The sequence below is a fragment of the Choloepus didactylus genome, chromosome 2 (genome assembly GCF_015220235.1).
Source record: "Choloepus didactylus isolate mChoDid1 chromosome 2, mChoDid1.pri, whole genome shotgun sequence".
Taxonomy (NCBI): Eukaryota; Metazoa; Chordata; class Mammalia; order Pilosa; family Megalonychidae; genus Choloepus; species Choloepus didactylus.
The window spans coordinates 110,292,199-110,345,998 of NC_051308.1; the positions used below are offsets into that span (position 1 = coordinate 110,292,199).

General features: G+C 54.2%; 6 protein-coding genes and 1 long non-coding RNA gene across 18 annotated transcripts; 4 read left to right on the plus strand and 3 right to left on the minus strand.

Moving 5' to 3' along the window:
- Window positions 1-2,876: 2,876 nt before the first annotated feature.
- GBA (glucosylceramidase beta) lies at window positions 2,877-11,771 on the plus strand. Of its 3 annotated transcripts, XR_005215214.1 has the most exons (12): window positions 2,882-3,041; window positions 4,129-4,216; window positions 4,472-4,663; window positions 4,788-4,934; window positions 5,252-5,385; window positions 5,582-5,754; window positions 5,983-6,220; window positions 6,515-6,739; window positions 7,144-7,307; window positions 7,713-7,829; window positions 7,952-10,923; window positions 11,585-11,771. XR_005215214.1 is itself a non-coding variant. In XM_037825814.1 (11 exons), exons 1-11 carry the CDS (start codon window positions 3,015-3,017, stop codon window positions 8,055-8,057), a joined length of 1,611 nt encoding a protein of 536 aa, XP_037681742.1. In that variant the 5' UTR covers window positions 2,882-3,014; the 3' UTR covers window positions 8,058-11,771. The 3 variants fall into 3 exon arrangements, 2 of the variants coding, with proteins under 2 accessions (XP_037681744.1, XP_037681742.1); XM_037825814.1 differs by having other exon boundaries at window positions 7,952-11,771; XM_037825816.1 differs by lacking the exon at window positions 7,713-7,829 and having other exon boundaries at window positions 2,877-3,041; window positions 7,952-11,771.
- Window positions 8,607-13,642, minus strand: MTX1 (metaxin 1). The gene is made up of 8 exons (XM_037825817.1): window positions 13,083-13,642; window positions 12,028-12,097; window positions 11,819-11,898; window positions 10,196-10,288; window positions 9,845-10,027; window positions 9,644-9,720; window positions 9,044-9,198; window positions 8,607-8,946 (listed from the first exon to the last, which is right to left on the minus strand). The coding sequence occupies exons 1-8, from the start codon at window positions 13,611-13,613 to the stop codon at window positions 8,732-8,734; spliced, it is 1,404 nt and encodes a 467-aa protein (XP_037681745.1). The 5' UTR covers window positions 13,614-13,642; the 3' UTR covers window positions 8,607-8,731.
- Window positions 13,643-13,754: 112 nt separating this feature from the next.
- On the plus strand, window positions 13,755-24,747 carry THBS3 (thrombospondin 3). Of its 6 annotated transcripts, XM_037825809.1 has the most exons (23): window positions 14,559-14,637; window positions 15,700-15,906; window positions 16,436-16,692; window positions 16,797-16,899; window positions 17,697-17,723; window positions 17,936-18,018; window positions 18,109-18,160; window positions 18,273-18,421; window positions 18,811-18,951; window positions 19,191-19,268; window positions 19,631-19,783; window positions 19,979-20,089; window positions 20,191-20,298; window positions 20,588-20,747; window positions 21,084-21,202; window positions 21,335-21,387; window positions 21,647-21,840; window positions 22,019-22,197; window positions 22,309-22,357; window positions 22,585-22,781; window positions 22,988-23,160; window positions 24,206-24,345; window positions 24,433-24,747. In XM_037825809.1, exons 1-23 carry the CDS (start codon window positions 14,559-14,561, stop codon window positions 24,489-24,491), a joined length of 2,871 nt encoding a protein of 956 aa, XP_037681737.1. In that variant the 3' UTR covers window positions 24,492-24,747. The 6 variants fall into 6 exon arrangements, with proteins under 6 accessions (XP_037681736.1, XP_037681737.1, XP_037681739.1 ...); XM_037825808.1 differs by having other exon boundaries at window positions 13,755-14,637; window positions 22,019-22,357; XM_037825811.1 differs by lacking the exon at window positions 24,433-24,747 and adding an exon at window positions 24,105-24,109 and having other exon boundaries at window positions 22,019-22,357; window positions 24,206-24,339.
- Window positions 21,606-25,065, minus strand: LOC119526592. The gene is made up of 2 exons (XR_005215215.1): window positions 24,966-25,065; window positions 21,606-21,907 (listed from the first exon to the last, which is right to left on the minus strand). It is a non-coding gene; the product is annotated as an uncharacterized LOC119526592 (long non-coding RNA).
- Window positions 25,066-27,176: 2,111 nt separating this feature from the next.
- Window positions 27,177-31,403, plus strand: MUC1 (mucin 1, cell surface associated). 2 transcript variants are annotated; one of them, XM_037825819.1, is made up of 7 exons: window positions 27,177-27,294; window positions 27,782-29,070; window positions 29,163-29,218; window positions 29,363-29,496; window positions 29,644-29,765; window positions 29,848-29,997; window positions 31,043-31,403. In XM_037825819.1, exons 1-7 carry the CDS (start codon window positions 27,237-27,239, stop codon window positions 31,109-31,111), a joined length of 1,878 nt encoding a protein of 625 aa, XP_037681747.1. In that variant the 5' UTR covers window positions 27,177-27,236; the 3' UTR covers window positions 31,112-31,403. The 2 variants fall into 2 exon arrangements, with proteins under 2 accessions (XP_037681747.1, XP_037681748.1); XM_037825820.1 differs by having other exon boundaries at window positions 29,676-29,765.
- A 974-nt stretch (window positions 31,404-32,377) lies between these two features.
- Window positions 32,378-42,011, minus strand: TRIM46 (tripartite motif containing 46). 4 transcript variants are annotated; one of them, XM_037813895.1, is made up of 10 exons: window positions 41,821-42,011; window positions 40,249-40,510; window positions 39,664-40,007; window positions 38,842-38,985; window positions 38,638-38,733; window positions 37,677-37,930; window positions 37,283-37,404; window positions 35,936-36,238; window positions 34,583-34,880; window positions 32,378-33,532 (listed from the first exon to the last, which is right to left on the minus strand). In XM_037813895.1, the coding sequence occupies exons 1-10, from the start codon at window positions 41,881-41,883 to the stop codon at window positions 33,139-33,141; spliced, it is 2,280 nt and encodes a 759-aa protein (XP_037669823.1). In that variant the 5' UTR covers window positions 41,884-42,011; the 3' UTR covers window positions 32,378-33,138. The 4 variants fall into 4 exon arrangements, with proteins under 4 accessions (XP_037669823.1, XP_037669840.1, XP_037669831.1 ...); XM_037813912.1 differs by lacking the exon at window positions 41,821-42,011 and adding an exon at window positions 41,466-41,579; XM_037813903.1 differs by lacking the exon at window positions 41,821-42,011 and adding an exon at window positions 41,214-41,237.
- Window positions 42,012-42,512: 501 nt separating this feature from the next.
- On the plus strand, window positions 42,513-44,944 carry KRTCAP2 (keratinocyte associated protein 2). Its single transcript, XM_037813934.1, has 5 exons — window positions 42,513-42,643; window positions 42,948-43,102; window positions 43,242-43,305; window positions 44,486-44,552; window positions 44,791-44,944. The coding sequence occupies exons 1-5, from the start codon at window positions 42,559-42,561 to the stop codon at window positions 44,909-44,911; spliced, it is 492 nt and encodes a 163-aa protein (XP_037669862.1). The 5' UTR covers window positions 42,513-42,558; the 3' UTR covers window positions 44,912-44,944.
- The last annotated feature ends 8,856 nt before the right edge of the window (window positions 44,945-53,800 follow it).

Below are 53,800 nucleotides of genomic sequence, written 5' to 3' on the forward strand. Positions count from 1 at the left end.
TGCCCAACCTGGGTGTTCTGGAATTTGTTTCATTACTGAAGAGGTATCCCCTGACGGATGTCTTGGCGGAAAAGAGATCCAAAAATGTTACTATGTAGCCAGCACTTCTGAAGATAACTTCTGCTGGACCAGTAGAACGCTACGGAAAAAAACAAGGGATGATTTTGAAACAAAATAAATCAAACACTGCATAGTAACCTAACAGTTTTTGAAAATACCCAATGCGCAGCATTTGGCACGCTGGGGGCACTCAGTAAATATCTAATGTGTGCCATGGACTGTGGATGTGAATCCAGGCTCCACCACTGAGTAGCCGAGGGACTTGGAGAAATGTAATGACCCCTCAGTCTTAGGCGCCTCATCTCTGAAATGGGGAGAATAACGGTATCTGCCTTGTGAGAATGAAAACGAGACGATGCACAAAGTAGCACCAAGTAAGCATTCAATAAATATTAGCTTTTATTACAACTAATTTTATTTAGAAAATAAAATATAAAAGCCTCAAGGGCAAATCAATTGTGAGAGGAATTGAAAGATGAGATGGTGTCTATTCTGAAAAAAATTTACAAACCAAAGCATAAAAAGAAGAAACAAGACTCTTTCACAAACTGTGCCTGCAGAGGGAAACAGGGGTCAGGTGGGGTGGCGTCAAGCCCAACAGGGCACAGCACAGGTGGGATGAAGGTAGAGTTTGCTCAATAAACATTTGTGGAATGAATGAACTAGATGGAAGTAAAGTACTAGGTATCACCTGACCTCCTCCCAAAAATAATCCTTGAGCAGGATTTCCTGGAAAAACAGGAAATCTGGATAGGGCAGATACCAACCTGGTGAAGCTGGTTCAGTTGAACTCACCAATTTAGCATCTACCCACTCTGTGCCAGGCCCTCTACAAGGATATGAGTACTGAGAATGAGTAAGATGTCCCCTCAGGAAACTCCGAGTTTCCTCTGTAAACACAGAGCTGATTTGTGGCAATATCTGGTGCCAGGAAGTGTACTAGACACACACACATTATTGTGCTTAAACTCAAACTTCACAACAAAATTATGAGGTAGGAGTTATCACTTCCCTTTTATAAAAAAGGAACAGAGGCTTAGTTTGATTATTTATTGAAGGGCAAATAGCCAGCAAATGGTGGAGCCAGGGTTCAAACTCTGCTCCTCTTACTGAGACTGTGCTGTAGGAACCTCGAGAAAGAAATGATTGTTTTGCTTTGCTTGGGGTGCATCTGAAAAGACTTCATTGAGATGATTTAAAAAAAGAAAAAGATAGTAAACAGTAAACAATTGCTTCCTGACTGCCTAGGAAGCACAGGGTTTATCTCACTGATTCCAGTAACCTGAGTTTGTGTTATTACCTCCATTTTACAGGTGAGGAAATAGGGTCAGAGAGCTGGTGCTGGTCAGGTCATAATTGTGTGCGTCATTTCCCACTACATCACATTTGATGTGGTCCATGAGACAACATCATGGACAACTCCCTTCTTACATCCACTGAAGATACAACTTGGTGCAGTTTCTGAACTACTTTACACAGCCGCCTCTCCTGTGAGAAAGGAAGGATGGTTATTACAATCTGCATGTGATGATGAACAGGCGAGGTGACAAGAGGGGCTGTGTTGATGACTCTCTCCCTCCCTCCAGTCACACCATCCCACTGCCCAGGTCCCCTCCTCCCTGTACTCCACTGGTTAATAGTCTCCTACTCAACTTTCACTTGAGGGACATTCTCCTCCAGGAAGCCTCCCTGGATAACTCCCCAGCCACGAAGGGTTGTTCCTTGTCTCAGTAAGCTCTCCATGCCCACCTGTTACCATTTTTCTCTTTATTGGTCATTATCTGTACAAGCATCTGACTCCCCTGACTTACGGGTCTCTATATAAGGTCACAGACTGCATCTTAATCATCTCTGGGGCCTCAATATTTTGCTTGGTGAACTTCTTTAATTAGTAACACCCTTTAAAATGTTTTCTCAGGGAGGCAATGTGCCTGATGTGGTCCCTATCCTCTGTGCCTCTACCAATCCTACACCCAGCTGTTTGTTTTAGGTTCTTCCTTAACTTGTGTTACCACCCTCTATGGGCTGTTACCTCTAAAACTGGTCTCCTGTCCTGTGTCACTTGCATCAATATAATGAAACCAGTTTCAGTAAAGCAAAGCAGCACTTCATTCAAAGAATGGAGAAGGTGGACTTGTGTCCAAAAGTTGCCTTCTCCTTGACGGAAGGTGAGTGGGATTCTTTTATAGGGGATCAGGCGCTGTGTGTGCAGGTGGTTGGGGTAAGCGGGCAAGAGAAATTCCAAAGAATTCAAGGGGCTTTTCGAGGAATTGGTTTTGAGAACGTGCAGTCATTGGTCATGCTAGAAGATGCTTCTACATACATTTCATGTTCAGAAAATAGCATCTAAATCATGCCCAAAGTGGAGAATTTACTATAATGAGCAAAGTTAAAATAAGGCCAGAGTTGGAGGCTTAGTATGCATGCTCTAAGGAGACTAAAGGGGACTTTTGCGGCTGCATTGAAATGGATTCTTGTTTTTCCATTGGCTGGGAACTTTGTGGTTCACTGCAGGGCCAGGGGCAATGGCTTGCAGGAGCTGGACTTATAAGCAGCTTAGCTTCTTTGCAGCTGTTTGCAGTTAAATTTTTTCTGAAAACTGAAGCAAAGACAGAACTTAGATGGAAGTTTTTACGAGCAACCTTCTGGGTCAGACTTCATCCAGGTGACAGTTGTGATCTTCCCAAATTCATAGGGTGTGTAATCATCACCAGTCCAGAGGAAGTCAGTCGCCCTTTACAAATATGGCTGCAATTGCCTCACTTCTGGTATCATGTGATGATCCTATCATCACATGACCCACCCACGCCAGGAAACCGGAATTAGCCCAAGGGGCTAGCCCAGTGCCTATAGCTATCGCAGGCAGTGCATCCGTTTTGTTTTTGGTGGATCTTCTATCCCTCCGATGCTCTGGAATATCAGCAGTCTTCTCCCCATCCGGTGACCCTGAGGCGATGGAGCTTTCAAGTCCTTCCAGAGAGGTGTGTGGGCCAGGGGTCCCCATTAGCCTCACCAGGCTGCTTCTGGAATCTTGGCCTGCCAGGCTCTGGAACTAAAAGAAGGATAGAGACCCTCTTCGAACCCCGGCCTTTCTGACTCGTTTGAGTCAGGGACAGATGGAAGGAGGGAGGAGTGGAGGGAGAAGTGGTTGGGAGAGGGGTGGAGGAAGGTCCTGGTTGTGTTACTGACCCTCCATGGGTCAGAACCTCTAAAACGGGTCTCCTGTCCGGTGTCGCTCGTACCAATAGAACGAAACCAGTTTCAGTAAAGCAAAACAGCACTTTTTTTATTCTTTGGCCAAAGAGTGGAGAAGGGTGGACCCGTGTACAAAGGAACCTTCTCCCCATAGGGAGGTGAGTGGGATTCTTTTATAGGAGATCAAGGGATGCGTGCACAGGTGGTTGGGGCAAGTGGGCAGGGGGTTTAGTAAAGAATTCAAGTGGTTTTTCAAAGAATTGTTTTTTGAGTATGCGCAGTCCCTGGTCATGCTAGAACATGCTTCTACATACATTGCATGTTCAGAAAATGGCATCTAAATCCTGCCCAGAGGTGGAGAATTTACTATTATAATGAACAAAGGTAAAGAATGGCTGGAGTTAGGGGTTTAGTGTGCATGCTCTAAAGGGACTAAAGGGAACTTTCTGGGCTGCACTGAGATGGGCTGTTGCTTTTTCATTGCCTGGAGACTTTGTGGTTCACTGCAGGGCCAGGGGCGATGGCTTGTAGGAGCTGAAGTTTTTAGCAGGTGTTTGCAGTTATATATATTTTTTTCTGAAAAAAAGCGCAACTCAAGCAATGACAGAAGTCAGATGGAAGTTTTTATGAGCAACCTTCTGGGTCAGACGTCATTCTGGTGAAAGGGTGGGCAGAGAGCTGTCACTGGCAGTCGGGGAGGCAAGAGTTGGAGGGAGGGCTACACCAAGGTGTCTGTTGGGAGACTTTGTCACAACCCTAATAAAGGTGGAAGACCAGGCTGTGGGCATCTGCAGGCAGCCAAGCCCTGCCCGAGAAAGTAGTTGGAGGGTGGTAAGGGGCTTGCCTTCTAGCCACACATCATTCTGTTCTCAGGAAGGTCCCATCTACCTGGGCAGGGTAGGAGTCATGGCTGCCAGCCTCACAGGATTGCTTCTACTTCAGGCAGTGTCATGGGCATCAGGTGAGTGAGTAAAGGGGGATGGAGGTTGCCCCAAGGATCCTTTCTGCCTTATGGTCCTTTGGTTGCTTTCTGGTATACCAGTGGGACTTAATAGGTGTTCAATAAACCCTTCTGAGTAACAGAGACCAATCTTGGGGTGGGGATATGGTGACAAGATTTTTGAAACCTGCATCCAGTCTCTCTTTTCAATCAATGTGTCAGTTCTCTCTGTCCTTGTCCTTTAGCCCTTGCCTCTGCTTGTGCTCCCTCTCCCAGGTGCCCGCCCCTGCATCCCTAAAAGCTTCGGCTACAGCTCGGTGGTCTGTGTCTGCAATGCCACATACTGTGACTCTCTCGACCCCCTGACCCTCCCTGCCCGTGGCACCTTCAGCCGCTATGAGAGCACGCGCAGTGGGCGGCGGATGGAACTGAGTGTGGGGAAGATCCAGGCCAACCGCACAGGCACAGGTAAACACCATGGCCCTCACCGCAAGCCAGGCTGGAATTCTCCTGGAGCTTAATTATGCCAGTGATCGCCATGGAGTTTCTCCTCTGTGCACTTACACCCTTTATTCCCTGTGGATTTCCTCAGGGCTGCTACTGACCCTGGACCCAGAACAGAAGTTCCAGAAAGTGAAGGGATTTGGAGGGGCCATGACAGATGCTGCTTCTCTCAACATCCTTGCCCTTTCACCCCCTGTCCAGAATTTACTACTCAAATCGTACTTCTCTGAAGAAGGTGAGGAGGAGGTGAACAAGATGCCATTGGGCAGTTGATACTGTTCTTTGACCTTTCCTTGACCCTGACCTCCACCCATCCCTCCCATTTGGGTCCTCTCTTACTGCCCAACTCTGTCTACCCTTAAGTGCCTTAAGTGCTTGGGGGCTGTCAGGCACAGAAGGGCCTGGGTTCTGAGCTCCACAGGCTCCAGCTCAGGAGCCTGAGTCCCCTTTGGCCCTGATTAAGACATTATTTAGGACTGGCAAATGATAGGCCAGGTACCCATATTCTCCCGTTGACTCAGACTTCCATATCTTGGTCATCCTTTTCTGCAGGAATTGAATACAACATCATCCGGGTACCCATGGCCAGCTGTGACTTCTCCATCCGTGTCTACACCTATGCCGACACCCCTGATGACTTCCAGTTGCTCAACTTCAGCCTCCCAGAGGAAGATACCAAGCTCAAGGTGGGTACTCTGGCTGCCCTGGGCACTTGAGGAGTCTCAAGACAGGGCAGTTTGCAGAGAGACCCAGAACCTGCCCCTTGCTATTTTGTCCTGGGTTGGAGGGTGAGGACTGATGGCTGGGCCTGATGTACTGGTTGGTCCAGTCTGTGTATGTTCCAACTCTAGGTGTCTCTTTCCTCACTGCCTTTATCCCTAGATACCCTTGATTCAGCGAGCCCTGGACTTGTCCCAACGTCACATCTCACTCTTTGCCAGCCCCTGGACATCGCCTGCTTGGCTCAAGACCAACGGGAAAGTGAATGGGAAGGGGACACTCAAGGGTCAGCCGGGGGATATCTACCATCGGACCTGGGCCAACTACTTTATTAAGTAAGGAAACAGCAAGGCTGTGGGGTCTGGACCAACCCCACTCTTGGACACCCTGGTCTATGTCCCAATTCTCAACCTGAGTGTACCTCCAGACCTGAGTCTCCTTCTGGTAACTTTCTACCTTTCACACTTCGACCCCTCAGTTTTGCCCCCCAACAGGCATCCCATTCCCCAGAGTCTTGGTCCCCTTTCTTATGCATGCTCAGTCACATCCTTTCCTCTGGCCAGGTTCCTGGATGCCTACGCTGAGCACAAGTTACAGTTCTGGGCAGTAACGGCAGAGAACGAGCCTTCTGCAGGGCTGTTTAGTGGGTACCCCTTCCAGTGCTTGGGCTTCACCCCTGAACACCAGCGAGACTTCATTGCCCGTGACCTGGGTCCCACCCTCACCAACAGTTCTTACCACAACATCCGTCTGCTCATCCTAGATGACAATCGCCTGCTGCTACCCCGCTGGGCCCAGGTGGTAAGGCCCCAGGACTTCCAGAGGTGCCTAGTGACCCCCAAATCCAAGGTCCAAATGACTGCCTTTCCCGCTTCCAACTCTTGATTCCTAGATACCTGGGCGGTGTTCTGGTATCCAGGCTACAACCGCCTCTAGCTGTCTAGGACCACCCCTGTGGTTGTCTCTTTAACCCCTTTAGTTGCATTCACACTACCATCCATTTCTCAGGTCCCCTGTTTCCTCTTCTAGGACCCCCCATGCAGGGTCCTGGTTCAATGGCTCTCTTTCCCCAGCAGTCTTTCCCCTTCCCTGCAGGTGCTTACAAACCCAGAGGCAGCTAAGTATATCCATGGTATCGCTGTACATTGGTACCTGGACTTTCTGGCTCCAGCAAAAGCTACCTTGCAGGAGACACATCGCCTGTTCCCCGACACCATGCTCTTTGCCTCAGAGGCTTGTGTGGGCTCCAAATTCTGGGAACAGAGTGTGCGGCTGGGCTCCTGGGACCGAGGGATGCAGTACAGCTACAGCATCATCACGGTGAGCAGCTGTCTCCCTTTCTGTATCACAGGCCACCTCAGATGCCTTCCTCGTCTCATGAAAGGCTGACAGAAGGCCTTTTCCATCTTTGCTGCCACTGACATGTTCTTTGGGGCAATTTTGGGATGCCATGATTCTCTAGCTTGTCTTCCCTTCAGACTCACACACCCATCACCCTTTTTCCAAATGCTTGAGTCTCAGGCAGTTGCCTCGGCCTCAGATTTTTCAGCCTCCTTGAGATGCTCCTATCCCCACAGTCCCCACCTCCCTCTCCTTAGATATGGGGGCGGCTCCTGCACAGGGCTGAGCCACCTTTAGCCCCCATCTCACTCACATGACCTTAAATATATTCTCTGGGGCCCGCCAGGGTTGAGCCTTTGTCTCTGCCCTCATCCCCACCCTAGAACCTCCTCTACCATGTGGTCGGCTGGACTGACTGGAACCTTGCTCTGAACCCCGAAGGGGGACCCAACTGGGTGCGCAACTTTGTCGACAGCCCTATCATCGTGGACATTGCCAAGGACACGTTTTACAAACAGCCCATGTTCTACCACCTTGGCCACTTCAGGTGAGTGGAGGGCGGATATCCCCTTTCCACACCACACCTCTCACCCCGCCTCAGGCTGATGTTACCCCATGCCATGAGGAAGCAGGAAGGTGTTTAGGGTGGGAACCTTGGGAAAGGCACACCTATCCCCTCTTGCACCATCTAGGCAGGAAGTGACTAGATGCCACCAGAGACACGGCCAAACTCTGATGTGCCTGATGCTGGGGCCAGGTTCTGGGAGAGCAGGGCCAATGCCCAGCAGCATGGCTCAAGGCCTAGAGAGGGAGGACCGAGTTCTGGCAGGGGCGGCTGTGGGGTGGGGGGTGGAGGAGCAGGATGACTTTTTAGGTGGGGGTTTCATGGAAGCTGTTCTGAGGGCCGGAGGGGCTGGGCCTGGGTCCCTGACAATGCCTATTTTGTGTCCAGCAAGTTCATTCCTGAGGGCTCCCAGAGAGTGGGGCTGGTTGCTAGTGAGAAGAATGACTTGAACACAGTGGCACTGCTGCATCCTGATGGCTCTGCAGTTGTGGTCGTGCTAAATCGGTAAGGGCTGCAGCAAGACCTGGGAACTGCGGATGAGGCTCCCTGAGTAGCCCCAGGGCTGAAGACAGGGTGGTGGGCCTTGGCTAGGATCATACTCTCAACTTTTTCCCCTCCTTCCCCAGCTCCTCTAAGGATGTGCCTCTCACCATCAAGGATCCTGCCGTGGGCTTCCTGGAGACTATTGCACCTGGCTACTCCATTCACACCTACCTGTGGCGTCGCCAGTGATGGAGCAGATACCCAAGCAGGCACCTGGGCTTAGCATGGGTATTAAAAGGACAGAGTCAGCTCATGCGCTGTCTGTGGCTTGGAGGGCATGGCAGGGCCAGGATGAACTCATAGTGATGTAAGCCCAGGAGCAGTGGTTTGGGTGACTCACTCTCTCCTCTAGTTGGTGCCAGATGCTGAAGGCCCCTAGAGACAGGATTGGGAAACCCCGGTGGCCCCCTGGACCCCATGCCTGTGTGAGCGTGTGCTATGTGCTGGTTGCCTGTGGAAACTGGGCCCAGGCCCAGGGTGAGCTCACTGTCTGTACAAACACAGGAAGGGGCCGAGAGGAGGTTAAGGAAAGGAAGAGACTAAGAAAGCTGGACCCAGAACTGGGACTGCTTGTCTTTCCTGGAGATGCAAAACAGGGCCATGTGAAGCCTGGCCAGCATCAGGGCAGGGACAGCTAAAGCCAAGCTCCGGTGGGTAAGCTCAGGCCCCCAAGCAGCCCCCAGAGTATCCACCAGGAAATATGGTGACCCCTTAAAGGAGAGAATGTCTGGTCCCAGCCAATGTGAGCAAGTTTATTCTGGGGAGTGGCACCCCATTTCCAGCTGTGCCGACGACAGGGAGGCCAAGGGGCCTCTGGAATGCATGACAGTAGAAAAAATCAGTCCTGGGAGCATGGGGAAAACTCATTCATCTTCATCCTCCTCAGCCATGCCTAGGGCTGAGGTGTTTGGGGCCCGGGCAGGTGTGGCTCGCTGGATGGAGACAATGCCACTGAGCAAGGCGTAGCCCACCATGGCTGTCAGCCCTGCCAGCACGGAGAGGACCTGGTTCCTGCGCCGGTATGGCTCCTCTTCAGTCTCTGGGCTTGCTGGTGTCTGGCGTGGGGGTGGCACCTCAGCTGAGGGGCAAGGAAAGGTGGGCAGGGGGGTGGCTAGTTCCTGGATTCCTGCCCACTCTCCCCAGGGCTGGCTCCCATCCACCCATCTGCCCCTTACCTCCATCCCAGGGGAAGTAGAGGCTGAGAATGTGGCTGCAATAGGCACAGAGGTTGTGTAGTCCCCGCAGGTGGGCCTGCAGCTTCCCGCTGGGCAGCTTGGCCTGTAGTAGCAAGGCCAGGTAGCTAAAGACGAAGGCGTCCAGGGAGGCGGGGCTGGAGCAGAGAGAGAAAGATGTGATGGAGGAGGACGACTGGGGTAGAAGGGGTAAAGATGGAGGTGGAGGCAGAGTCTCGGCCCTGGGAGGTGGGCTCTAGGCAGCAGGGGGCCAGGAGGGTAGGAGAGGACACACAGTTCTGAACCTGGTATGAGGAGGGCTCCCCAGGTGGCGCCAGCCTGCCCCTGAATGGGGCTCTATCCTGGGGCTGCATAAAGGGCACATTGAGTGCCCCACAGCCCTGCAGGCCCCTCCTGTGCCTGGCTGCCCTCCCGCCCTCCTGTACCACTGAGGAGGCTCCAGCCCCACACACAGTCCCCATCACCAGACCCAGTGTCTGTCCTGAGGGCTTCTTGCCCTGTAGCTGCTCCAGCCCCTGTGGCTGCATCTGAACCTGGATCTCTTTCCAAGCCACCCACGATAGCCCTGGAGTTCAGACTCACGCATCTCCAAAGAAGAATTTCTGAGAGCCCAGGCGCTGAGAGAGAAGGGTCAGGCACTCCCGAGCCTCGAGATACAGCTAAAAGGACAAGGGTGGGCTTGAGGCTGTGGGCACAGTGTCCTCTCCCCACCTAGGCACTCCCATCCCTGGCCATCATCCTTGGAGCTTATCTCATACAACAGGTTCCCTGTCCCAGGAGTACCTCCTTCTCCAGCTCTTCCTCGTTCTCATGCCTGTGCTCCCCACACAGCAGCTGCAGCCGCTCCATGTACTGTCGCTGCATGCGGCCAGGCAGGAAGAAGTTGAGAGGAAAGGGCATAGCCTCTGCATACCACTTCCGGGTCACTTCCACATAGTTCTTGGCATCTACCCAAAAAGTATGTATCTGTATTGGGTAGGTAAGACAAAAGAGGCAGGTCTTGAGACAGTGCACCTGTCCACTTCAGGGTGGGCTTCTGACCCCTGCAATACTCTGACCCTGTATGTGGGTGTATGGGTGCCTGACTCCCTCCCCCTGCTGGCCATGACTGCTGGGAGATCTGGGCACACTCACCAACACTGGGAGCAGCTTCTCCTCCACAAGAGACATGAAGGCTAGGATGTCTGCCGCTTGCCGGGCTGACAGATCATAATCGGCATTGTACTTCTGTGGAAGAAACAGGTGAGGTGGTCACTGGGGGACCCCAAGGGTACTTCTCCAGGGTGAGAGGCATCCTGTCTGGTAGCCCCCTCACTGGCCTCTGAGTGTAGGGGAGACAGAGCAAGGAGCTTTCCCCCCTGAGGCCCCCATGCTTGGGCCCAGCCAGTAGCCTGTTGCTGTTGGCAGAAAGCCTGGGCCTTGGAGCCCGCTGGCCGTCAAGGTCCCCCGCCTGCTGGGGGTGAGGGGTGGGGTGGGGGAAGGCCTGGCCGCAAACTAGGAGCAGCTCCCAGGTTTTCCACGGAAAGCTGGCAGCATGCCTGCTGACAGCAACTTTGTAACAGTAACTTCCCCGATCCAGACACCACAAAGCTAGCAGAGCAGAGCGCCGATGCAGGTTGGGCCTCAGTCCATGCCTCAGGAACTAGGGGACACCATCCTCACTCTCCCTGGACCCAGTGACCCATGCACAGGACCCCCCAGTTAGTTCCCTCAGTGCCCAGCTCTTGGCTATTTCTTCCATTTCATTCCAAGGTCCAGGCGCCACCATTACACCCACATTCCACCCCCACCCCCAGGTCTCATCCTGCCCTACCTTCCTGGGATCTACACTCTACTCCTCACCACCCAGCTCCACATCATGAGTAAGCTATGCTCCTAAATAACCTCTTGAGCATATTCCTTAAACATCTCTGAGTCTCAGTTTCTCCCAGCAGAATGGGAGTAAATAATCTCTCTCAATGTGACAGTGCTAGGAAATAATTTAGGAGAAAACTCTTTGGAAACTGGAAAACCAGCCTCTGCCAGGGGCTTTGGTTTTTACTTGGATCCTCCCTCTCCATGCCTCTCAAGCCTCCATTAATTTCCCAGCTCCTTCACCTTTGGGAAAGTAGAAATGAAAAATAGGGCCCCACTTCTGACAATGGGTTCCCTCTTGGAATCACAGACAATGAATGCTGGAAGAACTGATGGAAAGCATCCTGGCTAAACCCCTCAGTGTTACAAATAAGGAGCTTATGGCTCTGAGAGATTATGACTTGTCCAAGATCATACAGTCAATAGCAGAGTAGACACCATAGCCTAGACCTCCCCACTCCTTCTGGAATGCTTTTTCAACTTCCCTGCCTTGTCCCTCTTGAACCCCAGATCCAATCCAACGCAGGCCCTGAAAAAAAAGAATTGGCCCTTAGAAGTCCCTCTTCAGCCTCAACTTTGAAGGCCTCACCTGAGCCAACAGCTCTTGTCCATTCTTTTTTCCGTTCCATGTGTCAACAGACTGCATCTCCCTCCCTCCCCATCCAACAGGCAGAAGACACTGTGCCTCTGTATGCCTCCCACGGCACCCTGAACTTAATCTCTGGCCTACTGCCTACTGTGTTACAGTGATGTTGTGTGTGTCTCTCCCATCAGACTGGGTACTCCTTGAAGCTCTGTGTCGCCTGTGTCTAGCTTGGCATACACCTGGTGCTCAATAAACATGTGTTGCACTGAATTGACTGAACTTCCCTCACTGGCAGCCCCCGTACCCAAGCCACCTACCTCTTTTCGAAGGTGGGCGATGATCTTGTGTGACCCCGAGATGACCTCTCCATGGCTGGTCTGAAGGGCAGGCAGAGTCCCTAACATTGAGAGAGAAGTATGCCCACCAGACCTTTAGCTGCTGATACATACACTTTTGCATGACATCCCCGCATGTCTCCTTTTCCGCCCCTCCTATACTCCCTTCCTCACCCCCCAGATGAGGGTACCTGAAGGGCTCCGCCAGGGGTTGGTGATCTTGTGCACCTTGAATGGGGCACCAGTAAATCTGGCATAGGTCTGTAGGGAAAGAAGCAGAAAGTGGAGAGGCCAGGGACATGGCCCCCACAGGGGAATCAAAAAGAGAAAAATACTTATTGAATACCTATGTGCCCATGCCCTATGCTTAGCACTTGCTTCATGAAAAAGAGGTAGGGCATTACAGTTCTCAATTTACAAACAGGTACCACAGGGCTAAGAGATTTCGGAACATGTACATGATTACAAGTACTGCTCTATCAGCCAGGAAAATTCTTCTGTTTCTTCTCCTCCCATCTGCCTGGTAAACACCTTTCTGAACCAGTATCTCTTCTAGAAAGAACTGACCTGCCCTTCTTTGGCAGTCTGTGGCCTGTTACTACTTATATCTCAACACTTGAACATTTTATTGTGTGTGTTTTATTACATCTACTTTTCCCTACGACATTGTCAACAACTCGAGGGTAGGGACCAAATCTTATTCATCTTTGCATGCCAAGTTGGTAATTGGAAGGGGTCTAACGCTTATTGAATGAATGAGTGAGTGAATAACTGAAGCGAACCGGTCTGACTCCAAAGCTCTTTCCACTGAGACTGGCTGTGGACTTTTTGGTCCAACAAGCAATAGGATCAATAAATGCTGTTGAGGAAGAGGAAAGGGGGGCTGAGAAGACAGAAGTGTCAAGACGGAGATCCCTGAGATCGTCCAGCCTAGTAAAACTTCCGGAGGAAAAAACGTCCAGAAAGAAGAGATTGCCCCAAGGTCACACTGCTAGGAATTGACTGAGCAAGGGCTATAATCCATCTCCTGAACTCCCGACTAGGCCTCTTTCCATTGCTGCAGGAAGCCTAGACTGCTACGGCACAGGGCACTAAGACCTTATTAGCCAAGCATGCTCTTTGCTGCCTCAGTTTCCTCCACTGCACCCTGTGCTGAGGCGCCCCGGCAAAATTCGGATGCTAGGCTAGTTCGAGCCCCTTCCCTGTTCTCTAGAGCGCAGCGGAGGGCGCCGGCGGCACGCCTCACCAACACGGCCAGGCTGTCCAGATCCACTGACGGCAGCCCCCAGCCCCCCGACCAGCAGAACAGCTCCATGGGCGCCGCCATCTTGTCTGCCCCCTGTCCCGGAAGCACCTCCTTCCCCACTTCTGCCCTCCGCCGCACAGGCCCGCCCTCCGCCTCCTCCCCTCCGGCCGCTCCGGGCTCAGTGCCCGGCTCGGCCCCTGCGGAGGCGCGGCTTTCCCCGGCGGGAGAGGCGGCCCGCGGGCGGGAGGCGGGGCCGCGGGCTTTGGGGAAGGGCGGCCGCCAGCAAAACCAGAGGCGGCCCCCGAAGGGGGGAAGGGCTGCCGGCCAGGCGCGCCTCAGAAAGTTATGGCGTCTCGACCGAAGGGATCCCCAAACCACCGTAGGCGCGACGAGTCCAGCAGAAGGGGGCCTCCGACGCCTGGGCCAGTTCTCAGAGCTCTCGCAAAACTGCACGTGGCCTGGATTGCTCCGCGGCCTCTCGGGGCCCGGCCGCGAGCGGGGGCTGCGGGGGGGGGGTCCCCCGAGCCGCATGTTTTCCACAGCGCGTTATGTTTGGAGCAGGCCCCGCGCCTCCTGTCACCATGGAAACAAAACAGGGGCGGTGGCGGCGGCCAGAGCGGAGGCAGGCCTGGGGCCCGGACGGGGGGAGAGGGGAGGTGGGGGCTCGTGGGCTGTTGCCTTGGTGACCGGAACCGAGGCGCCCCTCCGCTTCATCCGGGTCATGGCCCACCCCCCCGGTACCCACTGTGTTCCCGGGTCTCGGCGGTGGCCTGTGGCCTCTCCCCTGGTCTTCTCCAATTCCTGACGTCCTTTTCCTCTGTCCTGACTTCTTCACTTCGACCTCACTGACCACTGTTTTAGACTCTCTTTCCGGTTCCCATCGGACGCTTCCAGACTCAAGTTTTCTTAGGGATGAGAGAAAATGGAGTCACAGGCACGTGTCAGGATACCCCACCTCAATAAAGAGGACTTGCTCTGTCAGAGTAGCAAACTTTATGCCATGTGGGCATGCCCTGGGCACTACAACAAGCTAATCTTGGCCACTCCCTTGGCATCTTCTCATGCCAGCTGTGGAATAATGCCCACTGTCTGGTACTGCCCTTGCCAGGAGTTCCTGCCTTCCCCAGCTGTGGCTTTCAAGAAACAGTAGCATTCGGTAGTAGCATCTCAGTAGAGCCAAGGCCCCCCAACAAGAGGATGCCAGGAGAGGGGGAGGCACCTAGTGGAGAGGACCACTAGGTAGGGGCAGGAGGCAGGGAGGCCTCTAGGTCTCCTGCTCTGTGCCCCTGGTTCCGGGAGCTGGGGATGCCTCTAGGGTGATTGGCAGCTCTTTGTTTCAGCCCCCCCTCACCCGCCTACTGGCCCCCCCCTTTCAACTCTCCCCTCCATCCCTCCGCCCCCTGCTCCTGCTCTCTCCGCCTAGCCTTTTCCCCTCCCAGCCGTTTGCTGCCAGGGGTAGTGAGCCGGCTGAGCGGCATGGAGACGCAGGAAATTCGGGGGGCCCTGGCTCTTCTCCTCCTTTGCTCTTTTGCATCTGCCAGTCAGGACCTGCAGGGTAAGCCTGTCTTCATCCTCTTAGACCCCCTTCCTGCCTTCTCCCCATTTGCCTTCAGCGCAGGTAGCAGGGAATATGTGGCCGCAAGGGGAGAGGGGAAGTCCTGAAACTGAGCCAGAGGGAAGAGAGTTACACTGCCTAGAGTTGATGAAATTATGGGAATAAGTGAACACCAGAGATGGTGGATTGTTGGGAGCTGGTCAGGGTCAGGTCTGAGGCCAAGGCCGAGGGCACAGGAGCTGAATGCTGGGGTTGCCTGGCTCAGTTGGTGTCTGAGCATCTGCGGGCACACCAGGGTCTGGGAGCGCAGTCTGCATGGGTTCCTGGGCTCCTGGGCTCCTGGCTGCCCAAGGATGAGGTGGGGGTGGGGATAAAGAGGTATCGGCTCTCCCGGAGGTCTGGTGGTGGAATGGGCCCATGGGTGTGGGAGAGGTAGCTGGAGCAGATGACACAGACACAGATTCCTTACTGGCTGGAAGAGAAACCACAGACTGGCCAGGACACAGGAGGCAGGAGCAGAGCCGGGTCCTAACATTCCCGTGGAAAGGAGTCCAGCCCTTGGAAGGGCCAGAGCCCTCAGTGGGCAGCTGTTCTCACCCTAACTGAGTGTGCTGAGTCCCCAGGATGGGAGGAGGGGCACTGGGGTGTGGAATAAGCCAAATGTAGCTGTGGAAAGAAAAGCTGCCTTCCCATTTCTGCGCTGTGGGCACCAGGTGCCACTCCTGCTTGGAATCAGCACAGAGATTCCCTGGCGCCACCTGGTGGGAGCATCTCAAGTTTGCGAGAATGCTGTTTCTGTATTCCCAAGTGATCCCCAGGCCTGCCAGTCTCCAGAGGGTGGTAGCCTCAGCAGGTAGTAACCAGGGAAGGCAAGGCACAATGCCTCTGTCCTCTGATACCAAAAAGAGTTAAGAGAAGGTGACTAATGCTACCTGGTGGGGAGTTTGGGGTGGGGTGGGGCGATGATGAGGGACATCCCAACCCAACCCTGAAGGCTGGAGGGAGAGGGCAGGCCTTAGCATTGACCCCTTTCTCTGACCTTGAAAACGCCCACCTGGGCAGTGATTGACCTGCTGACTGTGGGCGAGTCCCGGCAGATGGTAGCTGTGGCAGAGAAGATCCGGACAGCCCTGCTCACTGCTGGGGACATCTACCTCTTGTCCACCTTCCGCCTGCCCCCCAAGCAGGGTGGTGTCCTCTTTGGCCTCTACTCTCGCCAAGACAACACGCGATGGCTGGAGGCCTCCGTTGTGGGCAAGATCAACAAAGGTGACTGATGGGCATCTCCCTTCCTGCAGCAGTGACCCCTTTTAGCACTCTCCCCCACCCTAACTCCCAGGCCCCTCCATGTACTCCTTGGGCTCCACTGGGGACTATGGCTCCATCAGGCTGTCCAGGAACTGAGGGGCACCTTGTATGGGGTGCTTGGGTGGTGCCTCAGGAGGCCAGGTGCCCAATAAGCAAAGTGAGGTCAGGTAATTGTAGGGATGTACTGTTGTACTTGGGAACACCTGCAGGGAGGGTAAGGCATGTCCCTGTGCTCCAGCAGTGGTGTTCAGTGGGTACACAACCAGCTGGCACCCGTGGAAGAGATACAGCAATCTGATGCCACTGAAGAATAAGAAAATCCTAGTCTCGAAATCAAGTTTAAAAACATTTATTGTGTACCTATTATGTACAAGGTGTTGAAAGATACCTAGCTGAGTAAGGGATGGTATCCAGAAAGGAGTTGATCCAAGACTCAGCTAGGAGATGGGGTAGGGGGGCAGTGCCCATACTGACCCCCGCTCCTGGGCAGTGCTGGTGCGGTACCAGCGGGAGGATGGCAAAACCCATGCAGTGAACCTACAGCAAGCAGGCCTGGCTGATGGGCGCACACACACGGCTCTCTTGCGACTGCGAGGCCCGTCCCAACCCAGCCCTGCCCTGCAGCTCTATGTGGACTGCAAACTGGGTGACCACCATGCTGGCCTCCCTGCACTGGCCCCCATCCCTCCAGCAGAGGTCAATGGGCTGGAGATTAGGACTGGACAGAAGGCTTATTTGAGGATGCAGGTGAGCAAAAGGGAGGACACAGAGTTTCTGGGGAAACAGAATTTGCACCAGTAGGAGGAGAAACTGGTAGGTTCTCCCACCCCACTCTGCTCCTGTCCTCCCAGGGCTTCGTGGAATCTATGAAAATGATTCTGGGTGGGTCCATGGCTCGGGTCGGAGCCCTGAGCGAGTGTCCGTTCCAGGGGGATGAGTCCATCCACAGTGCAGGTAACAAGGGGACTTCTGTTAGCTGACATCCTGGGCCTGGGTCCTATGGTCTTCAGTGACTTCTATCCCCTTGACTTCCCTCCCCCTTACCACCCATTCCTTTTACTCACCTTTTCTTGGGGTCTCTGACCCTGTTACCTCAACTCTCCTTCCCCTCTGACTCTATGAAATCTTCAAATACAGCCATCCCAGGAGGTGTGGGTCAAAAAATCTCCCTGCTCAGGTCATCCTGTCCACTAGGGTGGCCCCCGAAATAAAACAATTTAAGAGAGAACTGTATCTGTGGGGAACTCTGAACTGGGGTGAGGACATTGATTGCTTGGTCTTGATGGGCTAAAATACAGGTGTCAGGTCTTTTGTAGCTCCCATGGGCAACTGTCACCCTCTACCTGCAGTTTCTCTCTGTGAGTTAGGGGTGTTCTGAAGCTTTTACCTAAATATAACTCTCACTTCTCCCAGATTTTTTACAGAAGAGCTCTGGGGGTGGAGGCTTTGGAGTGAGAGAAGGAATGGAATATACTGGGGCCCTGGCCCTGCTTTGGGTCACCTCTCACTTAGAGCCCTTCCACCACTACCATGCCTGGGAGCCAGGAGGGTTTGGGTTTTAATTGTTTAAAAAGCAACTTCCTTAGAGGGCCCCTCACCCAGCTGCCTGTCATCTCTGCCTTCTCCCACCATCGCATGCCCCATCTTGATTTTGAGGTACCAACCCTTTATCCCTGCCTCTCTTCTTCTTCCTCCTTAAGAGCTGGCCCCCTTTCACCCCTCTACTCCCTGTGTTTTCTTCTGTTTTATAGTGACCAATGCACTCCACTCCATCCTAGGTAAGTAGGCCACGGTGAGATGGGAGTGGCTTGCGGGGGGTGAGGAGGCTCCAGGCTTTGGCAGCTGCATGAAACAAAGTCCTCTTCAGCCACGAAGGGGTGGGTTTAAAGGTAGGGTTTGGGCAGCCGTGGCAAGAGCTGGCTTATTGCCCAAGGAGGGGCCAAGGCTGGTTCCCCAGTTCTGAGCCTCTCCACACCCTGGGCTCTGACAGGGGAGCAAACCAAGGCGCTGGTCACCCAACTCACCCTCTTCAACCAGATCCTGGTGGAGCTGCGGGATGATATCCGAGATCAGGTTTGGGTGGGCCAGCGAAGGGTGGCACTGATTCTGGGTTGGGGTGGCAGATGCCAAGACCTGACTCCTCCCAACCCTTCTGTCTACCAGGTGAAGGAAATGTCCTTGATTCGAAACACCATCATGGAGTGTCAGGTGTGCGGTGAGTGGGACAGCAGAGGAGGGTTCCAGGCGGCATCCCTGTGCTCCCCCTCCGGTGATTGGAATGGTGACCTTGGGGTGGCTGTGACTGTGCCTACTCCCCCCCACCCCAGGCTTCCATGAGCAGCGTTCCCATTGCAGCCCCAACCCCTGCTTCCGAGGCGTGGATTGCATGGAAGTGTACGAGTACCCCGGCTACCGCTGTGGGCCCTGCCCCCCTGGCCTGCAGGGCAACGGCACCCACTGCACCGACATCAACGAGGTGGGGGAGGGCAGAAAGCTGGGGTGGTGAAAGATCAGGAGAGGCTCATGAAGGTGGGGTTGATGTTGGTGGGAAGTAGAGGAACCTGGAATGTAGGAGACTGGAGATCAGAAAAGACCTGCGAAGGGAAGGCCCAGGGCAAAGACTGGAGAGCCATAAGGGGAAGGAGCTGGGGGAGTGGTAGGGGAAGTTCGAGATGGATTGCTAGGGGTGTGGGGAGGGAGCAGGGGCACCCAGAGGGAAGCTTGGGGCAAGGATCAGCACAATGAGGTTGGATGGGGAGAGCTGCAAAAATGGGAGTCCAGGAGCAGTGGGTCTGGGGAAGGAGTGATTACAGGCAAGGGCCTGAATTTCCCAGGACACCTCATTTCTGCCTTCTCTGTCCACAGTGTGCTCACAGTGACCCCTGCTTCCCGGGCTCCAGCTGTATCAACACTATACCCGGCTTCCACTGTGAGGCCTGTCCACAAGGGTACAAGGGCACACAGGTGTCTGGTGTGGGCATCGACTACGCCCGGGCCAGCAAACAGGTCAGGTCGGATAGGGATCTTGGCCTCGCAGAGGCCAGGGGCTTCTGGATTGGACATGGGACTCTTGTGATCAGGGTGGGGTGGGGGTGAGGCGAGGCACTGGCTCATCTGCAGGCTTTGCATTGGCTCTGGGTCTGGGCTTAATGTCAGTGTTCACAGATAAGGGCCCATCAGTACCCTCTCCTCTAGCTGAGGAGACCCACCCTAGGTCTGGTTCCACCCGAAATCTGTCCCTTCAGGTCTGCAACGATATTGATGAATGCAACGATGGTAACAATGGTGGCTGTGACCCTAACTCCATCTGCACCAATACCGTGGTGAGCTGAATACCCTGAGTAGGTCTGGAGCTATGGGAATGTGCAACCACCACCCCCTTCAAATGTCCTTCTTCCCCTCCTCCTTCCCTAGGGCACTACACATAGCAGATGTTGTCTGGAATTCCAGTTCTGCTTCTTACTAGCTCTGTGACCTTTAGCAAGTTATTTAACCTCTCTGAAGCTATTTAAGATAGCTTCTCTATCTTAAAAAAAAAAAAAAATCTTTAAGGACTGTCATGAGAATCTAAAGGAGATAACTGATACACTTGGTGTATAGCTGTGTGTGCCCATTCTGTACACCCAGGTGGAGATGGTGGTGGTCCTGAGCACCTGGCAGGCTGACACTCCTTCCCCACTCCTAGGGCTCTTTCAAGTGTGGTCCTTGCCGCCTGGGTTTCCTGGGCAACCAGAGCCAGGGCTGCCTCCCAGCCCGGACCTGCTACAGCCCAGCCCACAGCCCCTGCCATGTCCATGCTCACTGTCTCTTTGAACGCAATGGTGCAGTGTCCTGCTCGGTGAGCTAGGCCTGGGGACTGGGAGGAAAAGGGAGTTTCTAGGAAAAGGAGGAGGACTAGTGGATATGTTTAGGATGGGGACCTTCATGGGAAAGGGAGGTGGGCCTGGGTCCAGGAACTGGTGAGAAGAAGAGAAATGATGGGCTGTGAGGAGCCAGCCCAGACTGCTAACTCACCCCTTCTTTGTTGCCCCAGTGCAACGTGGGCTGGGCAGGGAACGGGAACGTGTGTGGGCCTGACACAGACATCGACGGCTATCCAGACCAGGCACTGCCCTGCATGGACAACAACAAACACTGCAAACAGGTGCAGGGGGCAGGGGGCAGGCGGGTGGGTGAGCAGGGTGAGGAGCCTCAGGCTGAGTCAGGCCAGAACTCATCCATCCTCTCCCTCTCCCTGGCTTTCAGGACAACTGCCTTTTGACACCCAACTCTGGACAGGAAGATGCTGATAATGATGGCGTGGGGGACCAGTGTGACGATGATGCCGATGGGGATGGGATCAAGAATGTTGAGGTGGCTCCTGCCCCTTCCAGCTTTTGGTTTCCTTTGCTCTCCTTCTGTCCTTACTGTATTTCTTTTGCCTTGTCCCGTAATCCCTTCTCTCCTTGGCTCCCAAGGGGAGACACTAGTGTAAAATTAGGGAGGCGTGAACCTGGTGCCTAGGACAAGGTGGACTACATCGAGGCTTGGTGGATGGGGCTGTGCCAAGCAGCTGAAAGTCATGGTTAAGGGGCAAGGTGGGTGCAGGTGGTCAGCAGTTCACGGGAGGCCTGACCCTTCCCTTTCTTACTTCTTTGCCCAGGACAATTGCCGGCTGTTCCCCAACAAGGACCAGCAGAACTCAGATACAGATTCATTTGGTGATGCATGTGACAACTGCCCCAACGTACCCAACAATGACCAGAAGGACACAGATGGCAACGGGGAAGGGGACGCCTGTGACAATGACGTGGATGGGGATGGTGCTGGCCTGGGGCTGAGGGGGTGGCTTGGAGAACTGCAGACTGCATCCAGATTGGGATGAAGCAGGGAGGCTAGGAAGTCTATGAAAATTATGGGGGCCCTGCTTGAGGAGATCAGCCTGGGTGAGGGGAGGAGATCTGCAGCAGATGTCAATAGGAATGTGAGGTAGAATGGGGTTAGGCAGGATGTGCACAAGAGGGTGAGGTAAGGTCCAGGCAGATTTCCTGATCAGTTGCCCTTTGGGTGGGGAGACAAAGCTTGGGGCTTTGGCCAACCCAGAAGAGAGAATATGGTATGTTCTGATGATGACCTTGTGCTATCTCCATGTCTTCTAGGCATCCCCAATGGGTTGGACAATTGCCCTAAAGTCCCCAACCCACTACAGACAGACAGGGATGAGGATGGGGTGGGCGATGCCTGCGATAGCTGCCCTGAAATGAGCAATCCCACCCAGGTACAGGGGAATGGAAAGGGCAGGGCAGGGGGTACTGGTGGATGGAGCCCCTGGCTCTGGATGGGAAGTGATCAGGTGACCCTGTTCAGAGTTATGAAGAGGAGATGGTGAGAACAGGCCCCCGTCTCTCAGACAGATGCAGACAGCGACCTGGTGGGGGATGTCTGTGACACCAATGAAGACAGGTAGGGTCTTGGCCAAGGGGTTTCTTTACTTTCCTGTAGTATATTCTCAACTCTTTATATGGTTTAGCTTTTATTCTCCACCACCATTGAGCAGGAAATCATTCCCAGTCTGTCTCCATTCCTACTGCTAGACCTTCACTTCCTCTGGCTGACTGCAGGGCTGGATGGAGGGTAGACCCCAAAGATACCCTTAAACAGAAGAGAGGAGAAAGCCGTGGTACTGTGAGAGCCTTTATTGGGTGCCTTCTCTTCTGGGCAGTGATGGGGATGGGCATCAGGACACCAAGGACAACTGCCCACAGCTGCCCAATAGCTCCCAGCTGGACTCAGACAATGACGGTCTGGGAGATGAATGTGATGGGGATGATGACAATGATGGTGTCCCAGATTATGTGCCTCCTGGTCCTGATAACTGTCGCCTGGTGCCCAATCCCAATCAGAAGGACTCAGATGGTAAGGCTGGGGTCCCACAGTGGGTTGCATTGGTGTGGGCTTTGCTCAGGGGGAGGCGGCAGGCCTGCTGGGGAGTGAGGAAGGGGTGGGAGTCAGGAATGCAGGGCCCAAGAGGTGATGGTGCTGGCCGGTGGCAGTAGCCAGAACCTCCCTGAGCACCTAGCCTCCCTCCTCCTAGGCAACGGCGTGGGTGATGTGTGTGAGGATGACTTTGACAATGACACAGTAGATGACCCCTTGGATGTGTGCCCTGAAAGTGCAGAGGTAACCCTCACAGACTTTCGAGCCTATCAGACTGTCGTCTTGGATCCGGAGGGTGACGCTCAGATTGATCCAAACTGGGTCGTGCTCAACCAGGTACATGGGGCAGTGGGGCTGGGCAGGTGCTGTCAGACCAGACTGCCAGGTGGGGCCAAGGTGGGGTGGTGCACCTGGATCAGGGCTTTCTTCTTTACCACACAACACCAGGGCATGGAAATCGTTCAGACCATGAACAGTGACCCCGGCCTGGCAGTTGGTATGTAAGAGGGGACACTCAGTTCAATAGTTTCTAAACAGAGGACTCCTACAGCGGCAGAAGAAGGTGGGAATGGAGACAGACAAGGAGGATGGGTAAAGGGGAGAGAGAAGCTGGCAACATATAGAGCAGGCATCCCTTCCCACCTCCCACCCCACCCTGGGCCCTGTTCTCCTCTCTCTGCCACCAATAGCCTTGCTGCCCCCAACCTTTATTCCCCCCAACAGGGTACACAGCCTTCAATGGTGTGGACTTTGAAGGCACCTTCCACGTAAATACGGTGACTGACGATGACTATGCAGGCTTTCTCTTCAGCTACCAGGACAGCGGCCGCTTCTATGTGGTCATGTGGAAACAGACAGAGCAGACCTACTGGCAGGCCACACCTTTCCGGGCTGTTGCCCAGCCTGGACTGCAGCTCAAGGTCTCCCAGCCACCCAGAACCCTTCCCCAAAGCCTCTCCCCCAACCTCAGGACCTCCCCTGTTGCCTGGAGGTCAGTTCCTGGGGGCTCCCGAGCCTTCTCCCAATCATCTTGACTCCCTTTCTCACCTGCACTTACCAACTTGTTTCCCCTCCAGTCTCTGTGGTTGACCAACTGTCTCTGTCAATCGCCCCCTCCCCACAAAAGGCAGTGACATCAACGACTGGCCCAGGCGAGCATCTCCGGAATGCCCTGTGGCATACCGGCCACACCCCTGATCAGGTACAACTGCTGTGGACTGACCCACGAAACGTGGGCTGGCGTGACAAGACCTCCTACCGCTGGCAGCTGCTGCACCGGCCTCAAGTTGGCTACATTCGGTGAGGCAAGGGGCTGAGCCCTCCTGGGGGACCCCAGGCCTGGCCTTTCCTTCCCCTTTAGCTGGGACTCATTGGTGACTTCCCCTCTACTCAATTCTTGGTGCCATGGGCTGGAACTGGGGCCACTTCTCTCCATCTCCCCTCTCACCACAGACATGCTGCCTTGGCTCTGCTCTCCTCCTAACATCAGGCAGCCTGGGCTATGGTGCTGCAGAGGACCAGTATGCAAAGTTGGGCAAGTCATTTCTCCTTTGTGCCCCATTTTCCCCTCTGGAAAACGAGGGCGTTGGGCTAGATGCCCTTTACTGTTCTCTGCGAGTCTCTAAACCCCAGGCCAATCTGTGGAGGGGCGCATTCCATCCATCCCCTTCACAGGTCTAGCCCAGAACAAGCTTCATTAAAGTGCCTGACCTGGAAAGCCCATTCACAGAAGAGAGGCCCAGAAAGGGGCCTAAGACTTCAACAGCTCTTAGTGGCAGAGCTAAGGACTCTCAGTTCAGCATTTTGTCTACAACTTTGCATTTCTCTCAGACAAGTGCCCCTAGTCAGTGGGTAGCTGGAACTGCTGACTGGAAAATGCTGGATGACAGGGAAGGGAGGGGAAATGGGTATACCTAGAGGTTGGACTTTCTATGGCCAAGAGCCCAGAGTCAAGGGACTGGGGCTGGTTCCCCTTTAAGGTGCCTGGGGCTGTGGGGGGCCAGGGCAGGGGATAAGAGGGGGTGGACTAGAGCCTGGGAAGCTGGTGACTTCACCCCCCAGCCCATTGTACTCATCGTCATGGCAACCCAATCCTCGATTGGAATGTGGCTGGTGCTTTGAGATGCAAAGGGGGCTGGACAAAGAACCAGGGGCCCCAGGCCTGAGAAAAGCACTCCCCCCTTCCCTCCCCTTTCCTTCCTCCCTCTCCCTCCCTCTTCCCTCCTCCCTCCCTTCTCTTTCAGGCCTGGTGAGCTCTAAAGGGGCTGGGGATAACAGGGCCTGAGCGTGATGGCACAGTGCCCACTGGCACCCCAGCACCAATGGACACCCCTATCCTGGACAGGGTGAAGCTCTATGAGGGTCCCCAACTAGTGGCGGATTCTGGGGTGATCATTGACACATCCATGCGAGGGGGGCGTCTTGGTGTATTCTGCTTCTCCCAAGAAAACATCATTTGGTCCAATCTCCAGTATCGATGCAATGGTGAGGCTCTAGACCGAGATCAATCTGACCCCTCATGCCCTGTGGGAGAGCCTGGTCTGTTGACCTCACTCATTTCCCCTTCCTCAGACACAGTGCCCGAGGACTTTGAGCCATTCCGGAGGCAGCTGCTCCAGGGAAGGGTGTGAGGAGGTGGCCACCGGATTCAGAATCCTGATTTTAGACCCTTTGGCCTTTGGGGTCCATCCAGGAGACCCTGGGGTCTAATCTACAGACCCTCGGCCAAACACAGATCCTCCTCTGACACCAACTGAAAGTTCAGCCCCAGAGGGGTGGTGACCCCATTGTTCAGGGGATGGGAAGTTGCTTTCAAGGGGTATTTCTCAGGCACTGACCCCAGGAAAGATAACTGCACACTGCCATAAAGTTCCCGTTGTTTTCTAACCTAGTGCAATTTCTTATTTTAGGGATTTGCAGGGATAGTAGGGGGAACAGGAAGGAAACTGACGGGGGTAAGGGAGGAAGGCTAGTAGGATGGAAGTTAGAGATCTAGGGTATGTTTGGCTGACTTTGGGGCTCGGGAGGGGAAGGCACCTGATGGGGTTAGGTGAAAGATGGGGTGCTGGTCCGAGGACGGCTAAAGTCCTCCCAGCCTCACTTACTCACGGTGGCAGCGGTGACACTCCAGTCTGTCTTACATCAGCCGGGGTCGAGAGCCAGGAGGGCGGGGGTTGCCCCGCTCGGGGGGGAGGGGGAGGCCGGGGGGTCGGGGGGGCCGGAGGCCGGGACGAGTGCAATATTGGCGGGGGAAAGAACAACACTGCACCGCGTCCCGTCCCTCCCGCCCGCCCGGGGCCCGAGATCCCGGGATCCCATCTGAAACCGGACCGGCCTGGGAACCAGGGGCGCGCCGGGGAGCTAGATTCGCCGTGGAGGTCAGAGAGACTTGGCACTCGGAGTGGGATGAAAGGGAATGTGAAGGGAGAAGAGGAGACCGCGGTATCCCGGAAGGCCGCTTTCTGACGCCCGGGCGTTCCGCGCGCTTGTTCTTTAAATACTCAGACTGCGCGGCGCAGGGCCGTCGCCATGGTGACGCGTGTCCCAGCAACCGGACTGAATGGCTGCACCCTGGCAACGCCGGGGGTTGGGGTTTGGGGCCGCCCACCTAGATCCGCGTGCTTTCTCGGGCCTGTCGGGGGGGCGGGGGTTTCGGGGAAGGGGAGGTGTCCCCGCCTTCCTGGCCCGGGTGCGCTGACGTAAGGCGCCTCCTCCACCCGACTCGCGCCTGTCGGCGGCTCAGACCGCCCCAAAAAGCGGCGCGAACGAGGCTGGGCAGCGCGTGGGTGGGAGCGGTGGTCGCTTGCCACCTGATGGGGTATTCCTCCAATACCGCGCCTCACCGAAGTGTTTTTTAAAGTGTTATTTTTTCATCTGTAATGGTTGGGGCTAAGAATTATTTTCGTAATACAGACGTAACTTTCCGTCGGTCTGGACCGCAACCAGGGACCACCGGACGGGGCCTGATACCCCAAACTCCACGTGCCATTATGGACCCAAATACTACCTGCCCCCCAGTTATTTCTGCGCTTCAAACTACCTTTAGGTTCTCCTAAATTAAGCATCCTCGCATACGGTTTTACACCCCGCCCCCATAAGTGTCTACCTTCCCCAGATACCAAGCTGCTTCCCAAGGGATGGTTCTGTCCCCCCAAATACTCCCCATTTACCATTCTGTCGCCTCACCCACTCTCTGCCTCCGAAACACGTAGCTCCCCCAGTACACCTGTCCCGTTTCCCCTCCCACATACCTCAGCACCCTTTCCACATACCTCAGGACCAACCCCCGCCCTCCACACACACTATATTGCCATTTTCTCCAGATACCAACCCCCACGCTCCCCAGAGTGTCCCTCCTAAAGCTCCCATCCCCTCCACCTTACAGTGCATTCTTCCCCTTTACTGCCCAAAGCCTTTGACCCTTCTCACCAGGGCCCTGCCTTCCCCAGGTTCTCTCTGCCCCACTCAGGCAGGGCCGCCTAACCTCCTCTTCCCCTGGACGCGGCAGCCCCCCAGCTCGCCCAGGCCTGACCCGCCAGGGTCCAGGTGACCACTAGAGGGCAGGAGAGCTAGGCCGGACGCTGCTCCAAGGTAGAGAAGGAAGGACCCTAGGGTTCCGTGGAGCCCAGGTTTCCTCCTTCTTTAAGTGGAAATTTCTCCCACCTCTCCCCTACCCCCTCCCGCCCCCTTCTTGAAACTAAAGCCAAAAGGGAACCCAGGCTGCTTAAATTCTGGCGGGGCGGGAACTCTGGGTTTCGGGGTAGACCTGCGTAAAGACTGGGGGCAGGGAGCAGTTAGAAGGGTGGGGCTATTCCGGGAAACGGTAGGGGGAGGGAGTCCAAAACTAGGACCTAGTCCACTCATTATTAAGTCCTTTCATTTCTTCTCAGTCCCCAGTGAGAGTGGGTAAGTGAGATAGGGAACTTGGGGAGGGGGACTTTCAGATCTTGAATTCCAGGACTTGACCTAGCACACTTTTTCTGATCTCTGTCACCCTAGCTGTTGCCCTGGGGCCAAAACTAGAGCCAAGGGGACCAGTACCCCTCCCCCCCACACGCACACACTCCAGGAGCCAGCGAGTGGTTGGCTAAAGGGGGAGGCCAGTTGCAGAACAAACAGGTTGTCAGAGAGTTGAGTGATTGCAGCCCATGTAACTAAAGGGTCAAGAATGGTTGGGGAGGAGGAGGAAGAGGTAGGAGGTAGGGAAAGGAGGCGGGGGCAGGGTTTTGTCACCTGTCACCTGCTCCGGCTGGGCCTAGTGTGGGGCGGGGTGGGGGGGGACCGGTATAAAGCAGCAGGCGCCTGTGCCGCTCCACCTCACACGCAGCACCTGCCTGAGTCTATTCTGCCCCCTCCCCACCCAGTTCATTTCCACCATGACACCAGGCATCCAGTCCCTTTTCTTCCTCCTGCTGCTACTCCTAGAGCTTACAGGTGAGGGGCACAAGGTGGGGGGGGGGGGCTGCCCTTCTCATGCCATCTTCCCGGCCTTTGTGGGTTTTGCTTGCTGGCAGATGGCATGACCAGAGGAAGGAGTTGCAGAAGGGGTGGCCCAGTCTGTGCCAGAATGGAGGGGAGAGGCTGAGGATAGGCTGAGAAGAGATGGCTCCCCAGAAGAGTGGGTGTCAGGGGTAGGTGAATGTCCACCAGACAAACCTGGTGGGGGGAGTCAGGAAAGGTAAGTCATGGGAGTGGAATAATGGACAAACCAGGAGCAGAGGGGGATGGGAAGAGAGAGGGAGGCTGCTAAAAAGGAAGACAGATGGGGACACACCCAGGGGCTGTGTGATGTTGCTTGGCCCATGGCGCACTCCCCAAATCCTTGGCATTATTTCTCTGGTTTGCCAGAGGTTGTATTTTTTTCTTGTTCAGATTTGTCCTCCAATCCCAACCCTGACCGTGTGACCTCAACTTCTTACAGCGGCTACCACACAAACCTCTGAAATGGTTGATAAAACCACTGGCAACACAATCCACAGCCACAGAGGAGATACAACTACAATCATGACCCAAAGCAGCTTATTCCAGACCTCCAGCCCTGACTCTACCTTGGCTTCCACTCCAGCCCACCATGTCAGCTCCAACCCAGCTGACAGCTCAGGAGCAGGCTCAAACTCGACTACTCCAGCCCACCATGTCAGCTCTACTCCGGTCACCGGCCCAGGCCCAGGCTCAAACATCACCACTCCAACCTACCGTGTCAGTTCCAACCCAGCTGTCAGCTCAAGCCCAGGCTCAAACTCGACCACTCCAGCGTACCATGTCAGCTCCACCCTGGCTGCCAGCCCAGGCTCAAACGCGACCACTCCAGCCCACTATGTCAGCTCCACCCCTGCTGCCGGCCCAGGCTCAAACATGACCACTCCAGGGCACCATGTCAACTCCACCCCGGCTGCTAGCCCAGGCTCAAGCTCAAACGCGACCACTCCAGCCCACCATGTCAGCTCCACCCCGGCTGCCGGCTCAGGCTCAAACATGACCACTCTAGCCCACTACGTCAGCTCCAACCCAGCTGTCAGCCCAGGCCCAAGCTCAAACTTGACCACTCCAGCGTACCATGTCAACTCTACCCCGGCTGCCAGCCCAGGCTCAAACGTGACCACTCTAGCCCACTATGTCAGCTCCAACCTGGCTGTCAGCCCAGGCCCAAGCTCAAACTCGACCACTCCAGCGCAGCATGTCAGCTCCACCCCAGCTGCCAGCCCAGGCTCAAACGTGACTACTCCAGCCCATCATGTCAGCTCCACCCTGGATGCTGGCCCAGGCTCAAACTTGACCACTAGAGCCCACCATGTCAACTCCAGCCCAGCTGCCAGCCCTGGCTCAGGCTCGCCCACCACTCCAGGCTACAATGCTACCTCAACCGTGGCTACCAACCCTGGCTCAAGCTCAGCCCCCACCGCAGTTCACAATGGCTCTACAAAGGCTACCACAACCCCAGTCAGCGAGAGTACTTCATCCTCAGCTTCTAGTCACCACTCCGATGCTCCCACCACCCCTGCCAGCCACAGTACTGGAACTATTGCCACCAGCACTAACCATAGCAGAGTATCTCCCACCTCCTCTATTCACAGTACTACTCCCCAGTTTTCCAGAGGAGTCTCCATCTTCTTCCTCTCTTTTTACATTTTGAACCTCCATTTCAACTCCTCCCTGGAAGATTCCAGCACCAACTACTACCGAGAGCTGAATAGAAACATTTCTGAATTGGTGGGTATCTATGTGCCTTTCCTTCATTATGCTCCCCTTGAAGCAGCCAGTATTCTTGGCATAAAGCCTGAGTCCTTTTCCTCTCACCTCAGTTTCTGCAGATTTATAAACAAGAGGATTTTCTGGGTGTCAGTGGCATCACATTCAGGTACAGTTCTGAGCAGTGGATTCTGTGGGAGGAGGCGGGTGGATGTTGGCATAACCACGGAAGGGCCGGTGCACTCGTGGTTGGGAGGAAGTGCTGAGCCAGAAGCTGGGATCCTAGCTGAGTTACTCATTTCCTTGTTACCAGGCCAGGTTCTGTGGTGGTGGATTCGAACCTGGCTTTCCGAGATGGTACCACCAGTGCCGAAGACGTGAGGACACAGTTTGTTAATTCTGAAACAGAGGCAGCCAGATATAACCTGTTGCTCTCAAGAGTCAGTGGTGAGGCCACTTCCCCAGCTGCGGACCAATGCCATGCTAGGGGTCCCGCTCTCTCTAGCATCTGGGTTCCCACTTTTCCCTCTGTGCTGGTAGGAGGAAGGGTTACCTCCTTTGGGAGACAGCCTTGACCACTGCTTTTTCTTCTAGTGAATGCGGTGTCTTTTTCTTCCCCTGCCCAGTCTGGGTCTGGGGTACCAGGCTGGGGCATTGCCCTGCTGGTGCTGGTCTGTGTTCTGGTTGCAGCTGCCATCGTTTATCTCATTGCTCTGGTGAGTGCTCAGTCTCTGGCCCTGATCCGAATCCCCCTGCCGGAAGGAAACCCACGGCCCCCATAACCTTCTATTTCCCCAGGCTGTGTATCAGTGCCGCCAAAAGAACTGTGGGCAGCTGGACATCTTTCCAACCCGCGATGCCTACCATCCTATGAGCGAGTATCCCACCTACCACACCCACGGGCGCTATGTGCCTCCTGGCAGTACCAAACGTAGTCCCTATGAGGAGGTGAGGATGGGCCCCACAGGCTGGGGGAGACAGGGAGGGATGGCTGGGTGGGGATTCGGTAGGGGTCCTTGGAAAACCCAAAGAGCTTGGAAGAGGTGAAAGGTGGCCTGATGTAAGCAGTGAAGGGCCTGGCAAGGAGCAGTGGCGGTCAGAAGAGTTCTGGGGGAAATGCTGGAGGGGAGACCACGGGAGAAAAGGGTCCTCTAGAAGGAATGCCTTCACTGCCACCATTCCCAAAAGAGCACTGCCTGGCCACATTTACAGCCCCGCTGAGTTGGCGCCACGACTGGTGCTCCCTAGGATGCCCAGAGGCAAAATGGGTGGGGCACAGTGCCCAGGAGAGCCCTTCCCCACGTTGGTCACAAGGAGTGAGCACCCATGCCCCCCCCCCCGCCCCGCTCCTAAGAGTGGAGGGGAGACTGAGGGGGGCTGGGGTGGGGTGCCTACAGTTGTTTCGATGTGGCAGAGGGGGAAGTCTCACCAAGTCAGGGGAGCCTGGTGGCTGGTGAGGTTCTTGGGAGCCTCGGGGGGACGCAAGGACCCCTCCCTCTTTTCTCTCCTGGCCTTTCCCTACAGGACCTAGTAAATAATTACTGCGGCCTCCTGGGGCTGGAACACCACTCCGAGTGGGGGAGGGGAGATGGTTCCTTTTCTTGCTCCGATTTTTCCTCCCCCTGGGGCCCTTGCTCTCCCAGTTTTACGCACAGGCGCGCGCGCGCGCACACACACACACACACACACACACATACCCCTCAGGGAGCAAAGAATGAAGAGAGAAAGGGGCAGGAGGAGAGGGCAAAGGGGGCTGATGAGAGCCCAGGGGAGGGAGTCGGGGGGAGCAGAGGGAGGAGCGGCCCTGTTTACAGTCACCTGGCTGCTGGTGGGGGCTGGCAGGTGCGCTCTCCCAAGTAACCCTTTGGGGGCTGGCCAGGCCTTGGGCCCTGTTATCCCAGCCTGGAGTGCCGCCCAGGGGCACTGGAGAGGCGGCCTTGTCCCAGGAGACCCGCTCTGCACCCCATCCTGGTTCCCTTCTCCCCCGATCCAGGTCTCTGCGGGCAACGGTGACAGCAGCCTCTCCTACACGAACCCAGCAGCCACGTCTGCCAACTTGTAGGGGCACGTTTGCTGAGCGGCCAGCTGGTGCCAGTTCTCCCGCAGGTTCCAGGCTGGTGAGCGGGGAGTTCGGGCAGGCTGCTCACAGTTTTGCTCAGAGGCCCCGCCAAGTCCCCTCACCCACCGCAGCCCAGTGAAGCCCATCCCTGAGGCTGGGGGACAGGCCTGGGGCCGTGGTGGTGCCACAGGGGTGGCTTCCAGGAGGGCCTGCCCAGAAAACCCCAGAGATGGGTGTGGGAACCTGAACGTGGCGAATAAAACTTGGGCCTCCTGCTGGCCAGCTTCTGATCCTTCATCTGTGCCCTGTAGATAGGAGTGGTGGTCACCGTGCGCGCGCGGAGGTGTGTGTGTGTGTGTGTGTTCTGTGTGCACAAGTGTGTGTGTCCTGTGTGCAGACGTGTGTGTGTGTGTGTGTGTGTGTGTGTGTGTGTGTGTGTGTGTCCTGGAAAGGGCCTTGGGCCTTGGGGAAGGAGATGGGGAGGAAAGGAGGCAAAGAGAGAGCAACCTCATTTGAGGAGAAACAGGAGGACGGGTGGAGAGGAGGTGTCACTGGGGCTCAGGAGTGGCCGCTCAGGAGTCACCTCTCCCCCATCCCTGGAGGCAGAGGAGGAAGGAGGAAACGAAACCTAAGTCCCAGGCGGGCTCCTGCGGGCCAGCATGACCAAGCACCGCCCGCACGCCAGACGTCTCTCCTGGGTCTGGGTTTCGCTCGCTCCCCCGACGGCCTGCGCCCTCCTCTCCCGTTGGCACGGTGCCCCTGGAGGCTCTATTCTTAGCTGCCCGGGTGTGAAGTAAATCCTCAGGCAGCGATAACGGCGGCAGAGTCAACACAGCCGCGATAAGCGGCGGCCGTGTGAGATCCGGGCGCTGGCGCCAGGCCCGGCCCCTTCCCTCGCCCGCACCCGCCCACTGGCCCTGGGGTCCACTCCCCGGCACCCTGGGAATGGGGAAGTCGTTCTGGTTGCCTGACCCCATTAGGTCCAGGCGCGGTGCCCGGCCCTTCAGCCACATCCCCGCAGGGTCCGGGGGCTGACTCCAGCAGCCGCGGTGGTGCGCCCCCTGGCGGCCGTGGTCGGCTCGGGCCTGGGCGGACTACGTGTGTGGCAGGAGCGCCAGAGTGCCAGGTGGCCTCCTCTCAGGCGCCAGATCCAGCGGGCACCACTGCCCTGGAACAATTGCACAGTCCCCTGGATCCCTCCTGCCTGCCACACCCTGCATGGAAACGAAGAAGAATGGTCGGGCTCAGGGAAGGCAGAGATGTGCCTGGCATCACAGTTTATTGTTTAGAAACCATGAGAATAACAGTTGTTGCTTGGCACAGGCCTAGCAGTGCCCGCTGCAGGGGGTCAGCAGTGGGCAGCACAGGCCTTGCCTGGCCCGACCCAATGGGGACACTTAGTCTCAGCTGGGGCCCCAAGGGAGACTTGGCACAGTGGCATGGGTGTGGGACAGGTAAAGCATGCAAGAGGGAGTGAGAGGGACACAAGGGGCATGCGGCTGGGGGGCATGAGAACCCAAATAAATAAAGCAGGATGGCAGGGTCCCCTTCCCCTCACCAGGGAGTGCATGGGCAGTGTCCAGCCAAAAAGCCTGCCCGCCCCAGGCTGTAGTTTAGCATTCAAGGGGCAGGGTTCTTGACAGGACAGAGCTGGGGATCATGCCCAATGTTCCAGGAGCCCTCCCTCCCAATAAGCCTGGGGAGGAGCACAGGGCAGGGATTGGGAAGGGGCTCTCTCCATGACTTGGGTAAGATGCCAAGGGCAGGGTATGGGGCAGAGCCTTGGAGGGGGGTGGGGGCCTGGGCTAACAGGCATTGGAGAGAATGGGGACATCCAGAGAGGTGAGGAGAGCCCCTTGGTCACGAGAAGGCCTTAGGGAGACACAGACATGGGTTAAGGGCAGGACCACGTGGTAAGAAGAATTTGGGGGAGAAGCTGCCAGGGGAATAACCTGGTGTCAGGAGGCTTGGAGATTGAGGGGGTGTAGGGCCCAGGAAGGGACCAGCTGCAGAAGTGGGGGCAGGAAGGGTCAGTCCAGCTTGGCGAAGCCCCCAATAGTGACCTTTCTCTCAGGCTTAGTGCCCACAGGCTCCTGTAGTTGTACTGCGCCACCCCCAATGAAGCAAAAGGCAGGACACACGGGCCCCGAGCAGTCCAGGGGGCACTCCAGGAGCCCGCGGAAGGACACGGCATCCAAGAAGGAAACTCGGCCCCTCTCATAGTCCAGGCAGATGCCAAGGCGGGGTGGCAGGGGCACCGTGCAGCTGGCTGCTGGGCCGTCCCTCCCTGTCAGCCCTGTGTTTGAGCTCGCCCCAGACCCCAGCAGGATCTTGCCCATGCCGATTGTTAGGAAAGCAAAGGGTGGCAACGCCTCCACGGTGGCATCCTCAGCACCGCTGTCGTGCCCACTGTCTGGGTCGTACCTGCAGGAGTGGGCGTTGGGGAGGAGGATGTTGGGGGGTGGAGTAAGGGGATGGGGGATGGGGTAACAGAGGGCTGAGATGTTGGAAGGATGGAATGTTGGGGACCAAGAGATTGAAGAGATCGGTTTTGGGTATTGAGGAGAAAACGTGAAGAGATAGGGATTAGAGTATAGGGTGGGGGTTTGGTTGGGTGGGAAAGGGGTATTGAAAGGAAAGCACATTGGCAAGAGAGGTGTTGGAAAAAGGAAAGACAATGTATTGATAAAGTAAGTTGAAGAAATGGGGTGTTTATCAAGATGGGAAGGTGGGGAGAGAAATGGTACTGGGGATATGCTGGGGAGAGGGATTTAAGGGTTATAGGATGTTGGAAGAATGAGCAGTTAGTGAATAAGATACTGGGGGGAGGGGAAGGGCAAAGAAAGGATGCTGGGAAGGTGGGTGCTGTGAGAGAGCTGAGGGTGGCTTGGTGTCATCAATGAAGGACGTTAGAGGGATGCAGGGTTGAGGACAATAGGGTAAGGAGGGAACTGGTGTTGGGAAGAAAGCATTTTGAAGAAATGGGGTGTTGGAAATTCTGATAGAGTGCTGGGGAAAAAGGTTCAGAATGGGAGAGGAGCACAAGTAGGAAGGATATGGGGATAAATGGGTTATGAAGATGCGATGTTTGAAGCAAGAATTTTGGGATGCTGAGAAAAGATGTGCGTGAAGAAGGTATCGGAGAGTGGAAAAGGGATGGTGAACTGGGGGGTATTGGGAGAAAGAACATGCAGGCTTCGAGAGATGGTATGTTGTTCCTAAGTGACAGATGGAAGGAAGTAGAGAGGGCTCCCTTGTCGATCCTCCCTTTCCCCAACTACATACTCCGAAAATCCTCAGAGCCCTTTCACAGAGCCCACAGCTCCCCAGACCACAGGCTTCCACGCTCCTTCTGTTTCCTCCTAATTCCCACCCTGGTCCTGCCCCAGCAAGTCTGTGCTCCCCTTGCCACCCCCCGCCCCGCCCCCAGCTCCCACCCCGTCCCACACCTCATCCCTTCCGGAGAGGCCTGACCTGGGGCTGATCACATCCGGGGCACCCTGGAAGCTTTCCTGAAGCTTGCTCTCCAGGCCGACGCCCACCTTGACCAGATAGGAGGCCGGGTCCACGGCGCAGGCCCAGTAGCTGCGGCCCTGGGTCACGGCCACATCGCCCAGGACCACGTCCACGCTCAGGTGGCAGCCGGTCAGCAGTCGCTCGGCAGCCAGCAGCAGGGGCAGCCCTGGAACGCTCCGCACTGCTCGCTGGTCCTTGCTGATGGCCAGCCGCTCTCGGCTTGCACCCCAGCGGCCATCAAGGAAGAAGTGCAGGACTGGGGGTAGGAGGAGGATGTTAAGACAGGAGGAAGGACTTCAGGGACAAACACTGGCACTGTGAGGTGTCAGCACAAGAGACTGCAAGATTTCAGAACAAGGAAAAAGTTGCCAAGGGGTTCAGTCACCACCAGGGACGGCAGGGGTTCAGAGGAACAGGGCCTGGAAAACTAGCATGAGGGAAAAAGAATTGGCAGGGAGGGGAGATGGGGAGTTATTGTTTAGTGAGTGTGGAGTCTTTGTTTGGGGTGATGAAAAAGTTTTGGTAATGGATGGTGGTGACGGAGGCACAACATTGTGAACGTAATTAATGTCATTGAACTGTACACTTGAAAGCAGTTAAAATGGGAAATTTTGCTTTACATATGTTACCACAATAAAAAAAAAAATTAAAAAGTGGGGAGGGGGTCATCCTGACATGGAACCCCAGGAGAAGTTCAAGTGCTGACAAGTGGGCCCAGAAACCAGTCTCCCAGTCCCAGTTGACCTGCAGTGCTTCTTCCAACCCCTTCCCACAGCCATTCCCACTGTTCTGTTCCACCTGGTGACGTCCCCACTACAGCCACACTCTGGGATTCACACCTAACCCTTAAACCCAGCCCCCGCCTCTCACGGCCCTGCTTAGGTGGTGATGCTCCCCCAGCATGCCCACATGTCAGGGCCCACGCTATTTTCTAGATAGTCACTTTACTAACATCTATTAAGCCTTTACTATGAGCCAGAAACTGTACTGACTTTGCATGAAGCTTCATGTTTAATTCTTACAACAATCTTATGAAGTAAGTATTGTTATTATCCCTATTTTACAGAGGAGGAACCTGAAGTCCAGAGAGGTTAAATAACTGGCTCAAAGTCACACAGCTGGCAAGGAGGCAGAGCTGGGATTTGAACCTGGGCAGTCCAGTGCCGGGGTTAGTGCTCATGACCCACTATGTCATACAGCCTCTCCAGTGCCTACCCTGAACCAGCTGTCAGTGCCTGGGCCCTAGCATACTCTATGCCCTTCACACAGTCACCCGGGCCTGCCCCGCTGTGCCCACCGCCACTCTCTCACCAGGTGCCGGGGGTGTGTGCAGGTGCACATCTTCGCTGTACTCGCCATAGCCAGCCTTGTTGCAGCCACGGACACGAAGCACGTACACGGAGCCTGTATCAGGGTTCTCGAGCAGGGCACTGGTGCCCCTCACCTCTTCCCGCCGCTGCCAGCGGGTGGGGCCGGGCTGGGTGGGCACGTCTGTGCGCCGGAACTCAACGGTGTAGTGCCAGGCGGGTGGTGAGTGCGGGGGCAGCCGCCAGCACAGGAAGATCTGGTCGTAGGCAAAGGTGCGCTGGGTGTCAATGACGGGAGCCGCAGGCACTGTTGGAAGAGACAGTGGGGGTCAGTCAGGGCCTGGCCACTGGCCTGGCATGGGGGGCAGGGCAGGCAGGAAAAGGGAAAGCAGCGGGAGCCGGGGGGGTGAGTGTGTGAGAGGGAGCTGGGATAAAGTCCCATGTGGGCCCCGGAGGTCTGCTGTGGTGGCTGGGGGGTGCACCCACGGGATGGGCCGAGCCCAGGTATAAGGAGAAAGAGAGACACAGGAGAGCACTGGGCCGGGAGTCAGGAGGCCTGTGTTCTAGTCCTGATCTGCCACTATCTTACTCTGGCCTTAATTAAGTCACTGCCCCTTTCTGGGTCTCAGTTTCCTCCTTTGTAAAATAAGGGGATCAGACCAGGTAAGTTCTGGGGACCTTTCCAGCTTTGACATTTTATGAATACAGAGGAGCCCCAGGAGAGGCAGGCAAAGGCCACTGGAACCCAGGCAAGAGGGCACTGAGTGGGAGGCAGAAGGAGCAGAGTTGGGAGAGGCAAGAGGGAGCAGTATGGAAAATGGGGAGAGGACAGAGGGAAAGCTAAAGCTTGTGTGCAGGGGGTGGAGGTCAAGGGGTAAAAATGAAAGTTCAGAGGGCAAGGGACAGAGGGCAAAAGGTCAGAAGAGCAAGGATTAGATCAGAGCCTAAAGAAGGCAGAAGCGAGACAGAGGGCAGTGGTCAAGTGGAAAGTCCAAGAGGTCTGGTTCAGACAGGAAAGAGGAAGCAATGAGTGGGGCAGTGAGCTGCGTGGGAGTGGTGGGGTGGGTTGGGGGGCCTGGCGGGGGGCAGGACCCCCGGGGCAGGGCCGCTGACTTGCCTGGGGTGCTCCGGAGCAGAGTCCGCGGTGGCCACAGCCTACAAACAAAGAGAGGGAGAAGCAGCGCTGAGCGCGGTGGGATGGTGTGGCAGGGTGGGCTGGGTGGGAGGAGAGGCTGGCCAGGCCAGGCAGGAGGCCAGGGAGGTCCCCCGGTGGGCACTGCCCCCCGGGCCCGCTGCTGGGGAGAAAGGGAGGAAGGCACTGGTTGGGCATGGGGCCTGACCACCTCCTTACCTCGCTGGAAATTAAGCTCCGTCAGCAGCTTCATCTCACGCCCCACATCCAGCTGGCAATGGCGGAAGGAGGAGCTGGCAGCTGGCCGGAACGTCTGGAGGGCCTCAGTAGCTCGGGCAATCCTGGGAATGGGTCAGGCAAGGGTCAGGCACTGCCAGCTGGGCAGCCACCCTTCTCCTCAATTCTGCCTTGCCTGCCCTTGGAGCCTTGGCATCTGCTTTGGGTCTCTGCCTTGCCCCTTGGGGTAAGCTGGACATCAGCTTGGCCTCGTGACCATCCTTAGGGCTGCAGCTCCCCACTTGGTAGTACTCGGGATATTGTATTAGACGTTGGCTACACCCATGATGCCCCTGCCCCCCAGGATCCCCTGACCCTGTGCCATGCCCCTGGATACCTGTTGTGCAGTTGTTTGGCTGCTTGCACGAAGCAAGGCTGGTCTGTTTCCTTAAGTACCTCCTGAGCATAGCCCACCAGACCTGAGCCATCCAGCAGGCTCCGGTGCTCCTGGATCTGGGCGCTGAGCCGGGCCAGCCGCTCCTGCTGGCATTCCTCAATGGCCTGAAGCAGTGATGCCCGCTTCTCCTCCAGCACAGCCCCCATCCCCCGCACCAGCTGGGACACCTCCTCCTTGGCCTGCTGACCACTCACCTGCCCAGGGAGAAACACCCACAGGAGGCATGACTCACTATCTTCCTCTTGAAGCCAGTGCCTTTGCCAACCTCTTGGGGCACCACACCACGGCTAGGCTCAAAAAGGATCAGGGAAAATTCTACCCACCATTTCCAATAGGGCCAGCTCATAGCTGCCGAGGCTCCTGCACACCTAGATGGGCTCACCTCCTGACTGCTTGTGCTACCTTTCCTGGATGCTCACATCATAGTCCTGACCCCTGAAGGACCACACCCCACCTCCCTCTAAATAACAGAAGCCCATGATTGCACTAATGTCCACTGGTACCTATGCCGTCTTTATTGCCCCTTCCCATATCAGCTGACTCAAGCAATCTGGCAGAAGGTATCAGAGCTACCACCTCATTCGAGCTACCATCTCCAGCGATGTGTGCCACTTGCAAGCAGACAGTTGAGCCTGAGGGTATCTGAGCCCTGTCCTTGTGTCTTTCTGAGCCCTTCCAGTCCTGATCTATAGCCACCCACTCCCACTGCAGCTCCAGGAACAACCAGGTACAGCTTGGGGCACTGGTGTTCCCGCCAATCTGATTTAACCAGAATCTCAACATCCGTGGGTCCCCCATGGGGTTGAGCTTGCAACCAAGTGATTGGGCCAGGCCTACCCTCAAGTCCTTCCTGCCCCACTCTCAGGCAGGGTCCAAGGCCCACCGCCATGCCCTCCCTCACCTCGGTGTGCCTCACGGTCTCCTCCAGCTCACAGATCTGGGTCTGTACTGTGTCCTGGTTTCCCAGGATGTATGTCAGGCTCTTTGTCAGCTTGTCCTGAGGGGGAAGAAAGAGGTGGGCATCAAGCCCGGCCTGGCACAAGCCAGCAGTTCTGAGTGTGTGAGTGTGGGTCAGCCCTGGGGGTGAGTGAAGAGGGGTCCTCACCCTGAGAGCCTGGTAGGCGCTGAGCACGGGTGTGATCTTGTGCCCACTGTGGGTGCGTCGCACACGGCAGAGTTGGCACACCAGCCGCTGGCATGTCTTGCAGTAGTGGGTCACTTCTTCCTTGTGGTCTGGGCACATCAGGCCCTGGGGGTACAAAGAGCAATGAGAGAGCCAGCCAGTGGTGTAAGGGTGTGGACCTCCCCCAGGAGCAGGTTGGTTCCCTCCCTCCCCTGGCCTGTAAGGGTGGAGGGGAGTTCAGTGGGTGGAGAGCCGCAGTGCCACCTGGTGGCACACACTGGCATCATAGAGCCTTTCCTGCAATCTCCAGGCAATGCCCATTTCATCAGCTTTGCTCCTTTCTTCATCTACCTTGCAGGGATGTGTGGTAGTTACAGTGATTATGGTGATAATTAATCTTGGCCTTATGGTTAATAATTAACCCTGTCCGTCTTGTTCACTGCTGTATCCCCAGCACCTAGAATAGCACCAGGCACAAGGGTGCTTGATAAATATTTGTTCAATGAATGAATGCTTACAGCCCTTTTTAGCATATAGATAACTTTCACAAACATTATCTCTTGTGATCCTCTCAATAACCCTAAGGGATGGATATCACAGGGCAGATGTCATCATCCCAGTTCAGCAGGTGAGGAGATGGAGGCTCAGAGAGGTTGAATGATTTATCCAGTGACCGTTTCGGAAAAAGGAGCTTGGCAGTGGCAAAGCTCTGCCTACCTCCTTGCTGTCCTTTTGGAAGCCAGGCACCCCCACCCACCCGTCACCAGGTCCCTCCTTCTTCGGGCCCTGCAAGGGCTGGCTCACCTTGGGGCGGAAGGAGAGGGTGGGCAGGGTGGGCTCATGCTGGGCCTTCTGCGTGCCCCAAGGGTGGAAGAGCTTGAAGCACTCATTGCAGAAGGTGGCACGGCACTCGGTGCAGCCCTTGGTGGCCTCCAGTGGTGGGGGCTTGCATAGCTGGCACAGGATAGCGCCACCTACACTCACACTCTGGCGGTACCGCTCCACCACACGCTCCAGAGTCAGGTTCCGGAAAAGCCCTGCCAGGCCCCGCTCCCCCAGCTCCACATCACCCTGGCAGGCTGGGCATGGGAACATGATCACCTGGGGGTGCACAGCGCCTCGTTTCCGCCCGGGGTATGTCCCAAAGCCTGTGGATGGGCCAGGGAGGTAGAAGAGGCAGCAGTTACAGGTGGCCGGGGGTAAGGGGATGTCTATTCAATTAAAAAACCAGATTTTTATTGTGCCAGAGCACAGCTCTTATTAGAACCTGGATGAGCAGTATCTCCACCCCCCAAAAGACAGATGCCCCTGCCCAGTAATGGACCCCTTAGATCTTCCTAATAGACATCCCAGCACCCCTTACTCTCACCGCACAGACCCCAGCCCCACCTGACTTAAGTAGCCGGTCCAGGCGGTCTGGCTTGGGGACAGTTCTTCGGGAGAGGCGGGGGCTGCGGGTGGAAGGGGTGGAGGCAGGCGAAGTGGGCTCGGAACTGGGGTCCCCGCCATGGCCTATATAGCCCTGCTGCCCCAGCACCTCCCGGGCACAGGCCTGGCACACGTTGTGGGTACAGGGCAGCACCAGTGGCTGCTTGTACATTTCTTGACAAACTGGGCACAGCAGTTCCTTCTCCATGTTCTTCATGCTCGTCTATGGAGGGACCGGGAGGGGATGTCAGAGCTTGGACACCTGGGCATATCTCAGCAGGACCCTCAGTTGCCCTTAGGGACCCAGAGGCCTCAGCATGAGGAGTCCTCTGCCTCCTGCCTGTTTCCCTCCCGCAGAGCTCTCAGCTCACAGAGGTGGGATGATGGCTGGGACTTTTACTTCCCCAACCTCCAGCCCCACACCTCCTTCACTCCTGATGCAGCAGCCGGCTCGCACCCCCCCTTCACCTGCCTGTTGTCCCCATCCCCCAATCTCTGGGCCTCCTGTCCCAGGCGCTCCTCTCAAGGACACCGCCCATTCTGCAGCTCAGTGCGGACCCCCGCCCCCTTCTCTCGCACCCCCAGCGTGACTCCTCCCCACAGTCAGGCGCCGCTTGCTCTCTATCGTTCAGCTCTCTCCATCCGTCTTCCTGCCAGGGCTCCGGCCTGCGACCGTCCCAATCTCCATTCCCCACCCTTCCCTTCCCCATCCGCCTCCTCCGACATCCCGATTCCTGCCCATTCCCTTTCGCCCCCCACCACTTGGTCCTCCTGCCCTCCCCCTGCGCAACCCGGCTAGCTGCAACCCCCTCCCCAACCTAGGGAGAAACAAGCGCCCCGCCTTCTCGCCCCCTCCCCACCGGAAGTACCCCTCCCTTTTTTGGTGGCGGGGGTCCTCAGGCTATGCCCCACCCCCCACACCTCACCTTGGTCCCTCTTTTAGCAGCCATCCCGGTCAGGGGCGCAGCTGACACAAAGGAGGGAGGGACAGAGAGGGAGGGGGAAGGAAGTGGTGGGGGGAGCAGGGTTGGCACCGCCCCTGGGAGAGCCGGGCACGGGTTGCCATGACAACTGCAGGCTCGGAGGCAGCGCCGAGTAGGGGTGCAATGGGGTGGGGTCTTTGGGAGGGACCCAAATTGGGAACTGTACCCTGGAGCGGCTCCTTCGTCGCCTCTCACCTGTCCTCGGTTTTCTGTTTTCCAGACTCACACGCGTCCCCTCCTCATAGCATAGCCTCCTCCTGCAGCCTCAGCCCTGGTGCACTGCTGGCGGCTACCCCATCCCAACCGCCGTGTCTAGGCAGCTCTTTGCTCCTTATACCTCAGCAGACCGACGCTTTCACAGCGCTTGCCTCCCGGCTGTCCCCGGGATTACCCACTCTCTCCTGCCTCCCGATCCTCCCAGTCATTTTCACCCTCACCAGCCTCTTGTCCACATCCCAGCGTCTTCCCGATCCCCACCTGTTCAAGGTCCCAGTTTGCTTCGGACCCCTATACTCCCCCTCTCCTTCCGCTAGACCCCACTTTAACTCACACTGATGCGGACCAGTGCATCCATGATGGAAGTGAAGGTCTGCATATCATCACCCTCAGCCATGGCCCTACGATGCCCGTCGCCGTCCGCCCGCCCCCGGGTGCCCGATCCCGGCTGCGGCTGCGAACCCAGGGCTTAATGCAGGAGCCGGGTGGGGGTGTGGTGGGGGGGTGAGGTGTCACTGCGCATGCTCCAGGGACCAGCCTCGAACGGCACCCGTCGGGCTTGGGGGGGTTGAGGGGGGTGGGAAATAGTTCTCCCCACGTGGGTCTCGGAAGGTGCGGGTGGGTGGGTAACACGAAAAGGTATTTGAGGGGGAGCCATTTCTTATGTTCGCATTCTTCATTAACTCCTAATCTTACTCATGGAAAGCGGGAGAATAGTTTTACGGAAAAATGGGCTCCTAGGTGGGAGCACTAGATTTTGCTTTGGGCAAAAGTCCACGAAAGATGTTGAGGCCAAGATCATGAGGGAGGGAAACAGGTACTGGAGATGGCATAAATGGCAAAGAAGACAGAGGTGGACTAGAGGTTATGGGCATGGACCCAGTGGCTCAAAGAAATAAGTGCAGCCTGCACTGAGAAGCAGTGGATGCACCGGGCACGGGCGGAGGGGGAGGACCCGGACGGTGGCCGGGGATGCTCTTTGAAGCATGGTTTCCTCCTCCGCGGAAGAGGGCGCTGCGAGGGAACGAGACGAGGACGCAGGAGGAAGTAAGGCTGCGATGGCCACTGGCGCATGCGCACAGCCAACAGTGCCCGGTTCGGCTTCTGCTCTTTCTTGTCCAAAAACGCCTGTTGGACCCACCGGCAGGACATGATGGGTAACCGGGCCGGCGGGATCCCGGGACAGACTAGCGGGGGTCCGAGTTAGGGCGGACCCGCTTTCCTAGTCCTCTCCACTCAGAGCTGACGTGTCCTGAGTTTCAGGGAGAGGGCATTTTCTATGGGACGTGAGGGCTTGGGATTTTCGGGGCTGGGGAATATCTGGGGGACGCCGCGAGGAGTGGGGGAGTTGGGGAGTGTCTTCAGTCCCGGAGTGCTTGAAAGCGGTCGGTCCGTCGAGCCCTGGACATCCTAGAGGGAGGACCGGTTCTGATTTTCCGTCCCTCCTCTCATCTTCTTCAGTGGTGGGCACGGGCACCTCGCTGGCGCTTTCCTCCCTCCTGTCCCTGCTGCTCTTCGCTGGGATGCAGATGTACAGTCGTCAGCTGGCGTCCACCGAGTGGCTCACCATCCAGGGGGGTCTGCTTGGCTCCGGCCTCTTCGTCTTCTCCCTCACTGTATCCTCCTGGAAGGGGTGTAAGGGAAGGGGTGTTTGAGGGTTGCAAGGGCAGAGAGCCAAGCGGTCTTGTGCTCTACCCATTGCTCACACTGTTCTGCCCCCACTGCTTGCCCTACTCCTTAACTCTCTTAACCCAGGCCTTCAATAATCTGGAGAATCTTGTCTTTGGCAAAGGATTCCAAGCAAAGATCTTCCCTGAGAGTAAGCGAGAATTCAGGGTTTGGGCATTTTTAAACCCTCTCCTTTCCACCCCACTCCCCCAACACCATACTGAATCTTCAGGAGCTTAGATGGTAAAAGTTGTTCAGGGCAAGGGAATATATTTAATAAAACTGCTTCATACTCCTGGAATTGGAACTGGATGAGAAAGATTGTGAAAGCAAGAAACTAAGTTATCTTCTGGACCGCCCCAGGGAAGGTTTTGAGGGGTTGGCAAGTTTGGGCAGATGTTTTACATCCATCCAAGGGGAAGTGTTCTGTCTCCACTAAAAGAAGCAGCAGTGAGGGGTTCTGAAATCACTGTTTTTGAGCCGCTATTAGTGAATTCTATTTATTTGAGGTGATTGGAAACAACCCTAAATATTAAATACACCAAAGTCTGTGGCAGCAGGAATCCCAACAAAACAAGAATGACAGTTAGATTATCTTCTGTTTGAAATGATCCTTTTGCTACTGTTCATGTGTTGGAGAAGCCAAGACCTGCCTTTCATGGTTTCCCTCATTTCTTCATTCCCCACTAGACCTTGCTCTAGACCTTGCTCTAGCCTGTTGTTAGCTTCCAGAGTTCCTTCCATGAATTTTGTCCCTGTGTGTCTTGTCATTTGTTTCTGAAAGAAACCTTTGCTGTGGGGCAAGATCCCTGACCCTCATTGTCTTCCCTGCCCTCCCCAGCTGGGCAGGAGGGACTCTGCTTGCCCTTACTTTCTCCCCTCCCTTTTTCTCTCCAGTCTTACTTTAGATGTCTTGAGATCATTCCCTGTCCCCATGGGAGAATGTATCCAGACACTGCTTTCCACTCTGTATCCAGGGAGTGAGTCCCCAGGCCAGCCAGTTTAGTGAATTAATTCCCATTGGCTGGCTTCTGTTGGAAAGGCCTTAATCCTCTTCCCCAAAAAAGAGCAAATCTTGCCCTTCAGGTTGTTTCCTTTTCTTTTTCCTTTCTAGGTGAGGAAAGAGCCAGGTTAGGAAAGTTAAGTGAAGTGAGGTTGTGACAGTGCTGGTTCCTTCATGCCCTGGGCATCATTAAGGCCATCTGAGGTCTTCCTGTCATTGTCATGCCCTACTGTTACAAGCAGGTCCCGGATTTCTCCCAGACTCCCCATATGAATGCCGGGTATTTCCATTCTGACCACTGCCCTCCTTGTTCTTCTTGTCCCACTAGTTCTCCTCTGCCTCCTGTTGGCTCTCTTTGCATCCGGCCTCATCCACCGAGTCTGTGTCACCACCTGGTATGTACCTGACCGCTGGTTAAGGGATGTAGTGCCCTGACCTTTGGCACTAGATCCTACTTTGACGGTGCCAGATTTTCTTGTTCACACCTCCTTCCCCCGTTGCTCTTTTTCCTTTGTGATTACCCATTTTCTTAAACCTGGGCCTAGATTCTTTCCCTGATTCTGCTGTCTGCCCTAAGAGGCACTGGACTGCAGGCCCACTAATGCCATGACTCTCTTTGTCTTCACCCTGTAGCTTTATCTTCTCCATGGTTGGTCTGTACTACATCAACAAGATCTCCTCCACTCTGTACCAGGCAACAGCTCCAGTCCTCACACCAGCCAAGGTCACGGGCAAGGGCAAGAAGAGAAACTGACTCTGAACATTCAATAAAGTTGATTCTTTGTAACTCTGTGAGTTATATGTCGTGGACCTCTGCCAATGGCTGCCTGGGAATGCAGAACATTAGGGCTTGTGGCCACTTACTCTTTTCAGACCTTGGGGATAGTGGGGCTTTCCTTCCTCCAGGGTTCATTTACCAAACATTTTATTGAGTGCCATCAATGCCAGGCATGGCATATGCTTTTTTGAGAATCTCAGCATGAAACAAAAGTGCATAGCTGTTTTGTGGACTTGACCTTTGGGAAAAGGGGTAAAGGCTGCAAAGTAGGGAGACATGCCCACCAAAACTGGAATAGATCTTGGAAGAGCAGAGTAAGGGACGGCGAGGTACCGCACCATGGGGTTCCATTTGCCACCTGTAGAGGCTCTTACTCCACCTCTCCACACTGAGCTAATGACTCCCTTGCCCCTTCTCCAAGTCTGTAGGTGGGAATTCTCTATTGATGTTGTCCTCCTGGGCTATAAGACTGCCCAGTACGGTCACTGCCCCATTCTCCCTGTTTTGGTGCCTTAATTTTTCTCCTTTGTCTCATAGCCAAGAGATTGGGAACTTCCTGATTTTTAGCAAACTGTGGGGCAAAGCCACCATCCTCTGAACCAGCCTTAATGGAAATGAGGGAGATGGCTGCTCAAGTCATGTGAATATAGCACAATTGTAATTTTGTGAGATGGCTGCTCAAGTCATGTGCTGTCATACTCTGCCAGGAGAATCGCCTCTCTGTCCAGAGTACTTGTCCTTGGGGTGCCTAGGCACCTTCTCTCCTTCTGGGTGGTGTGAGCTTTAGAGTGAGCAGTGTCTTGTCCGCTTTGTATTCCCCACAGTGCCTGGTATGGGCAGTGAACTGATGGGTTGGTTGAACAAAAGAACCTTCCCTTCCAGAACAAAATCATATATGTGGTTGGGGTCTGTTCTGGAAGAAGGCTCAGTGAAGATGAAGTGAGTGAAAGGTCCTGGCCAAGGGTTAGAGGGCCTGTCTTCCATTTGTGGACAAAACCCAGACCCTTACCCTTCAATCCCGGGGCTGAGGGAGTGCTATGCAATTTGCCCAGGATGCCTGTAGAGGGCGCCTTGAGCCCATGTCTCCCTCCTGGAGACTAATAACATCCTTCTTAGCAAGAGGGCCCTGAGGGCTGGGGAGGGAAGCTGCTGGTCCAGAATCAGTTTGGATGCCAGCATTCTTGGAGGACCCAAAAGGCTGGCCTACTTGGAACGGCTGAAGCCTGAAACAAGCTGCCTCTTCTCCCGCCTAGGCTGTGAGTGGAAGCAGAGAGAGTTCAATGGAGATCAAAGCCTGCATGAGGGATTGCAGCTCTGGGCTCCAACTCACCTAGTGATGAAGGTGGGGTGGGGTGGGGTGTGTGTGGTATGTGGCACCCACTGGGGGAGGAAAGGGAAATTGTCTAGAATAGACCCTGGACTTACAGGGAGGCTGAGTTCAGTTTGGTCCAACCTTGATTTTCTCCTAACCTGGGGTGGAAGCAGTGGGCAGATGGCTAGGTTCTAGCCCAGGCAACACAGATGTAGCCTGGGGAGCCAGCTACCTGGGAGCACCATGCCTTCCAAGAAGACAGCCAGCTTGGGTGGGGCCAGACAGTGAGTGTCACCTCTATGGCTAGGGCAGGGTATGGGAGGGAGCTGGTAAGGAGGTTGCCAGGGCAGTGCCAAGGGATCTGGGCACCTGCTGCCACCTGCTAAATGGGCACCAGGAGCAGTGTGTGGCCCAGGAATAATGACCCCTTCCTCAGGGATTGCGTGCATTTACAAGACAGGCTGGCGCCAACCTGGGCTCTCCATTCAGCCTATCTCTGGGGTGCTTAGTTGCAGGCTGCCTATACCTGACCTGCCAATTAACCCTGGCAGGGGTATCACAGCCACCTAATAACCATCATTAAGTAAGGGGGCATGAGGACATCAGTGGCTTCCAGAGACCTGAGGGTGAGAAGGGCGAAGGTGCTAACCTCCCAGCTCCCGAGGCTCTGCTCCACCCAGGAGGCTGGTGACCTGGGGCCTCCAGGGGCAGTCCCCACTCCTGGCCCTCCCTGGAGGACAGAAGGAAGCCAGATGTTTCCTCCTGCTCCCTCACACGGCTCCCTCACACGAGGCCCCGACACCCTCAGGCACCCGCTGCCAGCTCCGGAAACAGGAGTAAATAATACAGGGGAGTAAAGAATACTGTGGAGTAGGGTGACTGGTGAGGAATGGCAGGCTGGGGGACCTCTGGCCCTGAGAGTGAACCTTGGGGAAGGAGGTGACGTCCTGCCAAGGAGAGGACAGTAAAAAGGTGAGGTCAAGTCCAAGAAGACTCCCCAACCCTAGGCAGAGGCTGGACTCCCTGCAGACCAGCTAGCCTGAGGGGACGCCTGGCACTTAGGGTATGCCAGAAGGTCAGGGCGGGGGGCAGCCCGTGAGGGTGCCCAGGGCAGGCAGGGAGGGGGAGTCTGCGCCAGGCCTTGGCTCCAGCCCTTTCCGGCTCTTATTGTCCTTGGTGAGAACAGGACGCTGTCCTGTTCCCACTGCCTGGCCCCCCCCCAGCCCTGCTCCCCAGGGGCTCGGGAAGGATGTTGGGAAACAAGAGAGAGCCAGAGACTTGTAGCGCCAGAGATGCTGAGAGACACAGAAACATATACAAAGGGGGAAAAGTTCGGTAAAAAGCAAGCATTGAAACTCATTGTGAGCTCAGCCAGCCCTGGGCACTGTGGGAACCACAAAAGAATGGGAAGCGGGAGGCCCTGCCCTCGGGGAGCTCCGGGCGGGCCTGCCCTGTGCACACTCCTGCTTGACTTAGGGTCATTCACAGAGCCACCTCCAAAGCAAACAATGGCCCGAACCCTTATGCAGGCACAGTTGGTGGCACTCAATTGCTCTGCTTCAGGTACTTTTCTTTGCCTCCCTTGCAGCAGATGGGAAGTTCCTCAGGGGGCAGGGACCAAATCACACCCCCCAGTACCCAGAGCAAGCTGGCCACACAGAGGTTACACTGTAAATGCTATTTGGTTGAGTTCCAGCAGAGGCCAAGCGAGTCCCCCTAGTTGGACCAAGTTAGGCACCAAATCACCTGGGGTGAAGGGCAAAGTGCGAAATACTGCAGGCCTGACTGCTGGCGGGAAGAGAGGTTAGAGCTTTCCCCAGAACCTGTAGAGGCAGCGCTTAGCACCCACGCCTCTGCAACCTCCAGCATCCTTGTTTCCAACTCTTACCTGGGCTCCACAGCTCTCAGCAAGTACTCCCTTGGTGCTAGGGCTTCTGAAAGACGGAGAGAGATTCAGGGCCCTTCTATCTGTTGAGACTCCAGATATACTTAAAAATGAAGAAAAACAGAGATGTTTGAAATATTTACATTTAATGAAGTAACACCTTTTAACAAAATTACAATTGTGCTATATTCACAAAATGATTATAGGATTTATAGAAAATTTTCATTCATAAGGAACTGCAGGCCCTATTTTATAAAGTCCTATCACAAAAGGCAAATCAGATTCATTATCCTATCCTTTCAACTCTGTATATTTTTGAAAATTCTATAATAAAAGCTAAATCGCTTGTATAGAAAGTCCCTTCTTTAAATTTTGTCAGAGAGTAACTGTGTGAATGTCTGTGTGGCCACATTTGGAAATAACATCAGAAATGTAAATTTGAGGCCCCTGTGACAATAAAGCCTGAGCCAAAATGCCCCCATGGCCTATGATGAGCTCTTTTCTGAGAACTCCCCTCAACCCTCAAATAAACTGGAAGAAATGAGCAGGGAAACGTTCCCCTGTCCATTTTAGACTGAGGTTACACTATCAGGGTCCCACAGAAAAGATCCTTCATACCACTATCCCCCTCCTTTCTGGAGCAAGAGTTGCTGAGAGGGCTTACCTCACAGGCTGTTTCAAGGGACTTTCTGGGACTGAGGTATGTGTATGTTTGTGTGAGTTCAAGGAATAACCCCCCACCCCAAAGAGCCCCATTCCAACTCTTAGCCTCCAGCCCCCTCTTCTAGCCTGCATGACCCTGGCTCTGACTCTGCTGGGACCTCAGAGAGGTTTTGAAATCAGACAGACCTGAGTTCCAATTTTGCCTCTGACGCCTACTGGGTGAGGGTCCTTGGGCAAGTTGAGTGACCTCTCTGAACCTTAAATTGCTCAAGGGCCAATGGGGATAATAATACCTACCTCAAAGCCTCAAAGCCTGGTCATGTGGATTTGAATTAAATAACAGTGTGGAAGAGCCTTGCATAGTACAAATAGTACAGATAGCACTGACAGTACTCGGCATTTGCCAAATGTTACTTCTTTGCTATGTACTGACAACCACTTTATTTGAGCTTTACACTTGCTTTACAAATATTCTCCCTTTTAATCCTTATACCTGCCTTCTGAGATCAATATTATTACCCCATTTTACATATGAGAAAATGAAAGAGAGGTTAAAGTAACCTGCTCAAGATTATACACAACTGATAGGCAAAGGCAGGCTGGAGTTCAAAATCAGATCCCCCTGTGGCTGCTGTGTTGTTTCCTCCACATGGTCACTAGGCACAGTCCTAACCCACGGCCTGGCCTCCAGCGCCTCTCTGACCTCATAGGGAAAAACATCCTTCCTCTCTCCCCCATGCTCACTCCATCACCACCCTAGCCCCTGGGTATCCCCTGGGCCAAGCATGCTTCCACCTCACAGCCTTTGCACTTGTCCTTCTCACTGCCTGGGAGGCTCTTTCTGCAGATCTCTGCCCTTCTCCCTCCTTCACCTCACTCAGGGCTCTGTGCAAAGCTCTCCTTATCAGAGAGGTCCTTCTGATCAGTTACCCTTGTCGCCCCTACCCCCTTACCTGGCTACGTTTTTCTTCATACTACTCACTACTTGATATGTTAAATATTTATTTCTTTGTTTCTTCATTGTCTCCCACCACTAGAATATAAGCTTCTTTGAAGACAGAGAATTTGTCTGTCTGTTCACTCAGGACCCCAGCATTAGAACACTGCTTGGCATATAGTTCAGTAAGTTTTTGTTAAAAGAATCAAGAACCCCCATTAGCAACATACAACTGTGACACTTTGAGCGCTCTGCTAAAACTCAACTTCCACCCTGTATCAGCTCCAAATTGCTGAATCCCCAGAATGAGCCAGATGTTTCTCACCACTGCCCAGGCCTGTTCTGGGTCCCTCCTCCCTTGGGCTATCATCTCTTCCCAACCTGGTCTCCTGTCGATTACCTTCTTTAGGAAATCCTGACTCACTGAACTCCTTCTTCAATCAGTAGCACAATCTCTGATCCACTCTTTGCCCTTAAAGTCTGTCTGTAATTTCATAAATGTGTGTTTTTGTTGATTACATGTATGTATGTCCAGTCACCCCTCAGAACTGCAAGTGCCCTGAAGGCAGGGATGGAGTCGACCCAACTTGGCTACCTGGAACCCTCCCCAAGGACCTAGTAATAGAGCGAACCTGACCCATTTTTCATATACCACCTCCCCACACACTGACCACTTTCTGAAGCAGCTCCCTCCCTGACTAGTTTGCAAAAGTTTCCATTTCTCAAGAGTTCAGACTTCAATTAGAGATATGAATGAAGCAAATCTGGTTAGGCTAAGGAAAATCAGGCCAAAGGATGATAATAACTGTGTTTTAAAACTTCTGTGTGAGACCAAGGGAAGAGATGTTTATTTGGTGCAGGATCTATATTTTCTGTATCACACTAAATAATTTAACTTGTCTGGTCAGTTTATTCAAACGCCATAATAACATGGAACTTTGAATAGGAAGTGAGATCTAGTAGGTTTGTACAGGTTAGTGTGAAATCCCAATATATCCCAAAGTAATTTGAGAATAAAAATGTATTTGCAGGGCTCCCCTGAGGAACTGGGGAAAAATGCAGAAATGTTGGACTTCCCCACCTGGGTTATTACTGATATTCTCACAAACATTGGGGACTACCAATTTAGTAGGTCGAGCCCTCCCTCTTGGGGCTTGCCCTTATGAAGCTTGTTCCTGCAAAGGAGAGGCTGAGTCTACCTATAACTGTGCCTAAGAGTCATCTCCAGAGAACCTCTTTGTTGCTCAGATGTGACCTCTCTCTCCCTAAGCCCACTTGGCAGGTGAACTCACTGCCCTCCCCACTATATGGGACACAACTCACAGGGATGTAAATCTCTCTGGCAATGCGGGAATGATTCCCAGAGATGAGCCTGGACCCTGCATGCAAGGATTGAGAAAATCTTCTAGACCAAAAGAGGGAAGTGAAATGAAACAAAAATAAAGTTTCAACAGCGGAGAGATTTCACATGGAGTTGAGAAGTCACTCTGGAGGGCATTCTTATACTCTATATAGATACCCCTTTTTAGTTTTTAGTGTACTGGAAGAGCTAGAAGGAAATACTTGAAATTGTTGAACTGCAACCCAGTGGCCTCGATTCTTGAAGATGATTGTATAACTACGTAGCTTACACGGTGTGACTGTGTAATTGCAAAAACCTTGTGGCTCACCTTCCTTTACCCAGTGTATGGACAGATGAGTAGAAAAATGGGGACAAAAATTAAATGAAAAATAGGGTGGGATGGGGGGAATGGAATGCTTTGGGTGTTCTTTTTTACTTTTATTTTTATTCTTATTTGTATTTATTTATTTATTTAAGTAAGGAAAATGTTCAAAAATTGATTGTGGTGATGAATGCACTATATGATGGTACTGTGAACAGTTGATTGTACACTGTGAATGATTATATGGTATATGACTATATCTCAATAAAACTGAATTTAAAAAATAGTTTCCATTTCTCTTTTCTCTGATCTCTGAAATCCCCACCTATACACTTTGAAGATACATTCTTGTTTTTAACAGCTTCCTAGACCAGCCTTAATTGGCTTAACTGCCAAGATAAGTACAATTAAAAAGACGGTTAACCCAGAAGAAAACTTTGCTTAATTATAACAGCAAAAATCACACTCACTGAACTGTAACCCAGATGCCTTGTTTTGCTGAGACTATGTTTTGAAACTGTACCCTGTAAACTAAACAACAACAAGAAAACTTGTGACTGGCCCTGTTTATATTCCCTTATCTTGTTTTGCAACCCCGAAGTTGGGTGCCCTCGCACATAGCCCCCAGAAGTCGGGTGACTTGCATGTAGCCCCTTACTGATTTTTTTTTTACAACTAACATTCACCTTCTTCAATTTTGTTCTCTCAACTCAGAGAAGGCAACAACCACATAAAAAGGGGAGTATTTTGGAATAGGTACACAGTGACCTCATCCAGGTGTCTAAAGTGTTTGCTTTAACAGAAAATTAATGTCGCAGATAACAAAGTGTTCTACTTAGCTTCCACAACGGTCACTCCTTGGCCTTACTGTTACTGCATTCCCATGTAAGGTACTATGTTACTTTCATGACTACAACATGAGGCACTCATACAAAATAAACAGGAATTAAAACACATATATATGTATACACACAGACTGTTTTATCTTTATCTTGTATCAGTGCCAAAGACATTGATGGGGATTATTTGAAAGAAGCCCTTACTCAATCTAGTTGTCTAAAACAAGAATGACACAGTCCAGTAATATGATGAACTGAAAATATCTGATAGAAGGAGGAAATTAAACAGGGAAATACAAGACAGCTTAACCGAGGAAGTTTGAGGATCTCCATAGACGAGGCCTTTAATAATACTTCACTCTTGTCTTAAGGGTTTTCACTTTTGTCTTTTCTTGATGGCGACAGAATAGTTAACATTCTAAACTAAAGTATTTTAAACATCACTTAATTTTACAATGGAAAACACCACACTGAGTAGAAAGCTTAAAATACTCAATACTGAAAATGAGAATAAGGAACCAACTTGCAAAATCTTTAAAAGTGCCAGCATTCTTATAAAGGCACTCCATTCTCCTGTGTGTATGTGTGGGTATGTGTGAGTGTTGAATATATGTGTTTGCAAATGCAACACAATGCAAAACTGCCCAGTGTTTTTTTTCTGTTTTCTTTTAAAAGTCATTAATTCAACCTAAATTCAAGAATTACACTTTAGGAGGAGGCGGGCCAAGATGGCGGAGTGGTGAGGAGCAGAATTTCGTCTCTCCCCTAGAGCAGCTGGCAATTACCCAAGAACTATATGAAACAGTGTTTTAGGGGTCTCCAGTAACCAGTCACACATTGGACACAAGTTTGGAATTGGAGGAAAAGCTGAGATCGCAGCGAACATTGCTTCAGTCAGCCACGCCCCCGACAGGATCAGAGTCACCAGGAGAACTAAAGGCTCCACACCTCCTTACACTAGTGGGGGAGCTGCGGGCTGGCCAGCGCCACCTGCTGGACAGGAGAGGAAAAGCACCAATTCTAAAGGCCTCATAGGAGGGTCTCATTCTCAGGAAAACTCCATACCCTCCCACTGAGACCTGGGCCTCACTAGACTGGGAAAATCTGACTAGGGTCGACCATATCTGAGGAGACCCACTCACAAAAAGGTTACATAGAGGCAGAGAAAGAAACAGAAGAAACAAGAGGGGAAAAATTCTGATCAACTAAATAGAACCTAAGTTAGAGGTCTAGAATAAGCTGAACTGAATAACAGAGGCCAGAAAACAAAGCCAACCAACAAGAAAACCACTAGGTAAAAGACAGAAAACAAGCTCCAAAATAAAATAATCAAGAGAATCAGATGCCTAGACAACTTAAGATAACAAGCCATACCAGGAAACACGAAAACATGGACCAGCCAAACGAACAAACTAATAGCTCAGCTGAGACACAGGAGTGGAGGCAACTAATGCTAAATAAATTTGATGAAATTAAGGAAGATATAGCAAAAGAGCTGAAGGATATAAAGAAGACACTGGCTGACCATAAAGAAGAATTCATAAACTTAAAAAAACAAATGGCAG

What these genes read in the sequence shown, in the direction of transcription:
- KRTCAP2 (XM_037813934.1), top strand. Translation starts at nt 42,559, where the DNA reads ATGCGCACAGCCAACAGTGCCCGGTTCGGCTTCTGCTCTTTCTTGTCC. An exon ending in CCACCGGCAGGACATGATGG is followed by an intron (nt 42,644 to 42,947) that starts GTAACCGGGCCG and finishes CATCTTCTTCAG; the next exon opens with TGGTGGGCACGGGCACCTCG. An exon ending in CGAGTCTGTGTCACCACCTG is followed by an intron (nt 44,553 to 44,790) that starts GTATGTACCTGA and finishes TTCACCCTGTAG; the next exon opens with CTTTATCTTCTCCATGGTTG.
- TRIM46 (XM_037813895.1), bottom strand. Translation starts at nt 41,883, where the DNA reads ATGGCTGAGGGTGATGATATGCAGACCTTCACTTCCATCATGGATGCA. An exon ending in CCCTCTCCTTCCGCCCCAAG is followed by an intron (nt 38,986 to 39,663) that starts GTGAGCCAGCCC and finishes TTGTACCCCCAG; the next exon opens with GGCCTGATGTGCCCAGACCA. An exon ending in GCCAAACAACTGCACAACAG is followed by an intron (nt 37,405 to 37,676) that starts GTATCCAGGGGC and finishes ACCCATTCCCAG; the next exon opens with GATTGCCCGAGCTACTGAGG.
- THBS3 (XM_037825808.1), top strand. Translation starts at nt 14,559, where the DNA reads ATGGAGACGCAGGAAATTCGGGGGGCCCTGGCTCTTCTCCTCCTTTGC. An exon ending in ACTGCACCGACATCAACGAG is followed by an intron (nt 18,422 to 18,810) that starts GTGGGGGAGGGC and finishes CTCTGTCCACAG; the next exon opens with TGTGCTCACAGTGACCCCTG. An exon ending in TCTCCAGTATCGATGCAATG is followed by an intron (nt 24,346 to 24,432) that starts GTGAGGCTCTAG and finishes CCCCTTCCTCAG; the next exon opens with ACACAGTGCCCGAGGACTTT.
- MUC1 (XM_037825819.1), top strand. Translation starts at nt 27,237, where the DNA reads ATGACACCAGGCATCCAGTCCCTTTTCTTCCTCCTGCTGCTACTCCTA. An exon ending in ATAGAAACATTTCTGAATTG is followed by an intron (nt 29,071 to 29,162) that starts GTGGGTATCTAT and finishes CTCTCACCTCAG; the next exon opens with TTTCTGCAGATTTATAAACA. An exon ending in AACGTAGTCCCTATGAGGAG is followed by an intron (nt 29,998 to 31,042) that starts GTGAGGATGGGC and finishes CCCCCGATCCAG; the next exon opens with GTCTCTGCGGGCAACGGTGA.
- MTX1 (XM_037825817.1), bottom strand. Translation starts at nt 13,613, where the DNA reads ATGCGGCTCGGGGGACCCCCCCCCCGCAGCCCCCGCTCGCGGCCGGGC. An exon ending in CCCCTGGCGGAGCCCTTCAG is followed by an intron (nt 11,899 to 12,027) that starts GTACCCTCATCT and finishes TCTCAATGTTAG; the next exon opens with GGACTCTGCCTGCCCTTCAG. An exon ending in AGAAGCTGCTCCCAGTGTTG is followed by an intron (nt 10,028 to 10,195) that starts GTGAGTGTGCCC and finishes TACCCAATACAG; the next exon opens with ATACATACTTTTTGGGTAGA.
- GBA (XM_037825814.1), top strand. Translation starts at nt 3,015, where the DNA reads ATGGAGCTTTCAAGTCCTTCCAGAGAG. An exon ending in GGCCAACCGCACAGGCACAG is followed by an intron (nt 4,664 to 4,787) that starts GTAAACACCATG and finishes GGATTTCCTCAG; the next exon opens with GGCTGCTACTGACCCTGGAC. An exon ending in TGGGCCAACTACTTTATTAA is followed by an intron (nt 5,755 to 5,982) that starts GTAAGGAAACAG and finishes TCCTCTGGCCAG; the next exon opens with GTTCCTGGATGCCTACGCTG.